The 72,089-nt window shown below is 42.6% G+C and overlaps 1 protein-coding gene and 1 long non-coding RNA gene across 2 annotated transcripts; both read right to left on the bottom strand.

Moving 5' to 3' along the window:
* Positions 1–39,522: 39,522 nt before the first annotated feature.
* LOC133784284 (uncharacterized) lies at positions 39,523–40,979 on the bottom strand. The gene is made up of 4 exons (XR_009871248.1): positions 40,153–40,979; positions 39,846–39,907; positions 39,678–39,741; positions 39,523–39,584 (listed from the first exon to the last, which is right to left on the bottom strand). It is a non-coding gene; the product is annotated as an uncharacterized LOC133784284 (long non-coding RNA).
* A 309-nt stretch (positions 40,980–41,288) lies between these two features.
* LOC133785633 (uncharacterized) lies at positions 41,289–59,650 on the bottom strand. The gene is made up of 3 exons (XM_062224854.1): positions 59,546–59,650; positions 59,192–59,287; positions 41,289–41,543 (listed from the first exon to the last, which is right to left on the bottom strand). Exons 1-3 carry the CDS (start codon positions 59,648–59,650, stop codon positions 41,289–41,291), a joined length of 456 nt encoding a protein of 151 aa, XP_062080838.1.
* Positions 59,651–72,089: the final 12,439 nt, after the last annotated feature.

The following is a 72,089-nucleotide window of genomic DNA, read 5'->3' as shown; positions in this document are numbered from 1 at the left end:
TAATTTTTAACATGTTTTACACAAAATAAAGCATATATAAAAATTAATAGCATAGAAAACACTACAAAAATAACCTAAAATTTGCTAATATTCACTTAAAATCAACATGCTTCATAAAACACATGAAAACCATCCAATTATTCAAACACATCAAATAATCCAATTTTAAACATGTTCAGGCATGAAAATAAAGATTATTAAAGGCTCTGAGGCCAGTTGTTAGGAAAACTTTATACAGGATCTTTATTTATTTTCATGTTGATCTAATATTAAACAAATTAATATGAGATAACCTAGAACATGTTTTTAAAATTGAATTCAAAGAGAAACAAAGACAAGAATACTTACAGTATACGCATCAGAATTAAAGAGTCTTTCCTTCACTTTCTCTAACTCTTGTATCCTCTCTGTCGCAGAGTATTATCAAGAAACTGAACCGATCTTCTATTTTCTTCACAACCTTCCAATGTATCCTTAGAATCACCTAGACTAGTGTGGGCGATTCTCAACACATGAGATAGATATAGAGAGAAGAAGAGAAAATAACAAAGAGGCTTAGAAAATGACTTGTGTTTAGAGAGAATCTAAAACTTCAGAAAATCTGACTTGTGACTTATCAAACTAATGTTTTGACTTCTCTCTATGCACTCCTTTTATAGATTCAATTAGGCCATTTAATTTAATTAAAAAATAAATAAAATAATAGTCATTTTAAAGCCCTAAGTCAAAATTATCATGGGCTTAAGACCCGTGAAATTTTCCATTTGATTATAAGCCCATTGGACTTAAAAACAAGGCCTGTATTATTTTCTATTGATTTAATTAATTAAATAATCATTTAAATCCTTTATCAAATTAATTATTTATAATTTGAACCTTGATTTAAACTTATTTATTAATTTAGATACCAATTTATCTTAATTAATAAATTTGCCATAATTTCTCATTTCTTCTCTAAATTATATAACTCTGTGAAACTATCCAAAATTGACCTGGTCAACTTTGATAATTCTAATTGATAGTTAAATCAATTAATTGAGACTATCTAGATGATTTTATCCAAGGTACAATGGGGACCATGGGTCTATGAAATCAAGCTCCAATAAGTTATCATATATCTAACAAAAAAATTTACTAACTTATTAATTCCTCGTGACTCCACTATAGACTCGAAATTGTACTCTTGAATTCATAGAACGCTCTATAAAAAATATAGATACGCTATTAATTATCCATTGTTACAACCATAATTGTCACTCAATCCTCTATAGACGGTCTACAATGAGATAGGACTAAAAATACCGTTTTACCCCTCATTGTATTTTATCCTTAAAACACTTAGTTCCTTGTAAATGATATTTCAGTAAACTTAATTTAATTACTGAAATGAGATCTCTATCATTTAACACCTTGAACCAAACTAAAAGGAAACCATCGTTTCACTTCTTCATCAGAAGCTATAGATGTTCATATCTATGATTAACACTCCCACTCAATTATACTACCGAGTTCCCAAGATGTAAGTATGGGCTAGTCCGTAGGGTAGGCTGGTAACGAACAAGCCAAAGAACTCAGATAATACAATCAGTTAGAATACTAACCACTCATAATTGAGATTAAATTGACCTATAGTCAACTATATGATATGACTAGAATAGATAATAATGGTATGTTTACTTATCTTATCAACTGTCAATATCGGTCCTGTCCGATGTAACAAATACATCCGATCTTATCTACTTTGCTAATGTTATGGAAAGAACATAACACTGTAATGTGTAAGTAGATCATATAGTAGATTGGCAAGTCAGTGTAAATCCTGTGCATTGACTAATCTTAGGACTAACTTATTTTGAACATATAATCATATTTATATTCCACTGTGATTACTTCATTATAAATAAGATTAGCTATATGCTTGGGATTTAATAGAAGTTTATATTAAACAAATAATCATGAAAATAAAACATGTGAGCAAAGTGATTGACCAAGTCAAAAAATGATTTATATTCTTTTATTAATAATAAAATGAGATTACAAAGAATTTGGGTTTTAATTATGGCATAAAACCCCAACAATTAATATCAAGATTACGCTTATCTCGGGATGTGCATGCACAGTCCCTAGAGATATTCACCGATTCCCAGCTAGTGGTGTACCAGGTACTGGGGGAGTATCAAGCCAAGGGACTTAGGATAGTGCAGTACTTAAACAAGGTGAAGGACTTATTGACACAGTTCAAGAGATACTCGATTACACAAGTCCCGAGGGAGCAGAATGCCAATGCTGATGCCTTAGCCAAGCTTGCCAATGCCAAAGACGCGGACACCCTGAATGTCATTCCCGTTGAATACTTGGCGGAAAGAAACATAGCCGAGCAGGAGGATAATGTATTATTTTTGAATTATCTATGTAACAACCATTGTGCTTCAATGGATGAATGAATTTAATTTCTTAAGTTTCAATTAATTCTTTAAATTCCTTTTAATGAGGGACTTGTTTCTTTAAACCTGTCAACCCCATCAGATCATGTTCGATTCTGGTCCTTGAGGGACCTATCGACCCATACGTTCCAGAAGAGAGACACGTCTTAGGACCTTATCGTCAAATTATCGGATCATGTTCGATTCTGGTCCTTGAGGGACCTATTGACCCATACGATCCAAAAAAAAGACTGGTCCTAGGACCTTGTCGCCAAATTATTTGATCATGTTCGATCTGGTTCTTGAGGAACCTATTGACCCACACGATCAATAAGAGAGACAGGTCTTAGGACCTTGTCATCAAATTATGGATCATGCTCGATCTTGGTTCTTGAGGAGCCTATCGACCCATACGATCCAAACAAGAGACTGGTTCGAGGACCTTGTCGCCAAACTATTTGATCATGTTCGATCCTGGTTCTTGAGGAACCTATCGACCCACACGATCAACAAGAGAGCCAAGTCCTAGGACCTTGTTGTCAAATTATGGATCATGTTTGATCGTGGCTCTTGAGGAGCCTATCGACCCATACAATCCAAACAAGAGACTGATCCGAGGACCTTGTCGCCAATTTATTTGATCATGTTTGATCTTGGTGCTTGAGGAACCTATCGACCTATACGATCAACAAAAGAGACTGGTTCGAGGACCATTCACCATTATTTGATCAGGTTCGACCTTGGTTCTTGAGGAACCTATCGACCCATACGATAAAAAAAGGGACTGGTTCGAAGACCAGTCGCCATCATCAGATCATAATTGAATCTAGTCATTTAGGGACCGATCGATAATTTGATCTAAAAATCATTACAAGCTCGATTAGCCCATCTAGACCCAGTTGGTCCAACTTAGACATTTCTGTCTACAATCATTATAATGAGTACACGAGAGATTACGTAGATCGTGATCGACACTTGCTACACAATCTGCATCTGTGTATAGGTATCATTACTACTGAGTCTGAAACCATCACCCGACTACCAATGAGGGACAAGCATTTGCTGCTTGCATCATTGGGTGAAAAGGATAGTACTATGTGTCTAAACGCTCGAAGCAAGGCATGGTCAAGTAGCAAGTTGTTGATGGTAAGAACTCGTCAACGGAATATGGATGGAAAACTCAAAAACTTAAATCAGTATCTAATGAGCACAAGTGAACTTATAGAAACTTAAAGGAAAATTGCAAGTAAAAAATAGAATAAAAACTCGTATATTGCTCTTAGAGTAATCTGATCTTACAAGAATTTTTCCAACCCCTTCAATGATGAAGTGAGGTTCCCTTTATAGTGGGCTCTAATGGCCCCTAATACATTGTGGTCCTGGGGGACTAGCTTGTTCACAAGTACATTGTCAGGGGAGTGGTATCAGACGTAGTGGCACAGGTGGTTGTGGAGTAGAAGGTTGTGGTGTTGGCTTCAGTACATGGTCAGAATATGTGGGAGCACCTCCACTTTAGTACCTGAATATGTCTCCACTACTTACTTAGTACGAGTGTAAGAGATTGGCTGGTAAGGACCACACTAGGTACCTCACCCATACAACCACTACTTGTCTGGCATGGACACCATATCAGTGCTTTGTCTTCTTTTGGTTGATACGTATGTTCCGTACCCTTACGTGCTCCACGTGCGCCATAGATGTGTTCACCTTTTCAAGATGTGCCTATACCTTAAGCCACTCTATATTCTGCTAAGCATCAGACTACTTGTGCCCTTCGTGGATATACACTTACGAAGCGTTGGTCAGGTGTGCGCCGTGAAGACCCAGGCAGCTGGAGCTTTCGTATGAGGCGTGAGGCGGGGTGGCTTTGTGGAAGCACAGGGAGAGACGGTTCCGCGGAGGCACTAGCACTATGGTCTTGCGGAGGCGTGAGGTGAGACGGTCTCGCGTATGCGTGAGGCGTGGGGCGAGAGATGGTCTCGCGTGGTCGCGAGGCGCGGGGGCGAGAGGGTCTCGTGTGGTCGCGAGGTGCGGGGGTGAGAGGGTCTCGCATGGGCGCGAGGCACGGGGGTGAGAGGGTCTCATGTGGGAGCGAGGGCGAGAGGGTCTCGCGTGGGTGCTAGGCGCGGGGGCGCGAGTCGCGGGGGCGCGAGTCGCGGGGGCGCGAGTCGCGGGGGCGCGAGTCGCGGGGGCGCGAGTCGCGGGGGCGCGAGTCGCGGGGGCGCGAGTCGCGGGGGCGCGAGTCGCGGGGGCGCGAGTCGCGGGGGCGCGAGTCGCGGGGGCGCGAGTCGCGGGGGCGCGAGTCGCGGGGGCGCGAGTCGTGGGGCGCGAGTCGCTGGGGCGCGAGTCGCAGGGGCGCGAGTCGCGGGGGTGAGATGGTCTTGCGCAGGGCGAGGTGTGGGGGCGAGATGGTCTCTCATGGGCGCGAGGCTCGTGGGGCGCGAGTCGCGGGGGCGCGAGTCGCAGGGGCGCGAGTCGCGGGGGTGAGATGGTCTTGCGCGGGGCGAGGTGTGGGGGCGAGATGGTCTCTCATGGGCGCGAGGCACAGGGGTGAGAGGGTCTCATGTTGGTGCGAGGCACGGGGGCGAGATGATCTCGTGTAGGCGTAAGGCACAGGGGGGCTGGATGCACATGCGCGAGATGAAGTATCTCGCGAGACGAAAGCCTCGCGTGGCACACCTCCTGGGCACGCGAGGCACCAGGTTGAGATGTCTCATGGGTATCGGGTCTTCGCTTAGCAAGGCTTCCCAATACGCATCTAGGGATTTAGGCACAGGTATATACTTAGGCGTTTACGGGACCTTAGCATGAGGTTTGGATCTTTAACAAGTATAAAATTTTGAGCATCCACACTTGCCCCCCAGTCTAGGAGAGGACTTTTAGGTGCTCTGGTAGACTATTCTCTATGATATCCTCAAAGCATAGGTGGTGCTTATGGGTTTCCTTGCTTTGATTGTATATAAATATGTATTTTGGAGGTGGCAATCCTCATGATTTCTTAAGACTGAATGTAAGCCTATCATTGTGCTTCGTAGATCCCAAGGCAAGTGCCAAGGCCTCTCTTTGACCATTGATCAGGCATCGAATTTAATGGCTAAGATGAGCCTATGGTTCTTATATATAGGCCTTCATATCTAGCCTATTATTCATACTTTACCTCCTTAGCTTAGTGGTTTTGAGTCTTTACTTCTTTCAAGAGGTAAGGGGTTCGATCCCCCACAACCTCACTTTGGTCATCCTTTCCTTTTATTGTTTGAGTTTATTTATTTTGTGCCAATATCCACACAGGTCCTTCGGGACTAAAACTCCTCTCTCCTCCATTTTCGCAGGCGCCAATCTTCGACCCTTCGCATGTGTTCAATCACGGTGGTGCTTTGGACCCTTGTCCTCCTTTTGACTGTGCTGGTACTTTCGACCTTCGGCTTCCCTTCAACTGTGATAGCACCCGATTTTTCTTACATAGGGTATACTTTCTTTCTTTCTTATTCCATTGGGTCCAATTAGCACTACTCGGGATGGGTTGCCTGGGCCGGAGCTCGTTGTGAGTTGATCCATTTACATGCCCTTGTTTGTACCCCGTAGCTGGTCATTTAGAGCGCTCGTGTCTAGAGGTTTTGAGCCCATTCCTTTGTGTTTTGTAGCAATCCCCTCATTTACACGTGCACCCTTATTACCTACAAGACGAGGTTCCATGGCATGTGAGGGATCGTCTGGTGCTCCTCCGGGATTCGGGTTTGTAGACTTATCTTCAGACTCAGAGTCCCCCAAAACTGACCCTCACCAACTATGACACTTTGAGGCAGGCCCATATACATCACCTTGAGCATATGGTTGAACTTAGGCATAAAATCTGGGTAGTGGAGAGCGAAATAGACTCAGTTTTGAGGGGCGATGGAGTTTCTTTCCCCTTTGACCTTAGCGACCACATAGCAAACCTTAGGGTGACCCTTTTGGATCTACAGATGGAGTTGGAGTTCATGGAGGGAAATCTCCTGTCTGAACCTCCTACCCCGTTCTCCCCTTATGGTTGTCATGGGGTCATCCCGGGTTCCCCTCAACCCTTGTTTTCGATTCACCCTTTCTTAGCGCTTCCACACTCAGCGCCTCGGTGGAAGACCCTTGCTAGGAAGAAAAAATGGAGGGTAAAGTGTCCTGTTTCTACCTCACCTTTTTCCTTTGGTTTTGCAGATATGGCAAAGAGAGTGTGGTGGCAGGTGGCTTCCGAGGCGCAAGATTCTGGTCCTCTATTGGCGTCTTCTATTGTGTCCAATGTGTCGGAGAATCGGTTGTTAGAGCTATCCGCGAAATATCGCATTGGTAAGGAATACAAGTTGTATGTTCCTTCCAATACCTGCCGGGCCGATAATCCCCCCCAGGGGTGCGTGGCCATGAGCGAGCATATCTTGAAAGCAGGTGGGACCCTTCCTTTGCACACGTTCTTCGTCATGATGCTTAATCACTTCAACCTTGCTCCGCTCCAGCTGGCGCCTCACAGCTGGCTGACCTTAAGTTGCCTATACATGGTGTTTACTGAGCTCAACCAACGCGCTCCTATGGCTCGAGAGGTGCATTTTATGTATAACCTCATGCCAACCCCTAAATCCAAAGGCTTCTATTTCTTACAGAAGGCCAATTCTTAGGTTTCCCTCATAGAGTCAAACCCGGGGTCCTGGAAGCAGGACTTTTTCTTCGTAAAAGGTCCCCTTTTCGTACGTGAACGCTTTCGCTCGTCCCCAAGTAAGTACTTCAAGCTTGTCTTCCTTTTACTTTGAATTAGTTATTTTGGAGCTTATGCTTATATTGGTAATTATGTTGATTGTGTAGAGGAGTTTGGTGACCTTAACATTCCCTGGTCGGAGTCAGCGCCAGTGGACAAACTCCTCGATTCCAACCCCGCCAAGAAAATGGTTGCCAGCCTCTTCACTGTGACAAACCTGAACTGCTACAACTTATCCGCAGTATCAGATCCTGATGCGTTTTGGCACATTTCTGAGAGAAGGAAGAAGGCGCCTTTAGCCGAGCATCACTCTGACGGGGGCGACGCGGAGTGGGTGCCCGAGGAGGTTTCCCCGGAACCCAGATGACCATGCCGATCATCTCCGTCTCCTAGGGGGTGCCCTCCTTTGGCCCCTATGGACCATGACATGGCCTCTCACTCCCACGGTCCGCAGGCCATGCTGGGGTTCTTCGTGTGTCCATTTTCTGAGGAATACGATACTTTACCTCATGCTCCCCTCGATCTTGGTCCGTCGGGGGCTCATTTTCCTGGTGTTCCTGCACCCCCTCCTCCTTCGGTGAGCGAGTCATATGCCCCTACCCAGCCAGGCGCCCCTGACTTGGAGGAGGCACCTTGGGTGGGTCGTATGGCAACCTCTTATGGGCAACGGTATACCCGGGTCACCGAGGGTCTTCCTAAGTCTGATTGGAGAAGTCTCGGAAATTTTGCCATGTCGGAGCTTGGGGAGACTCTTGTGCGCTCCGCCACTTTGGTGAGTTCATGCGTCTTACATTAATCTTACTCTTTTTTTTTGGATTCTTTGTTTCCTCATCATCATTATTATTTTTCTTGTGCAGACTTCTCTGGTGGCCCAACGCTTCGCCGATTCAGCGCAGGACCTCTCCTCGTCGAATGCCGAAAGGGACCATCTAACAGTCAAGGTTCAGGGGCTCGAGAGGGAACTCACTGATACCAAGCTTAAGCTTGAGAAGGCCCTGGAGAAGGCCTCTTCATCGTCGAAAAATAAGAAGAGGGTGAATGCCAAGGCCGTGATGCTGCAGGAGAAGGTTGCTCACCTAGAGGCCGATCTTGGGGGAGAAGAAGCTAAGGTCGCAATTTTGCAGGAGAGGGTTACTCTTCTAGAGGCGAAGTTGGCTGAAATCGAGTACAAATCCATTGAGTGCGCCCTCTATGGAATGTGGAGGCGAAATCCTAACTTCGATTTCTTCTCCTTTGGTGAGCACGTTGTCGCTAGGGTGGCTGAGTGGAATGCTCGCGGCGGAAGGCCCTGAGATTCTGCTTCTGTGATATTATTATTTAATTCGATTTGGCTGTATGCTCACTTGAGCCTATCATTCATTTTTTTTATTTTGTTGGAACTTTTATAAGTCCTACTACATTATCGCGACTCCTTTTTTTTTGTATATATATGCGATTATCTACTTTTGTTCCTCTATGTTCGAGGTCCTTTTGAGCCCGTGAAAAGGGGTTCGATAGGTATTTTTTTTTATATATATATACTTTTTTATTTATCATGCTTGAGGTCCTTTGGAACCCATACGAAGGGGTTCAATAGGTCTCTCTTTGGTGCACCTTGATTGTATCTATAAGGATATGTTGACCCTTTGGGTTCTAGTCATCCTTTTATATACTTTTGTGCGTGCTTATTATTTCTTGCGAGAATTATCCTTCTTGTCATTATTCACAGTACTATTTTTACAAGGGTCTCTTTTGGGACCCTTTTTTGCTAGGCGGCTTGGTGGCCATTCTAGACTTATTGGTGGGTGCTCTTCCTGAGGTCTTCCCTCTCATGGAGGTATCAACCTTTATTAGGAGGCTTTTCTTGTAGGACCTTTTGACCTCCTTGATGTTCATAAGGGTAGCTAATCCTCGTGAACTCAAGTGATGACTTGCAAGGTCTTCTTATTTATTTATAAGGGGTTTTTTTTTGTTTCCATATATATACATAAGGGTCTCGTTTAGGACCATTTTTTTGCTATATACTCTGCTCCCCAAGTGGTTGGCGAGATTTATCTCGTCAGGCACTTTGATCATTTCGTTCACGCATTTTGATAATCATTGTAAATGAGATTTAGATAGTGCGATCATTTTGCTCAAACAAGAGTTCTTACTACATATTCATTTAATGCCACAACATATTCATTGGAAATGAGTGAAGTACATGGTAACCTATGGTGACTTCGTTCTTACTACATATCAAGGAGTCCAAGTTAGCCTTCTACCTCATAGCTATTACATTAGACTTGCACGTTTAAACATAACAATAACATTCTTGCCTCAGACATGGAGGTCTTACTGATAATATTTTCTTAGATGCTCTGCATTTCATGCTCTAGGTACCATGGTATCATCCAAACGTGCCAGCTTGTAGGTGTTAGGGGGCACCACCTGGGCAACTTGGTAGGGCCCTTCCCGGTTTGCCCCTAATACACCCGCGCTCGGGTCTCGAGTGTTGGGCAGGACTTTCCTTAACACGAGGTCTCCGATGCTGAACGCCCTCTCTCGCACCCTTGAATTATAGTATCTTGCGGCTCGTTGCTGGTACGTTGCAAACTTCAGTTGTGCCCTTTCTCTCCTTGCTTCCAACAGGTCCAAATTTTTGGCTAATGCTACGATGTTAGCCTGGTCATCATACGCTTGTATGCGGATGGAGTTGATCTTCATTTCAATTGGAAGGATAGCCTCGTAGCCATAAGTTAAGGTGAAAGGCATCTCTCCAGTGGTGGAACGAGGTGTAGTCCTGTAGGGCCAAAGCACATCGGGCAGTTCTTCGACCCAGGACCCTTTCAGGTTTTCCAGCTTTGTTTTTAGGTTCCTTTTTAGGATTTTTTTGATCACCTCCACTTGTACATTGGCTTGTGGGTGTACCACAACGAAGAAACTCCTCTTGATTCCCTTTTCCCTGCAATATTCTTCGAATACTCCTCCTTCAAATTACGTCCCATTGTTGGAGATTATCTTGTAGGGTACTCCAAACCTGTAGACGATAAATTTGTTAACGAAGGTGGTGATTTGTTTAGTCGTTATGTTGACTAGAGGCTCTGCTTCCACCCATTTAGTAAAGTAATCGACTGCTACAACCGCGTATTTTGCTCCTCATCATCCTGCTGGTAGTGCTCCAATTAAGTCAATTCCCCACAGAGCGAAGGGCCATGGACTGGTCATGCTTACCAGCTCATTTGATGATTTTCTGGGGTAATTTACATGCCTTTGGCACTTGTCACACTTTTTCGCGAAATCGCTCGCATCCTTCTCCATGGTAGGCCAATAATACCCCTGGCGTATGACCATTTTTGTTGTGGATTGCCCCCTAGCATGATTTCTACATTCTCCTTCGTGTATCTCTTGCAGAACTTTTAAAGCCTCCCCCTTGTTTATACAACGTAGGAGCGGGGTGGAGAAGCCTCTCTTATATAAAACTCCATTTACTAGGGTGTATTGGGCGGCTTTGTAAGTCAGCTTACGGGCATTTTTTTTGTCCAAGGGCAATGTCCCGTCACTTAAGTACCTCAAGATGGGTGCAAACCATGACTCCTTAGATTTATTGACCATGTGGATCTCCTCTTATGCTATGCTTGGCCTGGAGAGGTATTCGACAGGGATGGGCTCAAGCGTGTCTTCATCTCGGGTAGAGGCGAGTTTTGCGAGAGCATCAGCGTTTGTGTTTTGCTCCCTTGGGATCTGTTCTATGGTGTATTTTTTGAACTGATCCAAATACCCCTTCACTTTGGCGAGATATGCAGCCATTTTTGGGCCTCTAGCTTGATATCCACCTTTCACCTGAAATTCTACTAGTTGCAAGTCACTAAAGACATGCAAACGGGTTACCTTCTACTCCTTGGCTAGTCGTAGGCCAGCCAGTAGTGCCTCGTATTCTGCTTCATTGTTGGAAGCTTTGAATCTGGATCTTAATGCACAATACATCTTATGCCCTTCAGGTCCTGTCATTATTATGCCAGCGTCGACTCCTCCCTCGTTAGACGCCCCGTCTACATGGAGGGTCCATTCTTAAGGCTGGTTTTCCCCTTCACTCACCGGTTCATTCTCTTCTATTTCTCCCTCCTCACGGGGTCGATGTACAAATTCAACTATAAAATCTGCAAGTACCTGCCCGTTGACTGAGGTCCTTGGGGTGTACGTGATGCCAAACTGACTTAACTCAATCGACCATTTTAACAACCTTCCCGAAGTCTCTGGTTTGTGCAAGACTTGACGAAAAGGGGTGTTGGTGAGCACTTCAACAACATGAGCATGAAAATAGGGCCTCAACTTTCACGAAGCCACTATCAAGGCATATGCTAACTTTTCTATTTCTGGGTACCGGGTTTCTGTGTCTACCAACCATTTGCTCACATAGTACACGGGCTGCTGATGCTTCTTTTCTCGACCAAGGCGGCACTTATAGCATGCTCTGATACGACTAAGTACAAGTACAACTTTTCCCCTTTTTCTGGCTTAGCCAAAATGGGTGGTTTTCCAAGGTGTTCCTTTAGCTTAGCGAAGGCTTCCTAATAGTCTTCATCCCAAGCGAACTTTTTGTTCCCTTTTAGGATGTTGAAGAAAGGAAGGCATTTGTCAGTGGATCTGGAGATGAACCTATTGAGGGATGCTACTCTCCCGGTTAAGCACTGCACCTCCTTCTTGCTCTGTGGTGTGCTCATTTCCAGCAGTGCCTTGATTTTGTTAGGATTGGCTTCAATACCTCGGGAATTCACCATAAAACCCAGGAACTTCCCTGATGAAACTCCGAACGTGCACTTGAGCGGGTTTAGCTTCATTCTGAATTTTTGAAGGGTACCGAACATCTCACTGAGGTTGTTTGTGAGCTCTTCTACCTTCTTCATTTTTACCAGCATATCTTCTACGTATACTTCCATATTTCTCCCTATCTAATTCACGAACATTCTGGTCACCAGCCTTTGATAGGTAGCAATTGCGTTCTTTAACCCAAAAGGCATCACTTTGTAGCAATAAAGCCCCTTGTCTGTTATAAACGAAGTGTGCTCTTCATCGGTCGGGTTCATGGGCATTTGATTGTAGCTGAAATATGCATCCATGAAGCTAAGTAGCTCGTGCCCCGCCGTGGCATCTACTAACTGGTCTATCCTAGGAAGCGGGAAGCTGTCTTTAGGGCAGGCTTTATTAAGGTTAGTAAAATCTACACAAGTCCTCAACTTTCCATTGGGTTTTGGGACTAAAACTAGGTTTGATACCCATATTGGGTAGAATGCTTCTCGGATAAACCCATTTGTCTTCAACTTGTCAACCTCTTCTTTTCAAGCCGTGTATCTTTCTGGGTCTAGCGCTCTCCTTTTCTTCCTCACAGGTCTTGCTTTTGGGTTGATGTTTAAGTGATGACACATGATTGATGGGTCTATTCCCACCATGTCCTCATGACTCCAGGCGAATACGTCAAGGTTGGCTACCCGGAAGGTTTCTTCCTACCTTCAACTTCCTCAACGACTCATTCATGACCGTGACTTCCTCCAACTCTTCTATTGGCTCGGCTCTGGGTTCCTCCACGACTCACGGGTCCAACTCGTGTGAGTTTGCGCTTCCATGCACAACCATTGCCATAGGCACTGATGGCTTTATGGCCATGCAGATGGATGTGTTATAACATTCCCTCGCTTCCTTCTACTCTCCTTTCATGCTTGCTATTCCCCCAGGAGTTGGGAATTTCATAGCTAAGTGGTACACTGAAGTTATCACCTTCAATTCTCTTAGGGAAGGCCTCCCTAATACCGCATTGAAGGCTGAGATGCAATCCACCACGACAAAGTTTGCCATTATGGTGGTTTGTCTGGGTTGTTCTCCCATGGTGAGGGCTAACTACATGGAGGTATTGCAGGGCTTTAGGTGCCGGATGTTCAACCCCATCTTCTCCAAAGCAGGGCGGTATAGGATGTCTACAAAGCTTCCATTATCCACCAAGAACCGATGCACCCTCATGTTTGCAAGTTGGACAGTCAATACCAAGGGATTATTATGAGGGAAAATGCACACCCCGTGCGTCTTCTTCGGTGAAGGTTATCGAGTCGTTCTCCCCCTTAAAACTCTTTGGGGGGCGTTGCTTCAAACTTAAGACACACAGCGGTGGACTTCGCCTGGCCTCCCCAGCATATTTGTCTCACCCCTTCCTTGATTCTCCTCTGAATATTTTCCCTCCGAAGATGGTCCTAACTTCTCCTTGCACCTCTAGGGATACCTCCCATGCGAGGATACTCCTTCTTCTGGACTTTGGTTTTCTTTGCGGACGTATCTGCCCAAATGTCCCCTGTGTATAAGCTCTTTGATTAGTATTTTCAAATGAATGCATTCTGTGGTGGTGTGGCTGATATCTTTATGATACTGACAATATTTACTGGGATCTCTTTTTGATCGGTCTTTTTTCATTGGCGGGGGCCTCCTAAAAGGGACATGGTTTTCCTTCGTGACAAATATATGTTCCCTCGCATGTGTGAGGTCAGTATAAAAGGTGTAGGGGCCCTGTTTGCACTCATCAATGCGTTAGGGCTTTTGAGGCTGATCATCTCTTGACCCTTCAAAGACCCTATTCTTCTTTGCACTGCTTTGGCCTTCCCAGATTGAGGGTTTTGGTGGAGACCGGTCTTTTCTGGCCTTAAGGCTCTTGTGACCATCCTCAACATGAATATACTTCTATGCCCGCTCGTAGAAATCGTCCAAATCTGTGACCTCTCTCTTAATCATGTTATCCTATAACTTACTTCCCAGGTGTACTCTGGCCGTGATGGCCATTTTTAACTCCCTACGGGTCAAGCTCCCTACTTTGGTTGCCTCCATATTGAACCTATGGATACAACTCTTTAGACTCTCATTTTCTTTTTGTTTCACGTTAGCGAGGCTGGTGCCTGGCATTGTGTAATCACGCACGATGTGATGTTGCTGGGGAAATTCATCAGAAAATTGTTGCCAAGACCTGATGGACCGTGGTCGGAGTCTTTTGAACCATTTGTACGCATGTCCTTTCAATGTGACAGCAAAGCAATGGCATCTGGCCCTACTACTAATTCCCCTTAATTTCATCAGGTCGTTAAATGCATCCAGATGGTACTTGGGATTTGTATTTCCTTCATATGGGGTCATATGAGGCTCCTTGAGGTTGGCTGGGACCTGGATGGCTTGAATTTCCTTAGTGAAGGGCGATTTATAGTCAAACTTGTCATCGACGGCTTGTCCTCAAAATTCGGTGATTATCTTGCTCCGGAGGCTCCTCATTTCTGTGTCTAGGTCTTGTCTCCTCTTGTTCAAGGAGTCTCTCAATGTGGACGGGTTAGCATTTCCCTTTCCTTTGTCTTTCTGGGGCGCCATAGGAGGTGTAGTCCTTTTATCTGCCCTTTTCTTGTTGAGCTCTATCCGTAAGTCTGAGGGTGTTTTCCTTGAAGTGACTTCGACATCGTTACGAGGGTCAGCATTGTTCTTCTGCTCTGGCCTCTGGGCTGCTTCGGTGGTCCGGGACGTTTGCGCTGCTTTGTCCAGGGGTATTACTGGTGGAGAGTTGAGTCCTCCCATCGTCCACTGAGACTGTGGTTTCTGCCCCCTCTTGACCTCTCTCTTTTCGCCTAGGGAGAGATATGTTTGATTTCCTTTGTAGCAGGCCATTCAACACCTCTTGCATGTTCTCTAAGGTGGTTTCTAGCCTTTGGTTCTTCCGGTGCAGTTCACGTATCTCCTCTTCGTAAAATCGAGATCTAGAACTCGAGCTCACAGAATGGACTCGGGGATGCTTGTCAGGCCTGCGCGTCGATGGGCCCGGATCTTGCCGGCTGGAGTTCGGCACCTGTGGCGGCCTTGGGGGCGGGAACTCGCCGACATCTCTCGCGGGGCAGCTGCTGATCTCGGACAATTCTCATCAGGTGGGATGGTCGGGGATGAGGCCTCCCTTTCATCTTCATGAACCCCGGGCTCCTTTGATGCATTCACATTTTTGGGTGGTGGAGGATCCTTCATGGAGGCCTTCAGCTGATCTGCATCGAGGTGTACCTCAACCTCCCGTGGTTCTCTCAACTGCTTAGAACATCTTGACATCTTTCATACCAGAATCAATGGAAAATAGTGGCTTGGCACATATCCTTCCCACAGACGGAGCCAAACTATTGACGGTAAGAATTCGCCAATGGAATATGGATAGAAAACTCAAAAACTTAAATCAGTATCTAATGAACACAAGTGAACTTATAGAAACATAAAGGAAAATTGCAAGTAAAAAAATAGCAAAAAACTCGTATATTGCTCTTAGAGTAATCTGATATGACAAGAACATTTCCAACCCCTTCAATGATGTAGTGAGGTTCCCTTTATAGTGGGCTCTAATGGCCCATAATACATTGTGGTCCTGGGGGACCAGATTGTTCATAAGTACATTGTCAGGGGAGTGGTATCAAACGTAGTAGCACAGGTGGTTGTGGACCAGAAGGTTGTGGTGTCGGCTTCAATACATGGTCAGAATATGTGGGAGCGCCTCCACTTTAGTACGTGAATGTGTCTCCACTACTTACTTAGTACGAGTGTCAGAGATTGGCTGGTAAGGACCACACCAGGTACCTCACTCGTACAACCACTACTTGTCTGGCATGAACACCATATCCGTGCTTTGTTTTCTTTTGGTTGATACGTACGTTCTGTACCCTTACGTGCTCCACGTGCCCCATAGATGTGTTCACCTTTTCAAGATGTGCCTATACCTTAAGCCACTCTATATTTTGATAAGCATCAGCCTACTTGTGGCCTTCGTGGATATACACTTGGGAAGCGTTGGTCAGGTGTGTGCCATGAAGACCCAGGCAGCCGGAGCTTCCGTGTGAGGCGCGAGGCACGAAGCAGGGTGGCTTCGTGGAAGCACAGGGAGAGACGGTTCTGCAGAGGCACTGGCACTATGGTCTTGCTGAGTTGTGAGGCGAGACGGTCTCGCGTAGGCGCGAGGTGCTGGGGCGAGAGGGTCTTGCGTGGGCGCAAGGCGCGGGGGCGAGAGGGTCTCGCATGGGCGCGAGGTGCGGCAGCGAGAGGGTCTCGTGTGGGCGCGAGGCGCGGGGGCGAGAGGGTCTCGCGTGGGCGCATGGCTTGGGGGTGAGATGGTCTCGCGTGGTCGCGAGGTGCGGGGGCGAGAGGGTCTCGCGTGGGCGCGAGGCGCGGGGGCGAGATGGTCTCGCGTGGTTGCGAGGCACGGGGGAGAGAGGGTCTTGCGTGGACATGAGGCACGGGGGCGAGAGGGTCTCGTGTGGGTGCGAGGCGCGGGGGTGAGAGGGTCTCGCGTGGGCGAGAGGGTCTTGCGTGGGCACGAGGTGTGGGGGAAAGAGAGACTCGCGTGGGCAAGAGGGTCTCGCATGGGCGTGAGGCGCTGGGGCGAGAGGGTCTCACGTTGGTGCGAGGTGCGGGGGTGAGAGGCTCTTGTGTGGGTGCTAGGCTCAGAGGCGAGATGGTCTCGCGTGGGCGTGAGATGCGGGGGTGAGATGGTCTCGCATGGGCGCGAGGTGCGGGGGCGAGATGGTCTCGCCTGGGCACGAGGCGCGGGGGTGAGATGGCCTTTCATGGGCGCGAGGCACGGGGGCAAGAGGGTCTCGCATGGGCGTGAGGCGCGGGGACGAGATGGTCTCGCGTAGGCGCGAGGCGCGGCGTGGCTGGATGCACATGCGCGAGATGGAGTGTCTCGCGAGACGGGAGCCTCGTGTGGCACACCTCCTGGGAACGGGAGGCACTGGGTTGAGATGTCGCGTGGGTAACGGGGCTTCGCTTAGCAAGGCTTCCCAATACGCGTCTAGGGATGTAGGCACAGGTATATACTTTGGCGTTTACGGGACCTTAGCACAAGGTTTGGATCTTTAACAAGTATGGAATTTTGAGCATCCACACAAGTGACCAAGGCTTTTAAACCCATGATCACTTGGGGGGCATATAATACATATCGATCGGGGTATACACAAGCAATGAGGACGTGACCTTAAGTACTAAGCAAGCTCAAGTTTTTGTAGGATATTTGTTCTACATATGTTCTGAAAGAGCAAAAAACAAAAACAAAAAAGGCATTGGTGAGGAGACTCCTAGCCATGTCCCTTATAGGGTGGTCCGCCAATCCATCAACCCTATAGGGTGGTCGGCCTATCACCCATGGGGTGGTCAACCTGACCTGTTTTGTTCATGGTACTTGGTGAAGTATCATACTACTCACATTACCATGGCTGTTAGCTTGAAAAACATAAAAGAGTAAGGTTAGTATGGAATGTGAAATACATGTGTTCAGAGTATAATGATACCTGAACCAATGAGGGTTGTGAGTTGATATACTTAGTAAGCATTGGAAATACAAAATTCCAGTCAATACACTGAGTACTCATAACAAAAAAGCATAAAGGTATAAAATGTCATATGTAAAAACTGTCAAGTACAAGGTGCCCCACCAATGGCACAAAAGGAAAGACAAAGAATAAAAGACCAAAAAGAAGACTAACTAGGGCTAGGAGTATCATTTGAAAGTTTTATATTATTTTATAAAATAATGTAATATTATATTATTTTATAATATAATGTTTTATATTAAATAAATGTGACAAAGAGTGTCACATATTGTAACATATAATAATAGAGAGTTACAATATTTAGATATGTGTGAATATCCAAATATGTAACATATTTGGTGTTACGAATTCAGTCACAAATTTGTAACTTCCAAATATTGCCCATTATTGTGTAGATTTGATGTTACACAATAATGAGATGAATTTCTTAAAGCCATATGTGAAATGGCTGTTAGAGATATGATTTTAACCCCAATAATGTGTTTTGGGGGTTGCAAAATCAATTGGGAGTGGATTGGAACCGTTTGGACAAACAACACATTTTTGTGTGCTGAAATTGGTCAGTGGCCGCGGCCTGGGGAACAGAGACCAGTGGCCATGACCACTGATACTCCTGGCCGTGGCCATAGGTGCTTGACTAACCAATTTTTTTTTTCTTCAGTTTTTCCAACCTTTTTGAACAGTTCCAAAAACCCAAATAACTCCCAAATCTCAATTTTAATTTCATAAACATCCAATTAATCATTGGTAACAGCCATGGGGGTTGGTGGAATTTGAAATTCAAAGGGTGTCTCTAAACTCTATAAATAAGAGCCTATTGCTTACTTGTAAGATACAACTTTTCTATCCATTAGAGCACTTGGCTAGAAAACACCTAGAGGCTTGATTATTCCAGAAAGCAATTTCCAAAATCTGTGAGAGATCCCTTAGTGCTTGAGTTAGGGGGAAATAATCTTTTGGACAAAGGTTTCAAACCTTGTTCAAGTTGGTGATCCCCAACACTCTTCACTTTGGTTGTGTGAGTGAGAGTTTCTTGTTATTTGTTCTTGTTCTTATATTTTCTACTATTGTTTTTCTTCTTATTCTTCTTGTTCTATTTACTTGTATTTTTGTTTAGAGTTGTAATCCTCTTATTTCTTTTGTTACAAACATTTTTACTTTATTTGTATCATTTTGCTTAGAGTTGTATTTCACCATTCTCCTCTTCTAATCCTTCTCTTGTTTATTTGTATTATTAGTTATAGAGTTTTAACACTATTTAATCAATCTAAAGTTTATTTGTATTATTTTGAATAGAGTTGTAATATTTCTTATTTCTTACCAATTTCCATTGATACAACATATATTTTCTTAACATTCAAAAACTTACCCCTTTGTTTGTTTCAATGGAAGATGAGACTATCAAGATCATGAATCAAGACCTAGTGAGGTTGGATAGGTTTGATGGGTCTAATTTCACTAGATGGCAAAACAAGGTGAGAATCCTCTTGACCACTCTCAAGATTGCCTACATTCTAGAGTCCACTCTAGAACCTCTCCCAACGCCATCCGACAAGGACACTCCCGAGGAGGTGGAGAAAAGAAGGAGGAGGGAGGGGGACAATCTCCTTTGTAGGGGTCATATCCTCAACACCCTTTCCGATAGGCTCTATGACCTTTACACCGAGACCAAATCGACAAAAGAAATATGGGATGCACTTGAGAGAAAATTCAAGGCGGAAGAGGAAGGTACCAAAAAGTTTTTGATATCTCAATATATTGATTTCAAGTTTTTTGGTGATAAACCTATTCTTCCTCAAATACATGATTTGCAAATAATTGTTAACAAATTGAAAGTTTTGAAGATTGAGCTTCCTAAGGCCTTTCAAGTTGGTGCTATAGTGGCTAAATTACCACCAACTAGGAGGAGCTATAGGAAAAGAATCCTTCATAAAAATGAGGATTATTCTTTAGAGGAAATCCAAAAGCATATTCAAATTGAGGAGGAATCGATATGTAGAGATAAACTTGTGGAGGGGTCTAATGGAGAGACTTCCAAAGAAAATGCGGTGTCACAACCAAAACATCCAAAAAACAAAGGGAAAGGCAAGAAGGGTAACGAGACATCCTTGGGTCCAAGAACCAACCCAAACAAGTTTAAGGGCAAGAAAGGTCCTTGCTTTGTGTGTGGGAAAAAGGGTCACTATGCTAGAGAGTGTAGGCATAGAAAAGACCAACAAGGAACTAAGGTAAATGCAACTCAAGAGGAGAATATAGTTGCTACCCTTAGTGAGGTGAATGCGATCCAAGGCCAGGTGAAAGAGTGGTGGTATGATACATGTGCCATCGTCCATGTCACATATGACAAATCATTATTCAAGACCATTGAAGAGTTAAAGGGCAACCATGAGATTCAAATGGGCAATGAGGGCAAATCCAAGGTACTTAGCAAAGGTACCATTGAAGTATTTTCACCTTCGGCAAGAAAGTAACATTAATGAATGTACTTTATGTTCCTGAAATGAGTAGAAACTTGGTAAGTGGTAATTTACTTGGCAAGCTCGACATTAAAGCCATTTTTGAGTTCGGTAAACTTATACTTACCAAATCCAATATATTTTTGGGAAATGGGTACTCTTGTGAGGGTATGGTAAAGTTGTGCACCAATGATGTAACTTTCAATGCTATCAATAAAAATGTTAATTCCGCCTATATTGTTGAGTATGATTCTTTATTTTGTGGCATCTTAGACTTTCTCATAAAGGTTTTCCAACCATGAAAAAAGTAGTAAAATGTGGTATGATTGCATGCAATATTAGAAACAATGGTAAATGTGAAACATGTGTTCAGGAAAAAATGATTAAGAAACCATTTCCTAGTGTAGAAAGATAATCTAATTTACTAGATTTAATCCATAGTGATCTTTGTGAATTAAATGGTGTTTAACTAGAGGTGGTAAAATGTATTTTCTTACTTTTATAGATGATTTTAGTAGATATACCTATGCGTTTCTTTTAAAGCATAAAGATGAAACTTTTGATGCTTTTAAAATATATAAATTAGAAGTTAAAATCAACTTAAAAAAAGATTAAGGTGCTAAGAAGTAATAGAGGAGGAGAGTACTTTTGTAATGAGTTCAATACGTTTTATGAAGAAAATGATATAATTCATTAGTGCACCGCACCTGATACACCACAACACAATGATGTTGCCGAAAGGAAAAATATGACTTATCTAGAGATGATAAATTCTATGTTGGTGTTTTCTAAGTTGAAATTCAACTTATGGGGTGAAGCGTTGTTAACCGCTTGTCACATTCTTAATCGAATACCGATGAAGAAAATTGAGATATCTCCATATCAGTTATGGAAAGGAAGAAAACCCAACATAGGGTACTTCAAAGTGTGGGGGTGTCTTGCATATTGCAAGAAAAACGAACCTAATAGAACAAAGTTAGGTTCAAGAGCCATAAAGTGTGCTTTTGTTGGTTATGCCAACAATAGTAAAGCTTATAGGCTATTAGACTTAGAGTCTAATATTGTGATTGAATCTAGAGAAGTTGAATTTTTTGAGAATATGTTATGTGACAACAATTCTCAAGCTTCAACATCTCTAAAGGAGAATTTGTTATATGAGAACAATTCTCAAGCTTCTACATCCAAAGTTGATTCTCAAGAGGAGAATTCTCATAGGATGTAAAGCAACCCTTTGAACCTAGAAGAAGTCAAAGGCTTAAAAATCATAAAAGTCTAGTAGTGGATGAGATAGATTCTCAACGAATTTCATTCTACATGGTAGAAGGAAATAGGGAGGAAGTCATTAGGAAAATTCCTATTGTACTTCTTGTTGAGGATGATCCTAAGACTTATAGAGAAGCTATGCAATCGAGAGATAGTGCATTTTGGAAAGAAGCCATCAATGATGAGATGGATTCCCTTCTTTCCAATAACACTTGGGAATTGGTAGACCTCCCACCAGAATCTAAGCCAATTGGGTGTAAGTGGGTATTTAGGAGAAAATACCACACTGACGGCACTATCCAAACCTTTAAAGCTGGATTAGTAGCTAAAGGGTTTAGGCAAAAGGAGGGTATCGATTATTTCGATACCTATGCGCCTGTTGCAAGAACAACTTCTATAAGAATTTTGTTCGCTTTAGCTTCTATACACAACTTGTATGTTCATCAAATGGATGTCAAAACGACAATCCTTAATGGTGACCTCAATGAGGAGGTCTATATGGAACAACCCGAAGGGTTTGTCCTACTGAGATATGAACATAAAATATGTAGACTTGTAAAATCCTTATATGGATTGAAACAAGCTCCTAAGCATTGGCATGAGAAATTCAATCAAGCCATCATGTCTAATGGGTTTAGGCATAACAATGGAGACAAGTGCTTGTATTCCAAAACTTATAAGGGATATGTGATCATTGTTTGCTTATATGTGGATGCCATGCTCATTCTAAGTGATAGCATGAAAGGGATAGAAGAAACAAAGATGTTTCAATCATCAACCTTCAACATGAAAATTCTTGGAGAAGTTGACACCATACTTGGTGTTGTCCTGTGAAATTGGCCAACGGTCATATGTACAGTAAACGACACCTTTTGAACGAAATAAATAGAATAAATGACAGAGTACGATTATCTTAAATAAACACATAGAAATTTTATAGTGGTTCAACCTTGTTCTGATGAACAGTAATAATCTAATCCACTTAGCTTTTAGTATTGAATTACTCGGCAATTACAAGTACGAACTGATGAGTTCACTCGTCAGAAAGATTTTTCTCCCAAAATTCCAAAAAAGAGATCCCTTGAAATGAAGCCCTAGGTCCTTTATTTATAGTATCCAGGGGCTGTTACATGACCAGTAATACTGAGTCGTGGTTTGGTACACGATTATCAGGAAGTGGAGATACGTGTCCACCTCCCCATGATTATGAGATCGTGGGTCTTCTCGTTTTTTCTCTAGATCGTGGTGGATAATGCATGATAGAAACATCTGGGAAGATGTTAAGTCTCTGTTGGTATATGAGAATTAGGTGCTAGGCCCGACGACCCGAGCTTGGGTGCTAGGCCTGTGTCCTTCTTGGTGCTAGACCTATTGATCTCAGTTTGAACGAGAGTGAGTATTTCTCAGTGAAGTGTACTTGGGGGTTTAGGCCGACCACCCTATGAAGAATATGGTGGGCCGACCACCCCTGGGGTAGAGGTCAGGCCAACCACCCCTAGGGGTTTTAGGCTTGGTCGACTTCCCTATAGGTCATGGACCTATCTTTTTTTCCTATCGGTTTTTTCTCAATACTTTGTCGTTTTTCCTTGATTTGTGATGTCACGTGTCGCATTCTCATTCGCCACATCATCCTTGTATTTTTGAGGGATAAAATTTCCCCCCCAAGTTTATTGTAATGTTTTCAACATTATGGTAAACTTGATCTTGGCCCGAGAAACATACTGTAGCAGTACTTAAATAGTCAAGTCCTTCGAGACATTACATAGTACTTTTTTAACTATCGATAATTTTCTCAACACGAATTTTTCAGGGATAATTAGTAATTCTTAAAAATAATTAGGTTTTTCAAGGAAAATTAATTTCCTAAAAATCTAATATATTTTTCAAGGAAATTTGGAATCCTAATAATATAATATATTTTTCAAGGAGCATTGACGTCCTAAAAATATAATATATTTTTCAAGGATATTAATTCCTAAAAATACAAAATATTTTTCAAGGAATTTTGATTCCTAAAAATATAACATATTTTTTCAAGGAATTTAATTTCCTAAAAATATAGATATTTTTCAAGGAATTTTAAATCCTTAAACATGTAGATATTTTTAAAGGAAATTGAAATTTTAACCATACCAGATATTTTTCAAGGAAATTTGAATTCCTAAAAATATCTTGTCTGCCTGAGAGGTTATAAGTAGGGCCTCTCTTTTCATTCTTTCTCTATGCGCCTCTCCGAAATGAATTCCAAGCCGGATTTCTCCAGTTCCTCATCAAACTCAAATCTTTGGTAAGTACTTTCTTCTAATCATTACACCATTTAATTTAAATGTGCTTAGATTTAGAAGAAACACTTTGAATCTTTGAGAAATTTTGTCTGAATCTTCTTGTTTTGTTTTATTTTGATCCAAAATAATTGACTTACTTGAATCAAGTTAAGATTTCTCTGTAAAATTCCTGGGAGATTTCCAGGGTTACAAACCCTAGCACATACGACTTTAGGTTTGTGAAACCCTAGATGGGCGATTTCCAGGGATGTAAGATCCTAGGCCGACCACCTCACTAGCCTGGCGATTTCTAGGACTCCAAACCTTAGTATAGGTGATTTCCAGGGATGACTATTTCTTCATGGGTCGAGCACTCCTAGGGCTTCATTATGGGCTGAGCACCTCCGGGGTTTTTCTCCTTGTGCGATTTCCAGGTCTAGGATTAGGGTTAGGGCCGACCACCCCTAGAGTTTCCTTATGCTTCTGGAAATTTCTAGGGACGTCTGTTTCCTCATGGGCCGAGCAGTGTTCACCTCATGGACTGAGCACCACACCCTTGGGAGATTTCTAGGGATCCAGGGTGGTCGGCCCAAGCATAAGCCGACCCCCCCCCCCGGACCCTAAAAAATAATTTTTTCTCTACTCAAACTGATCTCTTTGGGGGTCTTCCTTGTACTGTAAAACTTATTTTTTTGGAGACTTGAACAATCCTCTGGCATTTCTTTGAGGCTCATATCCCTAGGGTGGTCGGCCCAAGGTGGTAGGTCGACCACCTATGCCCCATTTTCCATGCTTTGTAATTTGATGGATTCAAGGTGTTCGTCCCAGGCTTAAGCTCACTGGGCCGACCCCCTATATAGAATTTTTCTCCTGATTTCTTCATTTTTACTCCTCATGGATATGACCCCAGCTATTGGCTTCATTATGCTCATTTACTAACTTTAATCTTCATTTTTCTTCTGTTTCAGATGTCCAGCTCCTCTTCATCAGATAAGTCAGTAAGTGAGTGTACTCCCCAAGAGTTCTTGGAAAGGGTGAAAAGGATTCGCCCTCGCTCTGCTTCATACTTGTTCAGTGAGGAAGATTTCTTGAAAAGGTGTTGCCCAATGGCAAGAGTAAAATAGACAACTCGACAACCTTCTAAAGATGATCCTCATATTTCCAGTCACATTACTCAGGGCTCCTCACCTGGCTCCTCTCAGATATCTTCTCAGCACAGTACGCCCCGCGGTTCTTAAGGCACATCTCAGTGGAGTCATTCTTCTCAATGGGATAGGTCAGGTCAGCGAGACTCATTGCAACACCCTTTGCACCGAGATAATAGTTAGGTTCCCCATCAATCTTCTTCTCAGCAAGATCATACCGAGGGCTCTCATCGCTATGCTACTCATCCTCAGGAGCATTCTATTCACATGTTCCGACCTAAGGTGGTTTGCTCTCCTTCCAAGAGCAAGACAGTCTCTCCAGCTGCGCAACAAAAGAAGAGATGACAAAAGGAGTTCCATTCATCAGATTCTGGGGCGTCCTTTGCCAGTGAGATCATATGGAAACCGGTTGAGAAGCCTCGCTCTGCTGATAATGAGGTTTTTTGGTTCAAGGGGGCGGCCTCTGACATGACTGAAGAGAAGGTAAAGAACTTAAGGAAGACCTTTGACCTCTCCGGCGTGTCTATTACTATCCCTGGTCCAGATGACAGAGCTGAGGACCCCCCTCTGGGTATGTGCGCTTGGACACGTTTTGCCATTAAGTCTGTCGCCCTACTTCCTCTTCATCCATACTTCCATAGTGTTGCAGACTATTTTGGTATTAGTCCTTCTTAACTGGCTCCTAATGCGATCTTGGTCTTGTCTACATTATACATTATCTATCACTGCAAAAAATGGGCTGCTCCAGTGCCTCATGAGATCCACTACTTGTTTGACCTAAAGACGAACCATTCTCAGCACAATTCGGGGTATTCCACTTCCACCATTATATGAGCGAGGGTACCAACACCTTCTTGGAAGGGATTTATGGAAATAGCAAGGCATTTAGATACGCCGACAACTATTTCTTTACTAAGGACGTAGAGGCCAACTATTCCAAGTTTAAGCACGTTGGGCCTTTTTATAGACCGCTCCCGACCTAGGCTATGAAATTGAGGGCCAAGGCACTGATTGCAATGACCCCTAAGGAGAAGAATGTCAAGACTCTCATTACTCCAGAGAACCTTAGGAAAGTAGGGTTGTTTCCTCCTACTATAGCCAATGTTCCAGATGACGATGGTCCCGAGCTCGTGACCGCCATAGACTCCCCGGGACCCATTCGGGTCGAGGAGGTACCCTCTTTCCCTATGCCAGCTGGATAGAATGGTGATGAGGTGGGTGCATCTGTCGCATACTCATCACTTTCTTCAGACGACTTTGATGAGACTACGTTCAAACCCGAATCTGATTCAGAAAGTTTGACACTTTATCACCTTTATTTTATGATTCATCTGTGTTTGATATCCTTCTAACATTTGATCTTCTTTGCCAAGCTCAGACATGCTTGGTTTTGTTCATACCCAGCAGAGGTCGATTCCCACCGAGGCCAGTCCTTCTATTCGAGTGGTAAAAAGGGCCAGGGTTGAGGCTGAGTCGGTCATGGAGGTTCCTCTTGAGGTGTCTCCTTCAAATCCTTTGGCATCTAGTCTGATTCTTTTGGCGTCTAGTCCTATCGCAGAGGTAGAGCCATCTCTGTCTACACAAGTTCTTTCCATTTCCATTGATGCGGGTGCTTCTTGTTCTACGCCTGCTCCCTTATCTGAGCCACACCAGTCTGCTATACGGAACTTAGGTGCCTTCATAGACTGAACGTCTCATCTAGAGCAGACAACAATGGATTTTAATGGGATTAAGAATGAGGACTTGAGCACCATTCTAACGAAGTCACTCATAGAAACTCAGAGTGTGAGTCCTTTATAGTTCTCTTCTTGTCTCTTGTGTGCTGACGTTTATCTAACACTTATATGTTTTTTGCAGGCACTGATGCTGGTCCATGACAGGTTTGTGGAGTATACCTCTATGCTCTCCAACCCTCGTTCTGAGCTCGAAGCTGTCCGCCAAGAGGTGCTGGACCTTAGGCACGTTCTCGGCTCTAGGGATGCTGACATTGCTTCGAAGGATGAAGAGATTAACACCCTCTGCAGTGCCGTGGAGCTCGAACAACAGGAAGTGACCGAGTTAACTCTTAAGATAATCCAGATGGAGGGGAAACTTGCCGATCAAATCCAACAGTATGAAGCTGAGAAAGAGAAGCTGATTGCAGACATGGACCAATTGTGGAAGGATGTTCTTGTCGAGAAGGAGCAAGAGGTCAAAGCTACCTGGGACAAGGCTCGAGAGAAGTATTTAGAGACAACTTTTTCTTACTTCTACTTGATCTAGAAGTCCAAGAAAGATTTGAACTTGGATTTCCTTCCCGAGAAGACACAGGCAAAGGAGCTTAGGAAGTGTCTGGCTCGTGAGGCTACCGAGGCTCAGGGTGGTCTTTTAGATGACACTCCTTGCCCTAGTTAGTCTTCTCTTGGTCTTTTATTCTATCTTTCCTTTCATGCCATTGGTGGGGCACCTTGTACTTGACAATTTTTACATATGACATTTTATGCCTTTATGCTTTTTTGTTATGAGTACTCAGTATATTGATTGAAAATTTTAATTTCCAATGCTTACTAAGTATATCAACTCACAACCCTCATTGGTTCAGGTATCAGTATACTCTGAACACATGTATTTCACGTGCCATACTAACCTTACTCTTTTATGTTTTTCATGCTAACAACCATGGTTATGTGAGTAGTATGATATTTCACCAAGTACCATGAACAAAACAGACCAGGTCGACCACCCCATGGGTGATAGGTCGACGACCAATGCCTTTTTTGCACTTTCGGAACATATGTTGAACAAATGTCCTAGAAAAAACTTGAGCTTGCTTAGTACTTAAGGTCACACCCTCATTGCTTGTGTATACCCCAATCAGTATGTACTATATGCCCCCCAAGTGATCATGGGTTTAAAAGCCTTGGTCACTTGCTACTTGACCATGCCTTGCTTCGAGCGTTAGACACATAGTACTATCCTTTTCACCCAATGATGCAAGCAGCAAATGCTTGTCCCTCATGGGTAGTCGGGTGATGGTTTCATACTCAGCAGTAATGATACCTATACTCAGATGTAGATTGTGTAGCAAGTGTCGATCACGATCTATGTCATCTCTCATGTACTCGTTATAATGATTGTAGACAGAAGTGTCTAAGTTGGACCAACCGGGTCTAGATGGGCTAATCGAGCCTGTAACGAGTCTTAGATCACATTATCGATCGGTCCCTCAAGGACCAGATTCGATTATGATCCGATGATGGTGACTAGTCTTCAGACCGGTCTCTTTTTCTTTTAATCGTATGGGTCAATAGGTTCCTCAAGAACTTGGATCGAAAATGATCAAATAATGGCGACTGGTCCTCGGACCAGTCTCTTTTGTTGATCGTATGGGTAGATAGGTTCCTCAAGAAGCAGGATCAAACGTGATCAATAAATTTAGCGGCAAGGTCCTAGGACCTGTCACTTGTTTAGATCGTATGGGTCGATAGGCTCCTCAAGAACCAAGATCAAGCATGATCCATAATTTGGCGACAAGGTCCTAGGGCTTGTCTCTCGTTTGAATCGTATGGGTGGATAGGCTCCACAAGAACCAAGATCGAACATGATCCATAATTTGGCGACAAGGTCCTAGGACCTGTCTCTTGTTTGGATCGTATGGGTCGATAGGCTCCTTAAGAACCAAAATCAAACTTGATCCATATTTTTGTGACAGGTCCTAGGACGTGTCTCTTGTTTGGATCGTATGGGTCGATAGGCTCCTTAAGAACCAAGATCGAACATGGTCCATATTTTGGCGACAAGGTCCTAGGACCTGTCTCTCGTTTGGATCATATGGGTTGATAAGCTCCTCAAGAACCAAGATCGAACATGATCCATATTTTGGCGACAAGGTCCTAGGACCTGTCTCTCGTTTGGATCGTATGGGTCGATAGGCTCCTCAAGAACCAAAATTGAACATGATCCATATTTTGGCGACAATGTCCTAGGACATGTCTCTCGTTTGGATCGTATGGGTCGATAAGCTCATCAAGAACCAAGATCGACCATGATCCATATTTTGGCGACAAGGTCCTAGGACCTGTCTCTCATTTGGATCGAATGGGTCGATAGGCTCCTCAAGAACCAAGATCGAACATGATCCGATGGGGTTGACAGGTCTATAGGAAAAGTCCCTCGTTGAAAGAAATTTAAAGAATTAAGTGATACTTAATAAATTAAATTCATTTATTCATTGAAGCACAATGGATGTTACATTGATTATTCAAAATAATACATTTGCCTTCTGCTCAGCTATGCTTCTTTCCACCAAAAATTCGATGGAAATGATATTCAGGGTGTCTGCATCTTTGGCACTGACAAGCTTGGCTAAGGCATCAGTATTGGCATTCTGCTCCTTCGAGACTTGTGTAATCGAGTATCTCTTGAACTGTGTCAACAAGTTCTTCACCTAGTTTAGGTACTGCACCATCCTAAGTCGCTTAGCTTGATAATCCCCCAGCACCTGGTACACCACTAGCTAGGAATCACTGAATATCTCCAGGGACTGTGCATGCACATCTTGAGACAAGCGTAATCCTACTAATAATGCCTCGTACTCAGACTCATTGTTTGAAGCATTGAATCCAAATCTTAGAGCGCAATGGATTCAATGATTTTCTGGAGTGATCAATGTGATTCCTATGCATGAGTTGTGTTCATTGGATGCTCCATCAACATATAGCTTCCATACAGGAGTATTTCCTTCCTTCTTGGTATCTCCATTTTCTGATTGATAGGAAGGGTCTTAAAGGTTGGTGCCTTCGACTATGAAGTCTGCCAATGCTTGTCCTTTTATCGCTGTCCTCGAATGATAAGTGATATCAAACCGTCCTAGTTCCACTGCCCACTTGAGTAATCGTCTCGAGGCCTCTGGTTTCTGAAGAAACTGTCTCAGTGGTTGATCGGTCAGGACTTGGATCGAGTGAGCTTGGAAATATGGACACAACTTTCGAGAGGTGATTACTAAATAGTAGGCAAGTTTTCCAAGAGGGGGATACCTAGACTCCACACTTACCAGCCTTTTACTGATATAGTATACAGGGTGTTGTACCCCGTTCTCTTCCTTTACCAAAGCACCACTGATTGCATGCTCGGTGATTGCCAAATAGATGAATAATACTTCACCATATATTGTCTTCGCTAGGATGGGAGGTTGGGCAAGGTGTTCCTTCAGGGCTTGGAAAGCTTCCTCACATTCCTCGGTCCATTGGATCTTCTTGCTGCCCCTTAGTAAGTTAAAGAAAGGGACACATTTGTCCATAGACTTTGATATGAACCTACTGAGGGCAGCTACTCTCCCGGTTAAGCTTTGTACTTCTTTGATTGTGGTAGGTGACTTCATATCGATCAATGCTTTGATCTTGTCGGGGTTATCCTCGATTCCATGTGAATTGACTATGTATCCGAGAAACTTACCAGAGCCAACTCCAAACAAGCACTTGATAGGGTTTAACTTCATGACATACTTTCTAAGTATTGCAAAGGATTCCTCGAAGTCTTGAACATTCCTTCCAGCTTCTTTGGAATTGACCAACATGCCATCGATGTATACCTCCATATTTTTGCCGATCAAGTCTCAAAACACGCCATTCACTAAATGTTGGTAGGTGGCTCCTGCATTCTTCAAGCCGAATGGCATCACCTTATAACAGTACAATCCCTTGTCTATTCGAAAACTAGTATGTTCCTCGTCGGGAGGGTACATACTTATTTGATTATACCAAGAATACGCATCCATGAATGAGAGTATTTCATGTCCTGCCGTTGCATCGACCGGTTGGTCTATTCTGGGTAGTGGGAAGCAGTCTTTAGGGCAGGCCTTGTTAAGATTTGTGAAGTCCACGCATGTTCTCCACTCCCCGTTTGGCTTTGGGACCAGCACGGGGTTTGATACCCAATCTGGATAGTAGGCCTCCCTTATAAAACCGTTTTCCTTGAGCCGCTCGACCTCCTCCTTCAGGGCTTGAGATCGGTCTTTGTCAAGCAGTCTCCTTTTTTGTTGCACTGGTGGGTAGTTCTTGTCTACATTGAGGACATGAATTATCACGAATGGAGAGATTCCAACCATGTCCTTATGTGACTAGGCAAAGATGTCCTGGTTTTTCTTCAAAAATTCCACCAACCGTGCCTTAATTTCAACTTTTATTTCCTTCCCGACTTTGATTACTCTAGTCGGGTCTTCCTCATCTAGTAGTACTTCGTCAAGATCTTCGACTAGTCTTACCCCCATGACGTCATCCCTAAAGCGAGGATCGATGTCGTTTCCCTCGCTTTGGGAAACTTGCTATAATAACAAATCTTTGTTAAAAGGAGCCACCGACTCTAGTAGAGTGTTTCTTTTAACGTCAACTTCCATGTTAACAACCTCATCGATTCCTTCATTCTCTTCACAGCAGGTTACTATCATGTTGTTTATGCATGGTCCTTTCTTTGCCTTGACCACTGACGCATTATAGCATTCTCGTGCCTCCCTTTGGTTACCCTGTACGCATCCTTGCCCTGCACTTGTGGGGAACTTCAAAGATAGATGCCTGATAGATACTGCTTCATGTAACGCCATCAGGAGGGGTCTCCCGAGCACTACATTGTAAGCCAATGAGAAATCTACCACCAGGAACTGTGTCATCACAGTCTCGTGTCTGGGGGCATCCCCCACCGTGACCGGTAGTCTGATAGTTCCTGCTGGTACTAGGCATTCTCCCGTGAACCCATTTATCACTTGGGAACACGGTGTTAGGTCCTTGACCGTGAGCTTCATCTTCTTGAGGGATGATTTATAGATAATATCTACTGAGCTTCTTGTATCCACCAAGCATCTCTTCACTCGGGCATTGGCGATTTGAATGGTATGGACCAGAGGGTCATTGTGGGGGTACCTCACGTGCCTGGCGTCATCTTCTGTAAAAGTGAGAGTTTCACTTTCATACTTTGGATTTTTTGGAGATCGCTCCTTGACTGCCATACACTGGGAAGACTCCCCTACCTCATGTCTGAGGGTCCTTGAATATCGCTCATCAGCATTGTTACTATTGCCTGCTATGTGGGGCCTCCACATATGGTATCCAATGTGAAGTCTACAGCTGCCGACTCCAGTGGTGGACTCCTTTGCCTTCAGAATTCAGGATTCCTACTTGGGGTTTCGGTATTTCCTCGGTACCTAGAGAGATTTCCTGATCGAAGAAGAAACTCTATCTCATCCTTCAATTGTTTGCACTCATTTGTGTTGTGCCCATAATCATTATGGAAACGAAAAAACTTATTCTTGTCCTTCTTTCCTTCTGAACACAAGGGTGGTGGCTTTTGGTATGGTACCTCCTGGTATGTTGCCAAGTAATCTCAGCCCTTGATGTGTTCAGGATGGTATAATTGGTGAACCTGGGCTGGTAGGGTTGATGCTTAGCTAGTTTGTTGGCGGGTCCTGACTTAGCTTTCTTTTCTCCACCCTGCTCGGACCCTGAGGTATTCCTCTTCTTACCATTGCCCCCATTTCCACCCCGAGGGTTTGCGCCGCTCTTATCTGCCTTGACAGTGGTCAGATGGTTTATGCCTTTTTCTTCCTTCATGATAGCATCATCTAGCTTCATGTATTTTTCGGCTCGGTCCAGGAACTCTTGCAAGGTGTTGATAGGGTTCCTGTGTATACTATCCCACAAGGGACTATGATAAATTATTCTTGCCGAGATGGCAATGAACTTCCCTTCATCTCCCTTCTCTTCCCTTCATCTGATGACCTATGAAATTGGCCAACGGTTGTATGTACAGTATACGACACCATTTGAACGAAATCAATAGAATAAAAGACAGAGTACGATTATCTTAAATAAACACAAATAAATTTTATAGTGGTTCAGCCTTGTTCTGATGAACAATAATATCCTAATCCACTTAGCTTTTAGTATTGAATTACTCGACAATTACAAGTACGAATTGATGAGTTCACTCGTCAGAAAGATTTTTCTCCCAAACTTCCAGAAAAAGAGATCCCTTGAAATGAAGCCTTGGGTCCTTTATTTATAGTACCCAGGGGCTGTTACATGACCAATAATACTGGGATCGTAGTTTGGTACACGATTATCAGGTAGTGGAGATACGTGTCCACCTCCCCATGATTATGAGATCGTGGGTCTTCTCGTTGTTTCTCTAGATCATGGTGGATAATGCATGATAGAAACCTCTGGGAAGATGTTAAGTTTCTGTTGGTATATGAGACTTAGGTGCTAGGACTGACGACTCGAGCTTGGGTGCTAGGCCTGTGACCTTCTGGGTGCTGGACCTGTTGATCTCAGCTTGAACGAGAGTGAGTATTTCTCAGTGAAGTGTACTTGGGGGTTTAGGCGAACCACCCAGGTGGTTCTTGAGCATGTCAGGCCGACCACCCCTAAGGGTCCTTGGGCATACTGGGGCCGACCACCCCTGGGGTAGGGGTCAGGCCAACCACTCCTAGGGGCTCTTGGATGCACTAGGGCCGACCACCCCTAGGGCTGTTGGGCCTGCCTAGGCCGACCACCCCTAGGGGTTTTAGGATTGCTCGAATTCCCTATAGGTCCTGGACCTATCTTTTTTGCCCGTCGGTCTTTTCTTAATACTTTTTCGTTTTTCCCTGATTTGTGATGTCACGTGTCACATTCTTATTCGCCACACCATCCTCGTATTTTTGAGGGATAACACTTGGTATCAAAGTGAAGAAACATAGTGGGGGTTTTGCGTTAGGGAAAGCCCACTATGTTGAGAAAGTATTGAACAAATTTAACCATCTCAAGGTTAAAGATGCCAATATTCCATTCGATCATAGTGTAAAAGTAGAGAAGAATAAATGAAGAGTGGTGGCTCAATTGGAGTACGCTAGTGCTATAGGGAGTCTTATGTACGCTGCCCAATGTACTAGACCTGATATAGCATTTGCGGTAAGTAAACTTAGTAGGTTTACAAGTAATCCAAGTGTGGATCACTAGAAGGTAATTGGAAGAGTCCTAGGTTATCTCAAGAAAACCAAAGGACTAAGCCTTCACTACTCCAAATTTCCTTCAATCTTATAACGATATACAGATGCAAGCTAGATATCCAATCTTGGGGACAAATTGTCCACAACTGGTTGGGTATTTACACTTGGTGGGGGTGTAATTTCTCGGGGTTCCAAGAAACAAACCTGTATATCTCATTCCACTATGGAACCAGAGTTTATAGCTCTAGCTGCTATCGGCAAAGAGGCCAAATGGTTAAGGGATCTATTGATAGAGATACCCCTAATCAAAGAGAATGTATCCACTATATCGATACATTGTGATAGCCAAGCAACATTGGTAGAGCATACAATGGAGTGTATAATGGGAAGTCTAGACATATTATTCTAAGACATGGATATGTAAGAGAATTGATTCAAAGAGGAGTCATCTCAATATCCTATGTGAGAACAAGTAAAAACCTGGAGGATCCTTTCACTAAGCCACAAATGAGAGATTTAGTGGCTACATCATCTCGAGGGATGAGACTTAAACTCCCTAAAGAGATTCACGATTGATGGTAACCTATCTTAACACTAGCTATTTTCCTAGTGTTAGGTTCAATAGGTAACAACAAGTTAATCAAGTGAATATTAGTTGTACTCAAAACAAGTCCCATATGAGATGTTGAGTACTTGTGAGTTACCATATTGAGGGTTAAAACCAAGAGGTTTTTTATTAGATTTCAGTCATATGAAGACAAGTATTTTTGGTAACAAAATACTGTAAGAGTTCTACCTATATGGACCTAGGGGTGGTGCCGCCTTTCATGAGAATTGGGAGTATTCTCAAGAACGTCCATGAATGGAATGTGCACATGGCCATTAATGGTGCAAAGTGAGACATAGAGGTCTCAAGTGAACATGGAAAATGAGTGTGTGTCATCACCGATTTGTTATCATGGAAAGATGGTTCAATGCCTAGTGCAACAAATTTTCAACAAATTTTGTGATAATTACACTATAGTAAAGTTCAAGTTGAAAAACACTTTACTTTATGCACCAATGCAATGACTCCTATAAGAGAGAGTTATTATTTAATCAAGTGGGGGATATTTTATATTTTAAAAATATAATGTTGATTGATTAAATAAGTGTTACAATAGATAACTATTTAATCTAGTGGGGGAATGTTATATTATTTTATAATATAATGTTTTAGATTAAATAAATGTGACAAAGAGTGTCACATATTGTAACATATAATAGAGAGTTGCAATATTTAGATATGTGTGAATATTCAAATATGTAACATATTTGGTGTTACAATTTTAGTCACAAATTTGTAACTTCCAAATATTGCCCATTATTGTGTAGCTTTGATGTTACACAATATTTAGATGAATTTCTTAAAGCCATATGTGAAATGGCTGTTAGAGATATGATTTAAACCCCAATAATGTGTTTTGGGGGTTACAAAATCAATTGGGAGTGGATTGGAACCGTTTGGAAAAACAACACATTTTTGTGTGCTGATATTGGTCAGTGGCCGTGGCCAGAAGATGTTGGTGGCCGCGGCCTGGGGAACAGAGACCAATGGCCACGACCACTGATACTCCTGGCCATGGCCATAGGTGCTTGACTGACCAATTTTTTTTCTTCAGTTTTTTCCAACCTTTTTGAACGGTTCCAAAAACCCAAATAACTCCCAAATCTCAATTTTAATTCCATAAACATCCAATTAATCATTGGTAGCAGCCATGGGGGTTGGTGGAATTTGAAATTCAAAGGGTGTCTCTAAACTCTATAAATAGGAGCCTATTGCTCACTTGTAAGATACAACTTTTCTATCCATTAGAGCACTTGGCTAGAAAACACCTAGAGGCTTGATTATTCTAGAAAGCAATTTTCAAAATCTGTGAGAGATCCCTTAGTGCTTGAGTTAGGGGGAAATCACTACAAGAAAAAACAGTATTCATAACACTTAAAAACTGCTAATCGGGAGTATTGATAATGCTTCTGAAAACGCAAACATAGCCCCTATTATTAAAAGTCTTGTCTTTTCTATAACAGTATTCAAATGTTATGTTCGATGTTATCTTTAAACTATTCAATAACACATTTTTAGTTGCGATAATATTCAAATAATAACATTTAGTTAGAGTATTTGGTTATAAATTTGAAGTTTAATCTTATACTTTATGCATAACACTTTCCTACTGTTATGAAAATTGTTATATTTGATTATTTTATAACGTTTTTAGTTCATTCTATTATATAAATCACAACTTTTTGTCTCAATTATAATATATTATACAAAATAACCATAATTATTGTAAATTCTCCTAGTAATAACATTTTGTTATTTTGTAGTATGCATTTTTAATTGTTGTAAAAAGTTTTTATTATTATATTTTGATTAAAAAAATCACAATTGATCACAAGTGTAATATTAAATAGATCAAAAAATCTAAAATATTAAATATATATGATAAACCATGAGTATTTTTACATTTGAAGACGAACTACTTCAAACCATGACACTGTCCACTTCAAATGTTCTTAGTTCTAACTTGAGTTTGAAAGCATACATAATAAAATTCTATAGTCTTGCACATCTTTTGCTTCAAAAGTAAAAAAACAGAAACATAACAAGATACACAAAAAGTAAACCATGAAGCTTGCTCCACCCTCCAATTCATCATCCATTCCATTGTGCACTTGTCTTTGTTGTGAGGTTGATTTGCTTAGCTACACAAGAGTTTAAATGATTAATGCTTAAACTTAGAGTTAATAGTAAACTAAAAGAGTACAAAAAGAAAGAAAGTTAATAACCTCATTACGACTTTATAAGCTGGCCATGCAATTACACTAATTATACTAACTAAGCTGGCCATGCAATTACACTAACGACAACACATAGGCATGAAAGATTGAAGATTTATGCTTGGTAAAATACTCATTAGAAAAGTTAGCTCAAACACTTTATGATTATGAAATGAAAATGCAAATGATACACCAACCAAACATATAAATATATATATACAATACAACAACTAATTTATAAAGAAAACCCAATAGTATAGACACATGAACTCGAATTAGATCAAATATAAAGTTCCAAATAACAAGAGTAATGAATTTGCCATTTTTATTGTAGATTACACTACTGGACAATTAAACATGTCTAAGATCAAGATGCTCATCCAAATAATCATAGATTCTTTACACATGGCTAACAAACTAGAAGGCATCATGTACTAAGATCAAAAATTGAGAACATGGAAGGATTCTAAGGCCTCAGACACATAATTCTTTTAAACCCATTTCAGCAAAGAAAGCATCTAAAAAAATGGTACAAAAGAGGAGATATGTTGTTCCCATTTCATTGCTTAAACAACCTTCATTTAAAGAATTGTTAACCATCCAATGGGTGGCCTAACAATCCCTTTTAGAGAAGACTTCTTTGTTGATCTTGCTTCACTCTTGAATGAATTGTGATCTACAAATCCATTACAATCTAGAAAATAGACAGTTTTGACCCTCTTTTTCTTCTTCTTCTTTTGAGAGAAGAAGAAAATGGTATAGAAAATGATCTAGCCACTAATTTTGAGAGTTGTGTGTTCATGTTCTCTTCCATTACTTTCTGAAGTTTACTACACTTTACTTAAAGTGATATATTCCAAAAAATTCTAGTACTGTTTCATTCACTTATGGTATATTTTGATGAAGTAATTTCCTTTTAATGAATAATGACCTAATTACTTGAGTTGAGATTATTAAGCTTCTTGAACTTTGATTTAAGATGTGAGGTTTGCTAGAAAACATTTAGGCAAGGGTTACTTTAGTTTTGATAAGAAAATGTGTGTCCCTATGGATATGGGACATGCCTAACACATCTAATTGCAATTGTATCATGTGATTGCACAAGGACTATGCCTCACTAGACCCCATCTAGCAAATTTACTCTATATAGTCTAGACCATTCATTTCAATACAAAAGATATATCTGTTTTACATATCTTTTCAAGGTTCTTGAATATAAATACACATAAACTTGAGATCACTACCATCCCAAGTCCTCGAATTCCCATGTTTCAAACATTCTTTCTTTGCTTGACTTAAGCAGTTGCTGAAATAAAGTTACAAATCTCATCTTTTGGCTCTTTCTAAAAAAACAAACTCTGCTGCCTTAGCAAAATACTTGGCAGTACTATAGTCACATTTCATAATCTAATTGTTATATACATGAAAAAAAGTTACTTTAGTTTCACATGTACAACCACTTTGTAGAGAAGAATTCATATAGGAAAACCTCACTTATTAGTTTTATTTGTGTAGAAAGAGGCTGTGACTTTTGTGGCAAGTCAAATGACATTGGTATTGAAAAATATATCTCTACATTTTGTTGACAAAAAATAGCTTGTAAATGATGAAAAAAGCCTTCAATAAGCAGAATTCTAGCAGATAATGAGATAAGTAAGCAACCCTTGGTATAGCAGATAATGACATGTACTATTATGCATCAATAAGATTGGAAGAGAAGATAATGATTTTAAATGGTTATGGCTGCTCTAATTTTGATATGAAAACGTGTCCCTTCAGATATTAGACATGCCTAAGACATCTTATTACAAATTTTAAATTTTATGTTCTGAGGTTGTTTGGTGGGGTTGGGGTTGGGGACCAAGAAAAATGAACTGATATTTTATTTTAGGCCAAGCAAACACAATTCAATTATAAAATAGTTATACTAGATAAGTCTATATAAAATCAAACACCATTTCCCATAGACTAGCAACTAACCATCTGCCAATATCAATTCAACTAATTAAAAAACGCATGCATGTTTTCTTCCTTATCTCGCCACAACACACAAATTTCTCAGATGCTACTTCACTAAGACACACAAGTTATCAATCTTCCGTTACCACCACAACACACAACAATGATCTCAGAACCTACTTCACTATGGATGAATATTTAAGATATTCAAACTCCTCTAACATTTGCATAATATTAAAACCAAGGTATAACTCTTGCAAAATGCAAACAAAAGTAAGAGTCTCTCATGAAAGATTGCTTGCACACCAAGTATCTTGCCTCTTCTCTTGGTGGCAGCCTACCAGAAAAGTTTTAACTATATTACAAAGAGAACAAAAATATAGAGATAGAGACATATATAAGCAATATGACAGCACCAAACAACAATCTCATTATTTATGATCAAAACCCATACAATCAATGTTATATATTTTCACATGAATAAAAGCCTGATAAAATCTGTAAAATCTCATTGCACTGCTTGCAAAATACTTACCACATCTTTTGATGATGGTGCATCATCTGAAGTTCTGTGTCTGGAATGGTCTCCATGCAAACCATGCCCAGGGCTATTCCTTCTCGCAAAAGCCTCAACTGCACCAGAGAATCTTTCTCGAATCTCTTGTCCCACTAATGGAACATTCCAACATAAAACAATGAGCAATTAGTTTAACTTCAACATTAAATAAGGAGAAGGCTAAAAAATTCCCTGACCACATAATAGAGTTTCTAAACATGCGCAAACAATGTCCACTAGGGCAGCGAGGGTGGATGTTTCCAAGAAAAAAAAAGAACAAACCTGAAGGTCTCTCTATTTTCTCTGCAGATGGCCCAGGATTTAGAACTAGTTTCCCACTTGGTTGCTACAAAAGGGGAAAAAAATAGAATAAACATGGATAAGAGAGTATACAGAATAAACAAAGAACCTGTCAAAGTAGTAGGCATATCAGTATCTCCCATGCCTTTACTTTAAAAAATAACAGTACATGGTATCAATGGAAGTGAGCTGAAAAATCCACCACCAACCATCTGGAATGAGATAATAATACCATATTCTTATATGAGATTTATAAATGCTAACCTTACCCTACACTACTTGCAAGAGCTTAAGATCATACCCCTATGGGAGTAAGCATCTGCTTTTCACTGATCTTGTCGTATTTTGTTTTTTCGTACCTGCTTTTAATCCCTGCCAGGGAAGACTAGCAAAGAAAATAAAATAAGTAAAAAATATGGTGAAACAGAGCAATGAAACAAAGGAAAATGGATTTCAGCATATCACATAAGTATCCAACCTTCCCCTCAAAAAATACATAAGCACATAACCAAGAGACTCCAAATCATCTCTTCTGCTTTGCTCTGCATAAAGATTACATTCACAATTAGATAAAGCCCAAAAGTCTCAAGCATTATAGGGGGAAACAAATAAAATATTCTCTAATTATGAATTATAAATGTCTCACCAACTCCAAGGAGAGTGTTAACACTTGCATAACAAGCTGTTCCTGTGAGATTCTTGTTTTCCCTGAAGCAATAAATTAACATAATGAGCAGAAATTTGAAGGTTGAAGCGAATTTGGATCCAAGAACACAAAATTGATAATGAGAAACACATAAGTATCACCCTAATGTTTGCCCAAACCAATCTAAAAACTTGTTATTTAATATTAACATTTATAAGTTAAAACTCAGCACAGTGATAATCATTACACATGATATAAACACCTTCCACTTTACTTAAGACCATAATATTTCTCAAATATCTGTTACATGTATGGAATGTGCTTGTGCGTCTGAAGATCCCTATACTTTTTCGCAAGATCATAGTCTATGATATATACCTGCAATAAAGATTAAAAATAAAATTAAAAAACAGAGTGTTAGGCTGTCCCAACATCAAACTGTGAATTAATTATTCTAGCTTTGATAGATAGCATAACCAAGATCAGGTGAACTTAACAAAAGTGACTCATAAAAGGATAAAGCCGTCCTTACTCCAATTCATAAAGGTTCATAAGTTTAGGAAGTTTAGTGTCCAATATCACAATCAATGCAAATATGAATTCAAATTTAAGGTGCTGTAACACAATAGCCAAGGTTCCAACTATCCTAGTTTATCTTTATATGAAATTATGTTCTTAGAAACTACAACTCACAAAAGTTAAATAACAGCTAAAGTTTAAAACACAAAGGCCAGAAGTTGGGAAAGTAGCTAGCAAACTGAAAAAAATAATAGTAAAGACCAACAACAACACAACAAATGTATCAAAAGTAGTTTCCAGATGTATCAAAAGTCCAAATGGAATGTTGAAAGCACGAGGTCTATTGATTTTGCCAAAAAAAAAAAAAAACAGATCTACTAGAACTCATAAACCAACCCAGAAAGTTATTAAAGTCTAAACCATTCTGTTCAATTTAATTTTTTAGTGTACAAAACAGTTGGAGAAAAATCGCACACCAGTACAAATATTAACAAGAATAAACCTAAACTAAAGGGGAAAGGGCTTACCTTCATCAACTGCAGCAAAAGAAATTATTAAAAACAAAAGCAATAGCACAAACCAAAGAAATAATATTTAAGCAAAACCAACAAATTAAAGCCCACTTAAAGGATCTTGACACAACCATAATGTGAAAATATAAGGTTTATTTATAAAAGTTCTAGCAACAAAAAACAAACATATTATAAAGCTGAAAATATAAATAACCAGTAAGCAAGAAAACATAAAATTATGTCAAATAATAATACATAACCAGTCATGTAATGAAAATTTGTTGCATAATGATTAAAAATAAATCAAATATCACTTTAACATACATTTTAAATCAAGTTAATGGTACTTTAGTACTTTAGAAAACACAATCAAAACTATGGTTCTTTTAACTATACTTTAGAAGAAAAACTGTTAAAACAACACTACATCTATATGTAAAGAAGAAAGACTTAAAATTTGTATATTACCAAAACAAGCTAAACCAGCAGCAGAGGAAGCTAATCTAGCAGCGGTGGGGAAGTTGTTGTATGAAGCAATGTGTATATGCAATTTTCCCCAGTCCTCCTTCAAAATCTTGATACCCTTTTCCTTGTCCTCAACATCACCAACACGACTGCAAAGTTCCCTAAGACAACTTTGGAACCTACCTCCAAATAGGGAAATCTCCTACACTAACCAGCAAAAGTGCCACGAATCAGCACAAGACCAAAATGGCAGTACATGTAATGAATGGGCTTAAAAACAAGAAAAAATCAGTTTTTACACAAAATTCATTGTTAAAAAGATAAAAAATTCACGTTAACCAAGTTTAAATAACAAATATGGTTGGTTCTGATCATATTCTCTTCATTTTTGGAGTAAAAAGATTAAAAAAATATGATATTCTTAAATTTTTTGCATTGCTTAAAAATGAAAAGAAAAAAGAAATTATGTTACCTACATGGGTTAAAAGCTAAGGATACAATTGACCTGATAAACAAATTTTCTTCTCCACTGACTTATGTTAATTCTTATAACCTTCATCTCCGAAAGAAATTCTCTTAAAAACCAACAAAAAATGAGGATTGAATTTAACACCCACAAAATTCAACTCCTCCATATTATATTAGACCCAGAACCATAGAGTCTACTTCAAACCCAAAGCCCCAAATCTGTTTTTATTTTTATTTTTCCTTCAAATGCAAACCCCAAAATTGAATAAATAAGTGTTGACGGTGAGAACTCGTCAACCAAGTTAAGTTAGCAAAACAGAAATGTAGAGATTATCAAAAGAAAAACTTTGAAGATCAAATTGGAAACTTAAAGAACACTTGCAGAAGAATAATGATGAACTGAAATTGTATTTCTTATGGTGTAGTGCTACAGTGATTTTTCCAACCCCTTCCCTTGTGGAAGTGGGGTTCATTTTATAGTAGGCTCTAATGGCCCTGGATACATGGTGGTCCAGGGGACCAGGTGGTACACAAGTACACTGTCAGGAGAGTGGTCTCAGGGGTAGTAGTGTTGGTTCCAGTACATGGCCAGGTACCATGAGGATGTCTCCACTACTTGATTCATACGAATGTTAGAGGAGTGGTGACAGGCATAGTGGTGTAGGTGGTGGTGGTGTCAAATCTGACATCTGGCCATAGACACATAGGCCAAGTCCCTTCTCCCAGCACTCCCACTACTCGACTGGTATGGGTGTCCGTACTAGCATGATCCTTTGAATCATACTTGGGCTTTTACCTCCAAATGCTAGAGTTTCGATAGGCCTTCGTAAGAGATACAACATCAAGGTGTAGGGAGTGAGACACTTGATGTATGTAAGGGTCGGGGCGCGAGGTGGGGCTCTCGGGTCCTTGGCGCGAGACGCCCGAAGCACCTCAAGGCCACCCTCGGACATAGGTGATAGGTGTGCGAGACGGTCCTGGGGGCTCAAGACGACGTGGCCTCGCTAGATGCCTGGGTGTGCGAGGCGAGATGCCTCCCTCGCGAGGCCCTTGGTGGTGCTGCTCCTGTGACGTTCATGCGGCCCTTAAGGACACGCGTCTCTCGAGGCCCCTTAGGACGCGGCTGTGGCAAGGCCCCCTAAGGATACGCCCCTCGCGAGGCTCCTAAGGATGTGGCTGTGGCGAGGGTGTCTTCCGCGAGGCTCCTAAGGACACGCGTCTCGCAAGGCTAGGAGCGTGCGGGGCGCGAGGCCATGGGCGCGCGGGGTGCGAGGCCTGGTGCAAGGCCGGGGGCGCGCGGGCGCGAGACGGGGCCCTTAAGCAGTTGGTGCGATATGCCCGAAGCACATCAGACTTACCCATGAGGCATGGGTGATAGGTGCATGAGACGAATCTCACAAAGTGCAGGGCTAGGCGTGAGAGGTCCCACGGGGTGTATGGGTGCTAGACGCACCGAGAGTAGCCTCGTGTGCCTCCTTGTGAGAAGATGGCTGCCCAAGGGCCTCGTGGCACGGGCATGTAATTAGGCATTTATGGGAGCTTATCACGTGCTTTTGGCCTTTTTATAACTGCCGAATTTTGAGTATCCACACTTGCCCCCCAGTCTAGGAGAGGACCTTTAGGTGCTTTGGTAAACTCTTCTCTTTAATTCTTATAAATAGGCCCCCATGCCAAGCCTATTACTTACACTCTATCTCCTTAGCTTAGTGGTATTTAGACCTTTGCTCCTTTCAAGAGGTAAGGGGTTCAATCCCCCACAACCTCACTTTTATTATAATTTCCTCCTCTTTTTTTTTTATATATATTTGGGCTAATTTTTGGTAGGTCTATACCCCTTCATATATTTGGAGGCTAACACATCTTTTCTGTTTATTTTTGCAGACGCGTACTTTCGACCATTTAGCTCTTTTTGACCGTGACGGTACTTTTGGCCCCCAACCTCCTTTTGACCACGACATCGTCTCATTTTTCTTGCTTGAGGTATATTCTCTTTTTCCCTTGTTTTCATTGGGTCAATATTAACACCACTTGGGATGGGGTACTTTGGCCTGAGCCTGTCGTGAGTTAGTTTTATGGCATGCCCCTTTATTCACACCTCGTGGCGGGTCATTTAGAGAGTTTGTGCCTAGAAATTTTGAGCCCATTCCTTTGTGTTTTGTAGAAATCCTCTCATTTATACGTGAACCCCTTTTTGCTTTCGGGACGAGGTTTCATTGCAAGTGACGGTCCATTCAGCATACCTCTAGGGGTTGAGTTTGTTGACTTGTCTTCAGACTCAGAGTCCCCTGAGGAAAACCCTTACCAAGACTATGACTCCTTAAGGCAGGCCCACATTCATCATCTTGAGCACATAGCTGAACTTAGGCATAAAATTTGGGTGGTGGAGAGTGAAATTGACTCGGTGTTGAGAGGAGACAGAGAACCTTTCCCCCTGACCTTAGTGACCATGTAGCGAGCCTTAGGGTGACCCTTTTAGATTTGCAGGGGGAGTTGGAGTTTATGGAGGGACATCTTCTGCCTGAGCCCTCTTGCCCATCCTCGCCTGATGACTGTCATGGGGCCACTTCTGCTTCTCTTCAGCCCTTATTTTCGATCTTCCCTAGCTTAGCGCTTCTGCAGCCGGTGCCCCGGTGGAAGACTCTTGCTAGGAGGAGAAAATGGAGGGTCAAGTGTTCTGTCTCTTCCTCACCTTTTTCTTTTGGTTTTGCAGATATGCCGAGGGCACGACGATAGGTATCCACCAATGAACAGGACGATGCCCCTTTATTGGCATCCACCCTGGTGTCCCATGTGTCAGAAAATAAACTGAGGGAAATTATGAAGCACTACCGCGTTCCTCCGGAGTACGCCTTATACACCCCTTCTGACAACTGCCGGGCTGACTGCCCTAGTCCCGGCTTCGTGGGCCTTAGTAAGCACATCCTGAAGGGGGGTGGTACCATCCCATTACACGCGTTCTTGATTGCAGTCCTCAACTACTTCGACCTTGCTCCACTTTAGCTGGCACCCAATAGTTGGCTGACCTTGAGCTGCCTTTTTATCGCGTTTGCGGAACTTGTCAAACTTGCTCCTACGACACTAAAGGTGCACTTTCTATACAATCTCATGCTCTCTCCCAAGTCCAAGGGCTTCTATTACTTGCAAAAAGCCAATAACGAGGTCCCTTTGATAGAGGGCTCAGTGTCCAACCTGGGGTCCTGGAAGCAAGAATTTTTCTTCGTGAAAGGCCCTCTCTCTGTTCGCGAGCACTTCCGTGCTGCTCCCACTAAGTACCCTAAGCCACCTTTTATTCTCTTTTTTCTTTTGTTGGAACTTAATGTTTTATAACTTATGTTTGTGTCGACAATGGTGTGGATCATGCAGAACAATTTGTCGTACCCGAGGTTGTTGGGTCGGAAGCGGACGTCGTGAAGGATCTTATCAACGTTGACCCCGCCGTGAAAAAGGCTGCGTACCTATTCACTGTGGAAAATCTTAACCTTCTCCGGCTATCCCCAGTTTCTGATCCCAGGTTGCTGTGGACGATTCCTGAGTCAAAGAGTATGAAGGCTGCATCAGCTGAACCTTGCCCGGGTGAAGGTGAGGCTGAGGATGTGCAGGAGGAAGTCCCCCTTGGACACGGGCGACCTTACCAGCTATCCTCGTCTCCTGGGGGGTGTCCTTCCTTTGTCCCTTTCGACCTGAACATGGCTTCCCACTCCCAAGGCCAACATGCCATACCGGGGAATTTTGTTTGCCCCGATCCCGCAGATTTTGACGCTTTTACTCAGGCTCCTCTCGACCCTGGTCCATCGGGGGCTTACTTTCCCAATCTTCTTGCACCCCCTTTCGATCTACCGGGGGTCCATTTTTCCAATTTTCCTGCGCCCCCTTCCGATCTACCGAGGGTCCATTTTTCCAATTTTCCTACGCCCCCTCCTGTTTCGGCAAGTGGGTCGTCTGTACTTACCCAGCCAGATGCCCTTGACTCGGAAGGGGTGCCCTGGGTGAATCGCATGGCGACCTCCTATGGGCGACGGTATGTCCAAATCGCCTCAGTCCTCCTCGAAACTGATTGGAATGGTCTTGGGAGTTTCGCCCTGTCGGACCTTGGGGAGACCTTGACGCGAACTACTACTTCGGTGGGTTCATGCATCTTGTGTCACTCTTGTTATTATTATGATTTTATTTTTTTGTTACTTATCATTGTTGTTGTTATCTTTCTTGTGCAGGCCTATACTGTGGCTCAGCGGTTTGCCGACTCGGCTCACAATCTTTCTGCGTCGAGTACCGAGAGGGACCGTCTCACAGCCCGGGTCCAGGAGCTTGAGAGATAGCTTAATGAAACCAAGTCTAAGCTAAAAAGGGTTCGGGCCAAATTTTCTGCCTCGTCAAAAAGGAAGAAGAAGGCGGTTGTCAAGGCCACGATGCTGCAGGAAAGGGTTACCAGCCTAGAGGGCAAACTCCAGGGTGCCCAGGCTACCGCGGCGGCGTAGGAGAGGGTCGCTTCCCTAGAGGCCAAACTTGAAGTTGCCAAAGCTGATGTAGCTGCGTCGCAGGAGAGGGTTGCCTCTTTAGAAGCTGACAGGGCAACCACTGAGTATAGGTCTATAGAGTGCGCCCTCTATGGCGTATGGAGGCAGGATCCCAACTTCGATTTCTCCTCCTTTGGCGAGCATGCCGTTGCCCGGGTGTAACGCCCCAAACCCCAGGGACCGTTACGGTGTGCCTTGTAAACAGTGCTAAACCCGCTAATTGAGTCATTGGGCCAAAATCGTGATCTAGGTATGACTAGCGGTTTAGGGATTAAAAACTTTGATTAAGATGTAACGTTTCACTAGAACGTTTAATATATATACATTGGGATCCCAAAAATAAAGTTTCAGAGTCTACTACAGAAAACATTTACAACAGGCCGTTCTAAGCGGCAAAATAGGGTTCAACCCTAGTTCCACTTTAAACCTCGGCCGTGGCAGACGAGCAGTTGCATATGTACACATCATCACCTAAGCTCTCCAACTCAAGGATGGTCCAGCTTCCTCTTGCCTTTACCTGCACCACGTAGCACCCGTGAGCCGAAGCCCAGCAAGAAAACACGATCCAACATGATATTATATCAACAGATAACATGACGTGATATCATCAGATAGCATGATATAATATCAACAAATAACATGGTATAATACCAACATATAACATGATATAATATCAACAGATAACATGGTATAATACCAACAGATAACATGATATAATATCAACAGTAATTGTAACAGCTATTCAGGACCAACGGTCCATACAGATAGGTGACAGTAGCCAAAAGTCACAATAATGAGCATCGCTCCCTCTAGCCATGTGACGATAGGGTCACCAGAGCTTAACTGATAAGTGATCCTTTCATAAGTTTGATTAGGACAGGTGCATGGTGATTAGTCACCAACATAACCTTCCTCACGACTCTAGAATCGAAACTATGGACAACGTCCCTTAGCCATGTGACAAACGGTCACCGGGGTCATATACCTTGGCTATAGTCATCTGGTCATAGACCAGGCAAGCGCTTATAAGTTCTTCAACCCTAGGGTCGGTCTAACATTAGTTCCATAGAGCCATTCAATGCGTGATTCTCGACTTTAGAGTCGGTCCCTGACTAGTCAGTGCCATACACAAGCAAGTCATGCCACCAATCGTATACCACATGTTCAATATCCATAAACAAGGTATTTAGCATGCTTACTAAACAGATACCAGTACAATTAGGACCATGCACAACCTCAGAGGCTCAAGCTCTGTACAACATCATACCCGATATACAAAGCATGTCCTAATCACATGTTTCTCATGCATCATATGCAGTATATCCAACAATCCAACATGCACCAATAACAGCCATGCATGTCACGTTTAATAGTCAACCAACATGCAACAAGAATAGCCATGCATGTCACATATACACAGGGTGCAGTTTTCTTACCTCCGGTTCGAGTAAAAGTTAAAACAAGAATGACCCTTGAAAACGATCGATCCTTAATCCTTTGACGGTCACCTAGTCATAACCAAAACGTTCTCCAATTAATGAAAATTATCAAAGATAGGGCCTTAACCTAAACCCCACTCTCGGGTCCTCGAAACAGGCCCTCACAGTGAGTAGATTCGATCCCGGGCCTTAAGGATTGAAACCCCAAGCCAAAAGCCCTTAAAAACACCCAAAACAGGGTTCTGAAGGAACAGGGTAGCGCTACAGCGCTGCCCTTCTAGTGCCCCAGCGCTCAAGGCAGAACCACAAACTGCCCCACCTCCCTGCAGGTAGCACTGTAGCGCCCTACACTGGGCGCTGTAGCGCTACCTTCAGCCAGCCAAGTCCCAGATTTTCCTTCTTTCGATTCTACCATTTCTAACCCAATCCAAAAGCTTCCAAACATCAAATTAACTCCCAAATGAACCCAAATACCATCTCCACATGTCCTAGGGACCACCACCCCAAGAACCCTAGCCAAAAATCCAACCAATTCCCAAGTTTCCAACCCAAGAACCAGTTGGAACTTAACTTAGAAAACAGAGCAAAATCAAGAGTTCTAGTGGCTAGAAACTCACCTTAATCTTGGCAACACACCCTAGCTTGGCTAAGCTTGGTTCCTTGGATTAATTCCTTAAACTGAGCTTGAGAATCCAAAGAGAAATGAGGAAGAAAATCTATCGGGAGAGAAGGGAAAGAAACTCTGTTTTTTGTTATTCTTCTACAGCCTTAATGGCTGATATATATCCTTAAGGTCAAAAGACCATAATGCCCTTAAGCCAAATAAATCCCTCTAAAAGCTTCCGAGGGTAAAACCGTCATTTCCCGCCTATCTCATTAATTATAATTAACGCTCTCCAATTCCCACTATTCCCAATATTCTCAAACACCAATAATCCATATCCCATTACCCTTTAATTCCCGGTAATGCTCTAACCATTAAATTCACCCCGAGACTGACCCCTAGCCCCGGACTTAAACCCGTTATGACTAGACCGAACACTTACACCCCATGATCGTCTCATGTCGATAAGCTCGAACCAATCCACCTTATAATGTGGCTGTATTAATTAATCACAATCACGCACCCAAAATATACAATTACGCCCACAGTGGCCAAATTACCAAATTACCCTCATAATTAACATATGAGCCTATATGCATGCATTCACCATCATATAATAATATAATTCACGTAAACATGCATATAATCATTAAATACTATAATAAATCAATTATGGCCCTCCCGACCTCCTAAGCAAGGTCCTAAACCTTATTAGGAAATTTGGGGCATTACACCGGGTGGCTGTGTGGAACGCCCGGGGCAGGAGACCCTGAGGTTGTTATTTCATTACTTCTGCCAGTTAGCCCGCTGTGGGTGTATGCTCATTTGAACCTTCTTGTTCTTGTAATAATAATTTTTAATTTTTTTTTAAATCTTGCCATGTTACCAAGACTCTTTTTTCATATATACATATGCAGTTATTCATCTCTTATTCCTCTGTGTTTGAGGTCTTTTTGAGCCTGTATGATGGGGTTTGGTAGGTTCCCCTCTTTTATTTATCAGGCTAGAGGTCCTTTCGAGCCCATGTGAGAGGGTTCAATGGGTCCTTTTTTGGTGCCTCCTGATTATTTTTATAAGGATATTTTGACCCCTTGGGTTCTAGCTATCCTTTTATATATTTTTGCGCGCGCTTATTATTTTTTTGCGAGAAGCGTCCTTCTCGTCATTATTCATAGTACTATTTTTGCACGGGCCTCTTTTAGGACCCTTTTTGGCTAGACGGCTTCGTGGCCGCTCTAGGCTTATTAGACCTTTTGGCTTCCTTGATGTTCATAAGGGTAGCTAATCCTTGTGAACTTCAAGAGATGCCTTGCAAGATCTCCTCCCGGTTTGTTAGAGTTCACCACGAATTGCATTCCTCTTTTAAAGAATTTTGTTTAAGGCTCTTGATGCAAGGGGTCCTTTTTTAGGATCCTCCTGTTAGAGGGCCCTTTTTAGGATCCTCCTGATAGAGGGTCCCTTTTAGGGTCCTCCTGATAGAGGGTCCTTTTTAGGATCCTCCTGTTAGAGGGTCCTTTTTAGGATCCTCCTGGTAGAGGGTCCCTTTTAGGGTCCTTCTGATAGAGGGTCATTTTTAGGATTCTGGTGCAAGGGGTCCTTTTTAGGATCCTCCTGATAGAGGGTCCTTTTTAGGATCCTCTTGTTTGTTGTGTGCTTTGCCTTCACGGGCCACTATTTCCCCCCCAAGTGTCTGGTGAAGTTTATTTCGGCAGGCACTTTGATTGATGCCCACATAAAGGAGAAAAAATAGCATACGAAGATGTGAACAGTTTCATTCATAGTGGGTAGGTTACAACGATATGTCTACATATAAAAAGTTTACATCTTCTTGGGGGGTTATCTAGACGCCCTCCTTGATTCTTTTTTACTGAGCTTGCATAACACGTAACAAACTAAGCACGGATACTGCTTGGATTGGATGTGGGGGTCTCACTGGTAGTACTTTTTGAGGAGCTCCGCATTCCATGCCCGAGGCATGATGGTGTCGTCCATGCGCGCCAGTTTATAGGTGTTTGGTGGTATGCACTGAGTGACCTGGTAGGGTCCTTCCCAGTTTGCTCCCAGTACCCCCGCCCCCGGGTCTCGCATGTTGGGGAGTACTTTCCTCAATACTAAGTCTCCTACTCTGAAATTTCTCTCCCGTATCCTTGAATTGTAATACCTCGCTGCTCGCTGTTGATACGTAGCCAGCCTTAATTATGCCTTTTCTCTTTTGGCTTCCAGCAGGTCCAAGTTTTCGACCAATGCTGCGGTGTTAGCTTGGTCATCGTATGTTTGCGTGCGCAAGGACTTTACCTTCATTTCTACTGGAATGAAAGCCTCGCAGCTGTAGGCCAAGGTGAAAGGTGTTTCCCCAGTGGTGGAACGAGGGGTGGTCCTGTAGGCCCAGAGTACATTCGGGAGCTCTTCGACCCAGACCCCTTTCAACTTCTCCAACTTAGTTTTCAAGTTCCTTTTCAGGATCTTGTTGATGGCCTCTACTTGCCCTTTAGCTTGGGGGTGTACTACTACGGAGAAACTCCTCCTGATCCCTTTGGCCTTGCAGTAGTCTTCGAACACTCCTCCTTCAAATTGCGTTCCATTGTCGGAGATGATCTTGTAGGGTACCCTGAATCTGCAAACAATATATTTGTTGACGAAGGTGGTGATTTGCTTAGCCGTTATATTGACTAAGGGCTCCGCTTCCACCCACTTAGTGAAATAGTCAACCGCTACCATCGTGTACTTGGCTCCTCCTCTTCCGGTTGGCAGTGCCCCTATCAAGTCAATCCCCCACACAGCAAAGGGCCACGGGCTGGTCATGCTCACCAGCTCATTTGGGGATTGTTGTGGGTAAGTCACATGTCTCTGGCACTTGTCACACTTTCTCGCGAAGTCACTTGCGTCCTTCTCCATGGTAGGCCAGTAATACCCTTGGCGAACGACCTTTTTTGCTGTGGACTGCCCCCCAGCATGGTTCCCACACTCCCCTTCGTGTATCTCTTGTAAAAATTTGGACGCTTCTCCCTTATCAATGCACCGTAGGAGTGGGGTAGAGAAGCCTCTCTTATACAAGATCCCGTCTCCTAGGGTGTACTGGACGACCCTGTAAGCCAGTCTGCGGGCCTCCTTCTTGTCCAAGGGTGAGGTCCCATCATTCAAGTACCTCCTAATGGGGGCAAACCATGGCTCCTCGGAGCTCTTGACCGTGTTGATCCTCTCTTCGGATATGCTTGAATTGGGGAGATATTCCACCGGTATAGACTCAAGCGTATCTTCATCTCTTGTGGAGGCGAGTTTCGCGAAAGCATCGGCGTTCGTATTCTGTTCTCTGGGGATTTGTTCTATTGTGTATTTTTCGAACTAGTCCAAATACTCCTTCACCTTGGAAAGGTATGCAGCCATTTTTGGACCTCTGGCTTGGTATTCACCCTTCACTTGAAACACCACCAGCTGTGAGTCACTAAAGACATGCAAGTGGGATACCTTTAATTCCTTAGCTAGCCATAGGCCAGCCAACAGCGCCTCATATTCTGCTTCATTATTGGAAGCCTCGAATCCAAATCTCAAGGCACAATACATCTTGTGCCCTTCAGATCCTGTTATCACTATGCCAGCACCGGCCCCCCCTTCGTTAGACGCCCCATCTACGTGGAGACTCCATTCTTCGGGGTGCCTCTCCTCTTTAGGTGTCGGCTCCTTCTCCTCTATTTCCCCCTCCTCTTGGGGTCGGTATGTGAACTCGACTATAAAGTCTGCAAGTACGTGCCCGTTGATGGAGGTCCTTGGGGTGTAGGTGATGTCGAACTGACTCAATTCAATTGACCACTTTAGCAATCTTATTGAAGTTTCTGGCTTGTGCAAGACTTGACACTGAGGGGGTGTTGGTGAGCACCTCAATCGCATGAGCATGGAAATAGGGCCTCAATTTTTGAGAAGCAACTACCAGGGCATATGCTAACTTCTCTATTTCCGGGTACTGGGTCTCCGCGTCTACCAACCGCTTACTCATATAGTAGACCGGGTGTTGGTGCTTCTTCTCACCCTTGACTAAGGCGGTGCTTCTGGCATGCTCAGATATGGCTAGATACAGATACAACTTCTCTCCTTTTTCTGGCTTGGCCAAAAGGGGTGGCCTTCCAAGGTCCTCCTTCAGCTTGGTGAAGGCCTCCTGGCATTCGTCATCCCAAGCGAACTTTTTGTTCCCTTTCAGGATGTTGAAACAGTCGACCTAGAGATGAATCTATTGAGGGCTGCCACTCTCCCCGTCAGGCACTGCACTTCTTTTTTGCCCCATGGTGGGCTCATTTCCAGCAAGGCCTTGATTTTTTCAAGATTAGCTTCAATACCTCGGGAATTCACCATGAAACCCAGGAATTTCCCAGACGAAACTCCGAAGGTGCATTTGAGAGGGTTCAGCTTCATTCTGTTCTTGCGCAGGGTGTTGAACATCTCCATGAGGTTGCTAGTGAGCTCTTCCGCTTTTTTCGTCTTCACTAGCATATCATCCACATACACCTCCATGTTCCTTCCTATTTGATTTGCGAACATTTTGTTCACCAGCCTCTGGTAAGTGGCACCTGCATTTTTTAAACCAAAGGGCATCACTTTATAAGAATACAACCCCTTGTCTGTTATGAACGAAGTGTGCTCCTCATCAGCAGGGTTCATTGGTATTTGGTTATACCGTGAATACGCATCCATGAAGCTAAGTAGCTCGTGTCCCACTGTGGCATCCACCAACTGGTCTATCCTAGGAAGCGGGAAGCTGCCCTTAGGGTAGGCCTTGTTGAGGCTGGTAAAATCCACGCACGTCCTCCATTTTCTATTGGGCTTTGGAACTAGCACTGGGTTCGACACCCATAGTGGGTAAAACGCTTCTCGAATGAACCCGTTCGCCTTCAACTTGTCCACCTCCTCTTTTTGGGACGCGTATCTTTCTGGGTCTAGTGCTCTCCTTTTCTGCCTTACCGGCCTTGCTTTCAAGTCGATGTTCAGGTGGTGGCACATGACCGCTGGGTCTATCCCTACCATATCCTCGTGACTCTAGGAAAATACATCGAGGTTGGCTTTTAAGAACTCTACTAGTTTCTCCTTCCTGTCGTTGGCAAGGTTTTTTCCTACTTTCAATCTCCTCAATGGCTCATCCATGACAGTTACTTCCTCCACTTCCTCTACTGGTTCAGCTTTGGGCTCTTCTATGACTCGTGGGTCTAACTCGCTTGGGTTCGCGCCTTCGTGCGCAACCATCGCCATAGGTTCTGTTGGCTTTGTGGCTGTGCGGGGGGATGTGTTGTAGCATTCCCTCGCTTCCTTCTGTTCTCCTTACATGCATGCTATTCCCCCGGGGGTTGGGAATTTCATAGCTAAATGGTACACAAAAGTTATCGCCTTCAATTCTCTTAGGGAAGGTCTCCTTAATACCGCATTGAAGGCTGAGGCGCAATCTACCACAACGAAGTTTGCCATTATGGTGGTTTGTCTGGGCTGTTCTCCCATAGTAAAGGCCAACTCGATTTCCCCCAGGGGCTGTATCGAATCTCCCGTAAATCCATACAAAGACGTAGCGCAAGGCTTTAGGTGGCGGAGGCTTAATCCCATCTTCTCCAGTGCTGGTCAATACAAGATGTCCACAGAGCTCCCGTTATCCACCAAGACCCGATGCACCCTCATGTTAGCAAGCTGGACTGTCAACACTAGGGGGTCATTATGGGGGAAGTGCACACCTCGAGAGTCTTCTTCGGTGAAAGTTATTGAGTCATTTTCACCTTTGAAACTCTTCGGGGGGCGCTGCTCCAGACTTTGGATGCACGGAGGTGGGCTTCGCATGGCCTCCCTGGCATATCTATCTCGTCCCTTCCTCGATTCACTCCTGAATCCTAGTCCTCTAAAGATGGTCCTGACCTCTCCTTGCACTTCTCGGGCTACTTCTCGTGCCCGCGGTGAGGACACTCCTTCTTCTGGCCTATGGTTCTCCTTGCGCACATATCTACCCAAATGCCCCCTACGGATGAGCTCTTCAATATCCACCTTCAAATGGTTTCATTCCGCAGTTGTGCGGCCTATATCTTTGTGATACTGACAATACTTGCTGGGGTCTCTCTTAGACCGGCCTTTTTTCATCGGCAGGGGCCTTCTGAAAGGGACCTGATTTTTGTTTGTAATGAAAATATGCTCTCTCGCATGAGTGAGGTCAGTATAGTAGGTGTAGGGGCCTTGTCTGCACTCATCAGAGCGCTGATGCTTTCGAGGTCGATCATCCCTTGCCCCCTCATAGACCCTATTTTTCTTGGCATTGCCTTGGTTCTCCCGGATTGAGGGCTTAAGTGAATTTTGGTCTTTTTCGGCCTTGAGGCTTTCGTGACCATCTTCCACGCGAATATACTTTTGCGCCTGCTCATAGAAATTATCTAAGTCCGTGACCTCCCTCTTGAGCATGTTATCCCATAATTTGCTTCCTGGGCGCACTCCAGCTGTGATGGCCATTTTCAGCTCTCGGCGGGTCAGGATCCCCACTTTAGCTGCCTCCATGTTGAACCTGTGAATGTATCTCTTTAGACTCTCATTTTCTCCTTGCTTCATGTTGGTAAGGCTGGTGCCTGGCATCGTGTAGTCCCGCACGACATGGTGCTGTTGGAGGAATTCATCGGAAAACTATTGCCAGGACCTGATGGATCCCGGTCTGAGTTTTTTGAACCATTTGTACGCAGGTCCTTTCAATGTGACAGCAAAGCAGTGGCATCTGGCGCCACTACTAATTCCCCTTAGTTTCATTAGATCGTTAAACGCGTCCAGATGGTATTTCAGATCTGTGCTTGCTTCGTAGGGGGTCATATGGGGCTCCTTAAAATTGGCTGGGAGCCGGATGGCTTGGATATCGCTAATGAAGGGTGACTCATGGTCGAACTCTTCCTCAAAAGCTTGACCTCCGGAGGCGGTGATGATCTTGCTTCGCAGGCTCCTCATTTCTATGTTCAGGTCCTGCCACCTCTTGCTTAGGGAGTTTCTTAAAGAGAATGGGTTACGATCCCCCTTTCCTTTGCCCTCTCGAGGCGCCATAGGGGGCGTGGTCCTTTTACCCGCCCTCTTCTTGTTGAGTTCCTCCCGTAAATCTGAGGGTGCTCTCTATGAGGTGACCTCATCATCGTTGCGAGGGGCAGCATTTGCCTTCGGCTCTGGTTTCTGGGCCTGCTTCGGTGGTCTGGGATGTTCCCGTTGCTTCGTTTGGGGGGTGTTACTAGTGGAGAGTCGCATCTTTCCATCATCTATTGGGACAATGGTTTCTACCTCCCTCTGGTCTCTCTCTTTGCGCTTAGGGAGTGTCACATTTGATCTCCCTTGCAACAGCCCATTTAGCACTTCTTGCATGTTTTCCAAGGTCTCTAGCCTCTGGTTCTTGCAGTGAAGTTCTTGTATCTCGTCTTCATAGAATTGAGACTTCGAGCTTGAGCTGACGGAGTGGACCCAAGGGTGTTTGTCAGCCTGGCGCTTTGATGGGCCTGGATCCTGTCGACCGTGGTTTGGCACTTGCAGCGGCTTTGGAGATAGGAACTCATCGGCGCCCCTTGCCGGGGCAGTCGCCAACCTTGGCCGATCCTCCTCAGGTGGGACCGCTGGGGAAGAGGCCTCCTTTTCGTCTCTGGGCGCCTCAGGCTCCCTTGGGGCCTCCACGTTTGCAGGTGGAGGAGGATCCCTCATGGAGGCTTTTAGCTGATCTCCGTCAAGGTGGACTTCCACCTCCCACGGCTCTCTCAACCGTTTCGAACGTTGCGACATTTTTTCTTATCAGAATTGACGAAAGAACAATGACTTGCAATCTATTCTTCCCACAGACGGCGCCAAACTGTTGACGGTGAGAACTCATCAACCAAGTTAAGTTAGCAAAACAGAAATGTAAAGATTATCAAAAGAAAAACTTTGAAGATCAAATTGGAAACTTAAAGAACACTTGCTGAAGAAAAATGATGAATTAAAATTGTATTTCTTATGGTGTAGTGCTACAGTGATTTTTCCAACCCCTTCCCATGTGGAAGTGGGGTTCATTTTATAGTAGGCTCTAATGGCCCTGGATACATGGTGGTCCAGGGGACTAGGTGGTACACAAGTACACTGTCAGGAGAGTGGTCTCAAGGGTAGTGGTGTTGGTTCCAGTACATGGCCAGGTACCATGACGATGTCTCCACTACTTGATTCGTACGAATGTCAGAGGAGTGGCGACAGGCATAGTGGTGCAGGTGGTGGTGGTGTCGACTCTGACATCTGGCCATAGACACACAGGCCATGTCCCTTCTCCCAGCACTCCCACTACTCGACTGGTATGGGTGTTCATACTTGACATACGGGGTCTTAAAGGCCGTACCCCGTACAAGATTGTACTAGAATGATCCTTTGAATCATACTTGGGATTTTACCTCCAAATGCTAGAGTTTCGATAGGCCTTTGTAAGAGATACAACATCAAGGTGTAGGGAGTGAGACACTTGATGTATGTAAGGGTCGTGGCGCGAGGTGGGGCTCTCAAGTCCTTGGCGCGAGACGCCCGAAGCACCTCAAGGCCACCCCCGGACATAGGTGATAGGTGTGCGAGACGGTCATAGGGGCTCGAGATGACGTGGCCTCGCCAGATGCTTGGGTGTACGAGGCGAGACGCTTCCCTCATGAGGCCCTTGGTGGTGCTGCTCACGTGACGCTCGTACGACCCTTAAGGACACGCATCTCGCGAGGCTCCTTAGGACGCGGCTGTGGTGAGACCCCCTAAGGATACGCCCCTTGCGAGGCTCCTAAGGATGTGGCTGTGGCGAGGGTGTCTTCCGCGAGGCTCCTAAGGACACGCGTCTCGCAGGGCCAGGAGTGCGTGGGGTACGAGGCCGGGGGCGCGCGGGCGCGAGACGGGGCCCTTAAGCAGTTGGTGCGATATGCCCGAAGCACATCAGACTTACCCACGAGGCGTGGGTGATAGGTGCATGAGACGGATCTCACAAAGTGCAGGGCTAGGCGTGAGAGGTCCCACAGGGTGTATGGGTGCTAGACGCGCTGAGAATTGCCTTGTGTGCCTCCTTGCGAAAAGATGGCTGCCTAAGGGCCTTGCGGTACGGGCATGTAATTAGGCATTTATGGGAGCTTATCACGCTCTTTTGGCCTTTTTATAACTACCGAATTTTGAGCATCCACAATAAGAGCCAATCCTAACCAATAAACTAAATAAATTTCATATGACACAACCAGACCTCAGCCAAAAATTGGTAGAACTTTACCCGCTGCAGATATGAGACAGCAGCGATGATAGGCTATTCCTCAACATCGCACTCTGAACCAAACCCAAGTGTACCGCTTGCTTCATGACTAAAGTGCCGAAGCTCGGAGTCTGCAAATATTGTGACAGAGAAGGGAAGAAAAGGGAGGGAAATTGAATGTTAAGAACAAATACCACAACAATTGGAATGCTCATAAAATTAGGTTAAGGGCATATAATAATCTGAGCAAAAAATCATCTCGTGTACCAAAAAAATCTAAAAAAAAAGAAGACAAAATTACTTTCTAAATCCAAGAAAGACTCACCTGAACTACTCCATGAAAGACATAACCCCTGAGAGCTTTATTAGTTGTAGATACGAGACAACTGTGATACCCCGCGGAGCCTCAACGTCACACTCTGAACCAATCCCCAAGGGTGTCGCATGCTTCATGACTAGAGCGTTAGAGCTTGGAGTCTGCCAAGACTACGACGGAGAAAGAGAAGAAAAGAAAAGGAAACGGAAGAAGGCAGAGAGACGGGAAATAAGAAAAGAAAGAAAGAGTTAACAAAGAAAACATATGATATAATATTATTAGATTGAAAGGATAGAGAGTGAGAATGATGAGTAAAATAATTGGGGGAAAAAGAGACTAAAGGCGCCATTATATTAATTAACTTGGCACCAGAATTTTCCCTCTATGTTTTTTTTTATTTAGCAAATCAGTAATAACACTTTTAAAAATGTGTAATATTATACTGTGATATTTAGTACAAATTTTTGTAGTGAAATATGCTTTTGGACAAAGGTTTCAAACCTTGTACAAGTTGCTGATCCCCAATACTCTTCACTTGGTTGTGTGATGGAGAGTTTCTTGTTATTTGTTCTTGTTCTTATATTTTCTACTATTTCTTTTCTTCTTATTCTTCTTGTTCTATTTACTTATATTTTTGTTTAGAGTTATAATCCTCTCATTTCTTTTGTTACAAACATTTTTACTTTATTTGTATCATTTTGCTTAGAGTTGTATTTCACCATTCTACTATTCTAATCCTTCTCTTATTTGTTTGTATTTTCAGTTATAGAGTTATAACACTATTTAATCAATCTAAAGTTTATTTGTATTATATTGTCTAGATTTGTAATATTTCTTACCAATTTCCATTAATACAACATATATTTTCTTAACAGAAAGACCACCCTGAGCCTCGGCAGCCTCGCGAGCCAGATACTTCCTAAGCTCTTTTGCTCGCGTCTTCTCGGGAAGGAAATCCAAGTTAAAATCTTTGTTGGACTTCTAGATCAAGTAGAAGCAAGAGAAAGCTGTCTCTGAATACTCCTCTCGAGCTTTTTCCCAGGCAGCCTTGACCTCTTGCTCCTTCTTGACAAGAGCATCCTTCCATAGTTGGTCCATGTCAGCAATCAACTTCTCTTTCTTAGCTTTAGAATGTTGGAGCTGATCGACAAGTTTCCCCTCCATCTGTGTTATCCTGAGAGTCAATTCGGTCACTTCCTACTATTTGAGCTCCACGATACTGCGAAGAGTGTTGATCTCTTCATCTTTGAAAGCAATGTCTGCATCCCTAGAGCCAGAACACGCCTAAGGTCCAGCACCTCTTGGCGGACAACTTCAAGCTCAGAACAAAGGTTGGAAACTGTAGATGTATACTCTACAGACCTATCATGGACATGGGATACCAACATCAGCGCCTGCGAAAAACATACAAGTGTTAGATAAACGTCAGCACACAAACTAAACAGATAAGAAGAAAACTGTAGAGGACTTACACTCTGAATGTCAAGGAGTGACTTCGTGAGGATGGTGCTCAAGTCCTCATTCTTAATCCCATTAAAAGACATTTTTGTCTGCTCTAGATGGGATGTTCAGTCCATGATGGCACCTAGATTCTGTATGGCAGACTGGTGTGGCTCAGATAAGGGAGCAGGTGCAGAACAGGAGGCACCCACATCAGTGAAGATTGGAGGAACCGGTGTAGGCAAGGATGGCTCTACCTCTGCGACAGGACTAGATGCCAAAGGAGTTGAAGGAGGCATCTCGGGAGGAACCTCCATTATCGACTTAGCCTCAACCCAGGCCCTCTTAGCTCCTCAGACAAAAGGACTGGCCCCGGTGGGAGTCGACCTCTGCTGGGAATGGACAAAGCCAAACATGTCTGAACCTGCAAAAGAAGATCAAATGGTAGAAGGATATCAAGCACAGATGAATCATAAAATAAAGGTGATAAAGTGTCGAATCTTCTGAATGAAATTCAGGCTCGAACATAGTCTCTTAAAAGTCATCCGAACCAAGTGATGAGTACGCGACAAATGCATCCACCTCATCACCCTCCTGTCCAGCTAGCATAGGAAAAGAGGGTACCTCATCGACATGAATAGGTCACGGGGAGTCTATGGCATTCATGGGCTCAGGGCCATCTTCATCTGGAACATCAGCTATAGTATGAGAACACAACCCGACCTTCCTAAGGTTCTCTAAAGTAACGAGGGTCTTGACATTCTTCTCCTCAGTGGTCATGGCAATAAACTCCTTGGCCCTGATTTTCATAGCCTAGGTTAGGAGCGGTCTATAAAAAGGTCCGACGATCTTAAACTTGGAGTAATTGGCCTATGCATCCTTAGTGAAGAAATATTTGTTGGCATATCTAAACGCCTTGCTATTTCTAGAGATCTCTTCCAAGAAGGTGTCGGTACCCTTGCTCGTATAATGGTGGAAGTGGAAATATCCCGAGTTGAGCTGAGAAGGGTTTGTCTTCTGGTCAAATAAGTAGTAGATCTTGTGAGGCACTGGAGCAGCCCATTTTCTGCGATGATAGATAATGTACAATGTAGATAACACAAATACTGCATTGGGAGCCAGTTGAGAAGGACTAATACCAAAATAATCCGCCACACTCCGGAAGTATGAATGAAGAGGAAGTAGGGCACCCGACTTGATGGCAGAGCGTGTCCAGGCGCACATACCCAAAGGTGGGTCCTCAGCTCTGTCGTTTGGACCAGGGATAGTAATAGACACACTAGAGAGGTCAAAGGTCTTCCTTCAGTTATTTACCTTCTCTTCAGTCATGTCAGAGGCAACCCCCTTGAACTAAACAACCTCGTAATCAGTAGGGCGAGGCTTCTCAACCAGTTTCCATATGATGTCACTGGCAAAGGTGGCCCCAAAAATATTATGAATGGAATTCTTGTTGTCGTCTCTTCTACTGTTGCGTAGCTGGCGAGACAGTCTTGCTCTTGGAAGATAGGCGAACAACCTTAGGCTTGAACCGGTGAATAGAAAGCTCTTGAGGGTAAGTGACCTGGCGATGAAAGCCCTTGGTATGTTCTCGATGAGAAGAAGAGTGATGGGGAACTCGACTGGTATCACAGTTCAAAGGGCGTGGAAAGGAGTCCCACTAACTGAGCAAACTCCGCTAAGAAGAGTGACTTCGCTGAGATGTGCCCTGAGAGCCACGAGGAGTACTATGCTGAGAAGAGATTTGTGAAGATCCCTGAGTGATGTGCCTATCAATCTGAGGATTATCTTTGGAGGGTTGTCGAGTTGTCTATTTCACTCTCGGCATTGGACAATACCTTCTCAAGAAATCTTCCTCACTGAATAGATTTAAAGTGGAGCAAGGGAGAATCCTTTTCACCCTTTCCAAGAATGCCTATGGAGTACACTCGCTTACAGACTTATCTGATGAAGAAGAGCTAGACATCTACAACAAAGAAAAAATAAAGAGTAAAGTTAGTAAGTGAACATAATGAAGCCAATAGCTAGGGGCATATCTGTAACGACCCAAATTAAGTGTTAAGGCTAAGGGCCTGGAGCAGTATGCCTGGAGGGCATGATGGGATTTATGTGTGACTTTAATAAGTTTAATGCATGATTATGATTGATTGCACGTTGTATGACTATTTGATTAATTGAGATGCATGACTATGTGAATTAGTATGCATATAGACCTGATTGTCTTATAATGAGCATGATTGTAATCTAGCCCTGTTAGGGCATATCTGTGATAATTGTACTATGTGAATGGTGCCATGTGAGTGTGGTGTTATTATCAGGATGCACGCATCGAGACGGTCCTAGTGAGCCAATTAGTCTAAAAGTCACAACGGGATGTTGTACCCGGCTCGGGAGGAGCCTAGGGGTACCTCGGGAATTTTATGGTTAAGTTGAGATTTAGCGGGTAATGGTTATTGGAGATTTAGTAACCTGGGTAACCATTAGTTACTGCTGTGGGTAACAAGTTTTAAGGTAAAAAGTGATAAAATTGAAATGAAGTGTAAAGACTTAAGTGCCCTTTGAGGTTTACCAAAGGAGGATTAGTAGGAAAGGGTAAAATGGTCATTTGGCAAGGGTAATAGGCAATTCTCAGCTGGGTTTTAGTGGGTCACGGTTTAGGCATTTGGGTTATATGATGGCTTTGCTAAAATAAAGAGAAGGAGAGTTAGGGCAATGAGAAGAAGAAGAAGAAGAGGAAAATGGGCTGAAGTGGGAGCTTAGGAGGTGAATCAAGGGAGCTTGTAGGGTGGATTCTCCACTTGAGGTATGGATTTTATGAGCAATTAAGTTTGATTTCTATTTTGAATTTGTGAAATCTATAGCTTGAGTTAAGTTTTAATGTTTGAGTTTGAAGTTGCTGATTTTTGCAATCTAAGGGTGGATTGTTGGGTATGTTTGTGTTTTCAGCTTGAATCTAGAGTTTATAAGTTTTTGGATGGTTCATTTGATGTTTGAAATTGATTTTGGGGTTTAGGTATTGGTTTAGGGTGATTTGGGGAAGTTGAAGCTCGGGAAAACGCGAAGGAAAAACCCAGAATTCTGGGTCTGCGAGGGCGTGCCGCGGCACGGGTTTTGCATACCGCGGCGGGGAGCCTCTGGTTATCTGGGTGCCGCGGCACAAGGCTAATTTCAGGATGGCATTTTTAGGCAATTTTAGGCCTTTGCTCCGGGGGTTCGGGGGATGTCTCCGGGGTGTTGTTTTAAGGTTTTGGAGGTCCCGGGAGTGCGGGATTGGTCCCGGGAAGCGGTCCTTGATTTGATTAGTGTTGAGGGATGTTTCTTGTGTGTTGTGACTAGGTTATTGGAGAGGCTCGTGCTTGAGGACCGTGCTCGCGGCGTGAGTGCATCAGGAAGCTCGGGACACAGGTAAGAAAACCGTAACACCCGAGAATAGGGCATGGCCCCACTGTGTGATTGCAGGGCATGGCCCCAGATTGTATTATGTGCATAGGTTTAACCTTAAATGAATCATGATATGTGTGAATGATTATTCGAATGTACTATATGTGTGATTATAATGAAATGAACGGCAAGGGTCGAGTGCGGCGTAGGCCGGGTACGGCCGTGGGGCCGAAAGTAACACACAGCACATGGGATGCTTATATTCAGGGTGGGACCCAAGGGATACATGAGTTATCCTCGCGGTGAGAACCGAAACCCCAGGGTTTGGTAAGGCCTCTGGGGCGGCATGGCCGTGCTTGTTTATTATGATGGTTTTCCTATTTATCAGTGAATTATGCCAGCTATATGAATTGCATATGTTATGTATTATTTGGGTTTTCTTGCTGGGCTTCGGCTCACGGGTGCTCCATGTGGCAGGTAGAAGCAAGGACTGAGTCAACCAACCATGAGTACGGAGAGCGTGAAGCGACGCGTACATGTTTGGCCTGCCTGACTGCTTTGGTTGGGGGTTTATTCGAAAATGGCTGTAATAATCCAAGATTTTATGATTTCTCAACTGTAACCTTATTTCAAGATGTAATTAGTTTTCAAACCTCATTTTGGGATCCCAAATATTTAATAATAGAAGTTTTAATGAAACGACGCATTTTCAAAGATTACAGCCTTAACTTTTAATTAGTCACACTTTTGTTTCAAAACCTCGGTTAGCGAGTTCATTGCACACTGTTTTGTCTTAAAAACTCACTTAGTAACGGCTCTAAGGAAGTAGGGCGTTACAATATCCATTAACTAAGGAGCAAAAATGAAGAAATCAGGGGAAAAATCTATATAAAGGGTCGGCCCAGTGAGACTAAGCTCAGGCCGACCACCATAGGACTCCCCCAGACTTGGAAAAATTGATCGAAGTCACAAAGAAGGGTTATCCTAGGCCCTAAGCTTACAAAACGTGAAAGAAAAGGCATAGGTGGTCAGCCTACCACCTTAGGCCGACCACTCTAGGTATGCAAACCTTAGAAAAATGACAGAGGACTAAGGTTCAAGTCTTCAATAAATTATACAGTACAAGGAAGACCCCAAAGAGATCAATAAAGAAGGAGAAAACTTATTTTAGGGTACCAGGTGGTCGGCCTATGCTTAGGCCGACCACCCTAGACCCTGGATCCCTAGAAATCACCCAGGGAGTGTGGTGGTCGGCCCATGATGGAAACCCTAATGTTTATAAGCTTGGAAATCGCCAGGCCAAGGGAACTTAAGGGTGGTTGGCTTAGGGTTTTACAAGCCTGAAAATCGCCAGACCAAGGGAACCTAGGAGTGGTCGGCCTAGGTCAGCATTTTACCAGCCTGGAATCGCCTATGCTAGGGTTTGGAACCCTGGAAATTTCCAGGCTAGTGAATCTAAAAGAAGTGGTTGGTCTAGGGTTTTACAAACCTGAAATCACCTATGCTAGGGTTTGGAACCCTGGAAATCATCCAGGCTAAGGAAATCATAGGGAAATCATAGAATTGATTCAAACAAGTCAATTGTTTTGGATCAAAATAAAACAAAACAAGGAGATTCAGATAGATTCCTCAAAGATTCAAAGTATTTCTTCCAAATCTAAGCACATTTAAATTAAATGATGTAAAGATTAGGAGAAAATGCTTACCCAAGTAAAGATCTGAGTTTGATGAAGAATTGAAGAAATCACGCTTGGAAAACCCTACATATTAGGCGCACAGAGCAAAGAACTGAGAAGTGAATACCCTACTTATAGCCTCTGAGGCTAACCATATAATTTTGGGAATTCAAAATCCTTGAAAAATATCTGGTATGGTTAAAAATTCAAATTCCTTGAAAAATATCTGGTATTTTTAGGAATTCAAATTCCTTGAAAAATATTTTTTATTTTTAGGAATTAATATCCTTGAAAAATATATTATATTTTTAGGACTTCAAAACACCTTGAAAAAATATATTGTGTTTTTAGGACTTCAAATTTCCTTAAAAAATCTAATTATTTTTAGGAATTACAATTATCCTTGAAAAATTCGTGCTGAGCAAATTATCGATAGTTGATGAAAGTGTTCTGATGGACTTTGCTATTAAAGTACTACTACGATATGTTTCTCGGGCCAGATCAAGTTTACCATAATGTTGAACACATTAGGATAAACTTAGGGGGGGGGGGGGGAATGTTATCCATAAAAAATCCAGAGATGACGTGGCGAATGAGAAAGTGACACGTGGCATCACAAATCAGGGGAAAATGACAAATTATTGAAAAAAGACCGATGAACAAAAAAGATAGGTCCAAGACCTATAGAAAGTCAACCAGGCCTAAACCCCCTAGGGGTGGTCTGCCTAAGCTTGCCCAAGAACCCCTTGGGGTGGTCGACCCACCCTATCCTTCATAGGGTGGTCGACCTACACTCCCAAAGACACTTCACTGGGTAAAACTCACACTCGTTCAAACTAAGATCAACAAGCCTAGCACTTAGAAGATCACAGGCCTAGCACCCAAGCTCTAAAGGGTCGTCGAGCCTAGACCCTAAGTCTCATATACCAATCAAGACTTAGCGTTTTCTCGAATGTCTCAATCGTGCATGTAGACCACGATGCAGAGAAGACAACGGGAAGACCCACGATCTCATAATCATGGGAAGGTGGACACGTATCTCCACTCCCAATGATCGTGTACCAAACCACGATCCCACTCTTACTGATCATGTAACAACCCCCAGGTACTATAAATAAAGGACCCAAGATTTTGTTTCAAAGGACTCTTTTTCTGGACTTTTTGAATCGATCTTTTGGGCGAACATGTGACCAGTGAAATCCAAGTTTAGCTTTGTAATTGTCTATCGAGTGATTCAATACAAAAGACTAAGTGGATTAGGTTATTACTGTTTAGAAGAACATGGCTGAACCATTATAAATTCCTATGTGTTTTTGTTTACATATTTGTACTCTGTAGTATAATAAATTCATTCCGTTCAAAATGTGTCGTATATTGTACATATGATCGTTGGCCAATTTCACAAGTCAACACAAGGCATATGAATGAAGAATAATTTATTTCATTAATAAATTTGACCAATTGTTGGAAAGAAATGAAAAAAAGAGTGATATATTTATATTATGATTATATATATTTGCTACAAAAAATATGATTATTATCATTGTGTATTACCTTGAATGAATGATGAAGTTGTTTATATTTAAAAAAAATGTGATTTTAAGCACACACACACCATTGAATAGAGAAAATGGTCAAAAAATGAATACAGACTCATGTAGAGTCAAAATACTATTATATGTTTGGAAGAATATTAATTTGTTTTATTTTCTAGTATAAAAAAAATGAAACTTATAGCGGTTATGTATATGCTGATAATTTTAGTGAAATACAAAGTATAGTGAACCCGAAGTTCATTAATTGAATTGTTTTGACATGATCAATCATATGCAATAATTTTCCTAAATTTTAATGAAGAACCAGAAGAATCTTTTCATTATTAATTATTATATGGTGCTCAAGGAAACTGTTAGGATTAATGCCCTAAAAGCATGTAAATACATTTAATTGAATTAAATAAAAGAACACTTTTTATTATATTTGAATATTATAATTATTGTTTGAATTAATTATATGATAATATCAAGAAAATTCTTTATTCATTCACGAGAATATGATCTTGTATTAGTACGAGAGAATTAAGATGATATATAATGAATAAAATTGTCAGTAACATTTAAAGTATGAAATCTTTAATGAAGGGTTACTAGTGTGGTTTACTAAGCATACGAGACGCAAGTGATCTAGATTCGAATTACTGATGTGGAACGAAATCTTAGTAAAGGTGTTGTATATAATAGAGATTATATATGACAGGACCAATAAGAATTAATTATCTTTATAAACTTGTTGTTTGACATAAACATTTGATTCTTATCATAATAAATGATCATTTGTAGATCAGTCTAAATCCTGAGTATTCATGAACTCCTGTTTGTGTTTATTGGATCTTTTGATTCACTCGTTAAGGTTTCTTAGTATAATGAGACTAATGACTTTTGTTTTGGAGATTCAATATCATGAATGGCTGGTGTTACACCTAAATTTCGATATTAAAATAAATAGCGTCGAAATGTTGGCTTGAAAAGAGTAAGATAAAAAATACAAGTGTTGGCTGTACACTTGTATAAATTGACATACGATTCCAGATCTGTTGTTAGAGTTCGAGCATGAGGTGCAGGCTCGAACACACCAATCTTCTCCGAGGAATGAGTTCAAAAAAATCACTGGATGAGGAGGAGGTTATAGCTGGAACGATGAACTCGAAGCCTGGCCAGTCTCGAAGCTCGTCAGCACAACGATCGAGCTTGCGTTTTGTACGTAGAAAAACTGTTAGGAAATCCCTATTTCCTAGGGATTCGTTAGTATCATATATTAAATTCCTATTGTCATGTGATATTATGTAACTAACGCATTTATAGTATTTATTTCAAATTTATTTGATTGATTGTAACTTCCCTGAATAAGAGGAAGATATTCTCACGACTAGGTCTATAAATAGCATGGAGTAATTCATTTGTAGGGACATGAAAATTGTACTAGAGAATACTCTGCCAAATTGCTTTCTGAAAAAGCTTTAAGAGAGTAGTGAGAATAATAATAGTGACTCGTGGACTAGGCTGATTTTAACTGCTGAACCACGTAAAAAAGCCTCTGAATCCTTCCACTTTTTCTATATTTTTGTTTAGTGCTCTTCATATCTAAGTTGACGAAAAACGATGTCAACAATTTGGTGCTTTCATTGAGAGGATTAAGAAAACCAGTGTATTGTTTAATAAAAAACCTCCTGCATACAATCAATGGCTGCCACGAACAACCCTAGAACTGGTGGGCGACCATTGCCACAAATCCCTGAGGAGTGAACTACTCAGACTGAGAACTACCCACGAAGGCCTAGGAAGCAGCCCATGGAAGATCAGAGCCCTGATGAGGAAAGTGCATCATCACCCTCCAGGGGGCAACCTGCTCCAACCCCCAGACCCAACGAGGAACTATTCTATAATCTTGAAAGGTACATGCCCATCGTGGAATTGGAGAATCATGGACTGCGCGAACAGCTAGTTGAAGCCACACGGCGAAACGAAGAATTGGCTAGACAGGCTGCCGAAGTATAGGCACCACCACGAAGGAACAGAGGACGACCCCATGGAAGTAGGATTACCAGAATGGCTGAGCAAAGGGCCCAACATGCCCAACCGAGGCCTAGGACAAATACCAACAAGGCACCCTCCATCACCAATAAAACACCCCTCTCCAGCTCGAGAGGCACCCCAGAGACCCTCTCAGAGTGGGAGTCGAGATAGAAATCATAGGGCTCGACCTGGACAAGGGGGTGAATGTTAGGATTAATGCTCTAAAATCATGTAAAGGCATTTTATTGGTTTTAAATAAAAGTAAAATTTTATTATATTTGAATGTTATAATTATTGTTTGAATTAATTATATAATAATATCAAGAAAATTCCTTATTCATTCACGAGAATATGATCTTTTATTAGTACGAGAGAATTAAGATCATATATAATGAATAAAATAGTCAGTAACATATTAAAGTAAGGAATCTTTAATGAATGGTTACTAGTACGGGTTGCTAAGCATACGAGATGCATGTAATCTAGATTTAGATTACTGATGTGTATAGACATCTTAGTAAATGTATTGTATATAATAGAGATTATATATGACAGGACTGATGAGAATTAATTATCTTTATAAACTTGCCGTTTGATGTAAAGATTTAATTCTTGTCATAGTAGATGATCATTTGTAGATCAGTCTAAATCCTGAGTATTCATGAACTCATGTTTATTTATTGGATCTGTTTATTCACTCGTTAAGGTCTCTTAGAATAATGAGGCTAATGACTTTTGTTTTGGAGATTCAATATCATGGATGGCTGGGAACATGAATTGCAATATTGGAATCCATGCTTTCCTAATGGATCGAATATTGGTTCTCTTAAGGGTTAATTCTGGAACTGAATAGTTATTGAGCTCAAATCTATAATTAGATTATAGATTAATTATTTGCTAGTGAATTAATGATACTTAAGGATCAAGAGGTAATTAGAAGGGTAAAATGATAATTTTGACCAGCTCTAATTTACAAACCAATAATGAAGGACATAACTACATTTATTGATTATATCAATGAACTACTAGAGAAAACTCTGTAAATATAATTCTATAAATAATTAAAGTGCAATTCCATATTTATAGTGGAGAAACCATGGAATTAATAAATAAGATTATTAGCTTAAAGGGTTTAATTAATAATCTGGTTTATTGAAGCTTTGTATTATAGGTCCATGGTTCCCAGATCACCTCTGTCCTACACTGTGATGGGTAAGGATGTCAAAAGAAAGATTTGTTAAGAGAAATGACTAAATTACAAAGGAATTAATTTTTCAGGGCAAGGAAATAACTATTTGATAATTATGGGTAATTGATTAATTGTGCATTAATTAATTATTTAACTATATACTTTTTATTTTGAAAAACTATAGGTTAAAATTAATATTAATCTTGTTTTTATTAATATAAAGAGGGAAAATAATAAATATTTTATTTATAATATGATATTTATTTATTTAATTTAAAATTGAGGTTTTAAGATGTTGAGTGATTTTTTAGCCAACTGACGCAGAGTCAAATAATTGATTAGAGAGCTTTCAATTAGACAATCAATCCACCATAAATGAGCCAAGAACCTAGTAATAATGAACAATAAATAATAGAGAACACCAAGATTTTTAGAGGTTCGACCCCAAAGATTGGTAATGACCTATGTCCTCTTAGATTTGTATTAATCTTGAAGGTTTCCACAAGATCACAAGGGATTACAAGTGGATTTCTATGTGTAAAAGAGAATACACTATGACAGAATCGCTGCTAAGTACCAAGCCAAGCTGATCGATATATTTCTGGTGCTGGTCGGTAGGCTATGTTCTTGAACCCCCTCCACTGTGGTGGAGAGTTTGTATTTATACTGTCCCTCTCGTCCAAGGGTTGCGCCTGAGCATAACTGATGGGGAAATATCCCTTTTTTCTCACACGTAGTTGTTGTCCTATTCTTCAGGAGCCTTGACCAAGTTTTTAGGGCTGTTAGGCGCTCTTTGCGGGTAGTTGGGTGATTCCTACAGACTGTTAATGGTGAGTGTAACTGCTTTCAGCCGACCAGGTTTATTTGTATGTCATACCGACCAGCCACTCTTTTGGCAAGCGTATCGAGCAATGATTGTTATTCATTTGTCAAGTGTAATCTGACCAGCTAGGCCTCTGTGTAGTATGCCAAGTAGTAACTTGTCGTATATCATGCATGTATACACTGATCAACTTGTCGGGTGGGTCTGCCCAGTCTATTCCACGTGTCCAAGCTTAATGCCACGTCAGATTTTTCAATTTTTAGGATAACATTTGCCCCCAAGTTTGCAATGGTGCTAAGCAGCATGGAAACTTTCTTTCTGCATACCATACCGTCCAGGCTGATCGGGGGTACACGCCCCTTGCTACGTGGCATAACACCTATTGTAGTTAATAGCGTTAGTATTTCTAAGAAATGACCTACCAGTTTTTTCCGCCTCTTTTTGGAACCATAAAGCGCCATAATAGTCCCCCACTCATTGTACCGTCCAGTTACCAAAAAATGGCTGACGTACTTGGCGACTGAGGCGAAGTGATTGGAGAGTTGTGTGTGTGTATGTGTTGACGTGTCTAGGGAGACGTGCCTGCAGTGGCCGAGGGGGTTGATGAGTGGATGGACGCATTGAATTCCTGTAGGGCGGAGCTCATTTCTTCTTGCTTATAAATAGGGGTGCCCTTTCCTTTCCTCTCTTTATACCTTCTTTTCTGTTTCGAACAAACCAGAGTCGACCTGGAAAACCCTAAGTCTCCATCTCCTAGTCTGTTCGAGAGAGCTAGCCTATGTTCTGATCCCTACGCTGCACCAACTTCGCACCACGAACTCGTCTTTGACGCCATAATACTACAACAAGTAAGTTTTCCAGACTTTTCTATTTCACTTAGCATTGTGTGTGAGGAAATGTTTTCCTTTTTCTTTGTCTGCATTCTTTACTGTAGCCTTGGGTGGCATTTGCATGTTGTTGGAATCTAGGTTTGGATGAATGTTTTGGGTAGTTCTTGGAATGTATAATCTATTTGAACCTCTGATTTTGTACAAATTGGGTTTTAATGTCCCTTTTTTTTTGTTGATTTACGTTCGGTGTTCTTGAAAAACATGAAGAACACCAGTCAAAAACTGTTTTGGGGAATACCCTTCACTTTTCTTCGGTTCACTTGTTTTTAATCTGATCTGACCTCTGTTTGGCATGTTGTCCCGTGTTTGTTCTGGGCTGGTCAGTATAACTTATGAATCCCTACCGACTAGCACTGTTCGGTGTTCTCGCCTCACCTTTCCCTTTTTCTTGTATACACAGAGGGGAGGTGACCACCGAACCATGTTGTAACTCATCATTTGGAACAACTAATGGCTCGCATCAAACAAAATAACTGCATTGCAGAGGAAGAAGACCCCCATGTGGTGCACCGTGCCACCACTGGGGTTACGCAGGGGGTCCCACCCACTGAGGAAGAGCCAAGCTCCTCAGGGCAAGAAGGGGAAGCTGAAATCGACTATGCCATGGAGATCTATACCAAGGCTATCCTTAACCATTCATCAGAGACTGAGGACGCTCCCTGTAAGTAGCTCCTACTAGCACTATTTCTGACAAATAGTTTCAAAACATCAAAGAGCATTTCAATCTCAGAGATGTTTCCATCCTCAAACCTACTGATGTACAAACTGTCGAGCACTCCGGAGCCCAATTCTACGCCTGAAGCATATTTCATATTAACGCAGGAGCCGCCCTTCCACTTCTACCATACTTCCATAGTGTGGCAGATTAAGAGCATCTCCTGGTCGCCACCCTTCCACTTCCACTTCTACCATACTTCCACTTCTGAATTTCTTCATTTCATATTGAAGGGTATGCTGGCTCTTACCTACACTCATTACCGAGCCAAGGGGGTGAGTAAACATGTGATCGACTTAGTGAAAGAGTCTGAGAATAAAACCTCTCAAGTTTCCTAACTGACTGAGCAAGTCCAGAATCTTCAATAGGTTGCTGAGTAGATTACTAAAGAAAATGGGGGCTCAAATCTGCCGCCGAGTAGAGGAACCTCTATGTTAACCAACTTGAGAGGAGGATTAAGGAGTTAATGAAGAAGAATGCTGTTGATGAGAGGGCCACTAAGGAGGGAAAAGA

The sequence above is a fragment of the Humulus lupulus genome, chromosome 6 (genome assembly GCF_963169125.1).
Source record: "Humulus lupulus chromosome 6, drHumLupu1.1, whole genome shotgun sequence".
Lineage (NCBI taxonomy): Eukaryota > Viridiplantae > Streptophyta > Magnoliopsida > Rosales > Cannabaceae > Humulus > Humulus lupulus.
This window is presented reverse-complemented; position numbering and strand designations above follow the sequence as displayed.

Bases quoted from the DNA above. Each gene is read 5' to 3' on its own strand.
- LOC133785633 (XM_062224854.1), bottom strand. From the start codon at position 59,650: ATGGAGGTTCCTCCCGAGATGCCTCCTTCAACTCCTTTGGCATCTAGT. The intron at 59,288-59,545 runs GTGGGTGCCTCC...TGTTTTTCGCAG, and splicing joins TTCCTCCAATCTTCACTGAT to GCGCTGATGTTGGTATCCCA. The intron at 41,544-59,191 runs GTGCTGGACCTT...TGGTTAGTGTAG, and splicing joins TTGAAGTTGTCCGCCAAGAG to GAGATTTCCCTATTTGGAGG.